Below are 66,755 nucleotides of genomic sequence, written 5' to 3'. Positions count from 1 at the left end.
GATCTTCATTCTCTCTTTATCACACATGTTTTCTCTTTCTTTTCGCCATCACCCTTTCTCACCCTTCTCTTTACTGGTTCACTCGACTTTAGACATTTTCTCTTCCACACTCTTTCTGTCTTCTATTAAATGCGCCTCTACAAATCTCCACACTCGCTCACCACACATACACAACACCTTCATTCGTACCAACATAAACCTTCTAAGTTCTCCAACATTTTACGTTCTCCCTTTGATATTCCCACTTATATCATCCTTCTTTCTTCTGCCAACGTTTTATTCTGTGAAATACCACCGTATCCTCTACATCATTCTATCTCTATCACTCTTAGTAGTGCTTCACTCCAGCACCCTTCCGAATGAACCAATTAATCACACCTGACTGATAAGCTCGTCGATTTTGCTACAGGAAATTGCCTACTGAGTATCTGTGTTTACTCTACACAGTTTATTGTTTGTATTTATTTTAATTTATTGTTATTAATAACATTTTAACATATTATAATTATAAAAGTTATATCATTAATTTCTAATTAAAATAATAAAATATATAAATATAAAAAAATATTCGTAATAAATTTGTTACTAATTAAGACTAATTTAATTTGAATAAAATTAAATTTCGTAAATTATTATTCTAAAGAAATAAAAAAATATGTTTATTAATAAAATATATGAACAAGGTTCCTGTTTATTTTGCTTTGCTTTTAATTTAATACATCTTTGATTATTATTAAAATTTATATTTAAAATCAACGGTTACGGTTTTCAAATATAGAATAATAATATTCATCATCATAAGATTATTTGTTCTGAGGCAGGTTTCCAGCAGCATGTTCTTCTTCACTTTTATTATCAGCCAAACCTTCGAGTACCTGATAACACCCTTTCCTTTTAGGTCATCTGTAATTTTTAACTTTACTTTCATTGTATCTTTTACTGATTCTTCTAGCGATGTTTTAACAAGCCTTCTCCTCTCATGATATATCCTAGATAATTAGAATTTCTATTTTAAATTATTCTTGTTCATAAAAACTGGGTTATAAATGTTATGTACGAGGGTCGTCCAGAAAGTAAAATACGTTTTTGTATTATAAAAAATTTATTGTGTTTATTTTAATTTTAATAAATGCATAAAAATGTACATTTTTGAGCTATTTTTCTACATAATCACCTCCTAAGTTTAATAATTTTTCAAAATGTGGCACTATTATTAGAAGTTATGTCAAAGAAGTCTGCCGAAGGTCCATTATGCCATTCACGAATTGCTATCTTGATATACTTGCTTACTTACTTACTTACTTACTTACTTTCATAGTTGTTCCCACCAAGAAACTCCTTCAATTTTGTAAGCAGGAGCAAATCTCTTGGAGCAAGGATCTGGACTGTAAGGCAGATGATCAAACAAATTCCATCCGAAACCTTTGGTAAGTTCACAACTTTCTTTTTTACTGCATATGGCCGGGTATTGTCATAAATCAAACACCACTACTCAAAAGAACACGCTTTGAATTTATTATCTGTTGGCTTACTATCAATATTATCAACTGATCTTGTAACCACTTCGATTGTGTTTTTTTTTTAATTGCATACTGAGGCTAGACATCTGTCCAATCTCACCCAAAATGTTTTATCATATTTTTTTAAAATTTGTGTTTATTCCTTTTTTCTATTCATAAAATTGATTTTTTTAAATTTAACATGTTGTAATAATTCTGGCTCTGCGTAATTATTCTTATTTTTGTTATGTCGTTCATTGATATATAAACTTTTTGGTGAGTAGTGTATGGTAACATTCACTTTTTTCTATTTATTTTATTATTATACTTTAGAAAAGGTATACAACACTTTTTCGTTTATTTCTTTTATTTCGACGAATATGTAAACATAATGATACCTAAGCACTAAGAGGCAAAACTTGTTTTTTACATATCCATAATTAAAACTGTAACTTAAGTCAGGTCACTTCCATTATATATTGTAATCTGAAGGGACAGATTTTCAGTAATTATCGACTACATTAGATATATTCTCATTGATCCAATATCATAACTAATTTTATACTAATCTCTGCTTACTTTATCAATGTTTTATGTTTCTCCTATAGTGTGCCAATCTGAGATTGGTTTGCTTGTTTATTACTTATCTATCAGATATTTTACAACTTACTAAATCCTCACTTTAAAAATCGATTATCTATTTTTCAAATAAGTAAGGAACAATAATTAATAAAAAGTTAATTGAATATCTTTTGATATGAAATTTTAAAAAGTTTTTCTGAATATTGTCTTAATATATTTTGGTTTTTAATTTTATTACATAAATCTTTGCTAGCTTTTCTACCATTTTCTCAGCTACTACCGGTTCTGGGTGTGTGTGTGTGTGTGTGTGTAGGCAGATGCAATTACCGCTACCGGCTTTCCAGGCCTAACGTAGCTGCAGAATATATCGGTAACCATATACGAGGTGCGACAATAAAGTAATGAGACTGATTTTTTCTGCAAGATGTGGCAACCCTGCAGCTTGCGTAGGCGCACCATCTTTGACCTTGGTCTATAAGCTACTTCTAGTCCAAGCGGCACATTGATGCAACTGCTCAGTCGTGAGTTGTGCTGTAATAAGTGAACACGTGTTTGTGTCTCTCGTCACAGAAATGAAACCGCAAAATATTGCGTAACGGCATGCCATTTCTTTTTGCATTAAATTGGGTAAAAACGCGACGACAACTTATGGTAAGCTTCAGAAGGCTTTTGGAGAGGATATTATGTCAAGAACTCTAGTTTTTCGGTGGCATAAAGTTTTTAGTGAAGGCAGAACGAATGTTGAAGATGACCGCAATGGACGACCATCAATCTCACGGATAGATGTCAACTTGAACAGGGTGCGTGAAATCGTACGATCTGATCGAAGATTATCCGTGAAAATGATTGCAGAAGAACTCAACATCAATCGAGAAACGGTTCGTCTAATATTAACTGAAGATGTTGGTATGAGAAAGATTTGTACAAAAATTGTCCCCAAAAATCTCACACCACAACAGCGAGAAACACGGAAAAATGTGGCAGCCGATCTGTTAGAGCAAACGAAAATCAATCCAGATTTGATGAGCCGTGTTATGACTGGAGATGAAGGTTGGTTTTTCAATACGATCCAGAGACAAAACGCCAAAGTTCGCAACGGTGCTCAAATGGATCACCCAGACCAAAAAAAGCTCGCATGTCAAAGTCAAAAGTGAAATGCATGCTTGTGTGCTTCTTCGATTCCAAGGGAATTGTTCGTAAAGAGTGGGTGCCTCCTGGACAAACAATTAAACAATATTTCTACAAAGAAATTTTAGAAAAACTTCGTAAACGAGTTCTTCGTGTCCGTGCCAACATTGCTGATAATTGGATTCTGCATCACGATAATGCGCCATCCCACCATACTGCTCTGTCAGTACAGTAAATTTTAACCTCAAAACAAATTTCAGTACTACCACAGCCACCTTATTCACCAGATATCGCTCCGTGCGACTTTTTTCTATTTCGAAGAGTCAAAATGGCGGTCAAGGGACACCATTTTCAAACAACACAAGAAGTCCAAAAAGGTGTGACGAGGGTCTTGGAGGATATTACAGAAGATGAGTTCCAGAAATGTTACCATCAATGGCAGAAGCGCTGGAATAAGTATGTGCAATCAGATGGGAACTACTTTGAAGGAGACAACACTAAACATGACTAAAAGGGTAAGCAACATTTTTTTTTTCACATCAGTCTCATTACTTTATTGTCGCACCTCGTAATCTGAAACAGATTCAGGTCGATCACTTCCGAGATGTGAAAACCCAACCATCCAAGGACATCTGTATCCACAGTCTAGCATTTAAATCCATATAAAAGAACTAGGTTCTTTTATAGGTTCTTGTAAAGAATCCTTTACAAGAACTCAGTTTTGTTTATTTTTATTGAAACTTTTTACCTTGACGCTGAATGCGAGTACGTTGTAAAAAATAAAATTTTAAAAGTTTAATTTAAATATAGTTTCCCGTAGTATTGGTAATTTGCAAATAAGTTTCATTCTTGTAATTTTTCATTATTGGTACTCATTCATAATGCTAGTAATTGTAATTTTTTTATTTGGTTACCGGTAGAATTTACTCTTAAGTTTTTATGGTTACTTATTTCACAGGTTAAGGATTTCGATAAACCCTATTTCCCAGGGTAAGTTATTTTAATAGAATTTTTTTTTAATACGTTTAGTTATTATGAATAAAATTTAGGATAATTTTGGAGTTAATTTTTTTTTGTACATTATCCCAGTCTTTTGTCTCAAGTTTCACCAGTATTCTGCATTCTTCTAGTATAATATTCTACGCTCTTCGTGGATGAATTGAATAGAGAAACACCTAAAATAACTTTAAAAGCTTATTTCCGAACATTGTTCCTCCCCTAATCGAACGATTACTTTGAAAAATATTTCTCTTTAGAACTGTATTATATTTAATAAAAACCAGATAAATTAAAATTTGATATAACCAGGCGATTTTTAATTAAATAATTTTGGTTTTAATTGTTCGTGTTTTGCTGATATATTATCTTATCTATGATTGCATTAAATAAGAAATTAATTTGAAAAAATATAGTGGAATATGTTGCAGATAATGAGAGTTTAGTAAGTCTATTTTGACGTTCTGAAGAGTTACATGGATTTGCTGTTTACTGGATCGGATAGGTTTTTTATCCTGAATTTGTACGCATTTATAGAGTGGTTAAGTAACTACCTAAAGATTACTTTTCTTAAAGCTATGATTTGCTAGAAAGAAATAGATTTTATAAATTAAATTTTCTACAGTGATCATGGTAGTTCAAGAGTTAGGTATTTTATGTTATCGGTGTTTATTTTATTATTATTATTATTATTATTATTACTTAGCATGTAATTTTGATAATAATAAAACAAAGTGTATACAGAATATTTTAATAAATACTAATAGTTACTCTTACATAGATTTAGAGTACGAGGATCACGAGAAGGCCGCACAGCGTGTAGCGCGCCGATTAGATTCCGATATGTACTTTTCTGGTAATGTTAACTCTCCTTTTGTTATTTTTACAAATTTGCATGTAGTCTTATGGTTCCCTAATGTATTTCAATTACTCCTGACAAGAAATATAGAATTATTACAAATATTTTCATACGATGACTTTTATCACAGGTTATTTTGCAGAGATTTTTGGTATAGAAGTTGTATGTTAGTGAAATCTCAGGTCTTTTCACGGTAACAGAGAAGGTAATGAAATTTAACAAGGAAACTTCTTTATAAGTGTTAATCAGTTCTAATATTATGCCGTTTGATGAATTGTAGATATTGAATTTAAATCTTTAAACGTCGTAAGTCTGACAATAATTTTACTTTTAACGTATATTTTCTGTTTATTATACAATATGAACTGCCACTGTTATATGGTTGAAAACTGTAATCGATCTGAATCAAAGGAAAATTGTTTTTTCAGACTATGCTGAGTGTGAGAGGAAAGTGTTCGGCGTTGTCTAAAACGCAGGCTGCCGGACTGTATATGTATAATTCTCTTCCTTTCTCTCAGTGTCTTACACTTTCAAGATTTTAGGAACTCGTAAAAATAATTTTATGTTACTGGATAGATAAGCTGTATCAATTAATGACGCTTGCGCAACGATTTGGTAGTGTTACGTTGATCAGTAGACGTGGTTTGTTGATAATAGAGAGTACTTACAAAGAGACTAAATTCTCTCCCACAATAATCTCGCATTTATCTCTGAAATATTATTATTTTTGTCTTAAATGTCGAAAACAGAAATGGAAAACCTTGTGAAGCATAATCACCGGATTGGTAACAAAATTTATCATATTTGCTCCATTTGATGTTGTTAGTAGCAATATGAAATACTAATGTATTAATTTATAATATATTTTTTTATAAGAATGGCAATACACTGCAATAAGACATTTATTTCATTTGATGTTATTTGTCACAAAAATTGTGAAGAAACCTTAAATCAACCTGTGCTATGGCTGAGGAAGGAAAAATTATGAGTTGGTGGAAAGTTGGTCGAAATTGCAGTTCGATACATTTAGAACAACTACTTTCCATTTTGAAATGCACGGTGGGGTGCCACAAGGACCGGTCCTGGGGCCGCTGCTATGGTTGCTAGTTATAGATGATCTCCTGCACAGAATGTTCCCTAGAACAGAACAGAAGGTCCAGGAGAGGGCGAACGCGGCCACTCATATCATTAATGAGTGGATGATTTCTAGGGGTCTGCAGTTGTCATTGGAAAAATGTAGGTGTATCGCCTTCACTGAAAGAAGAGTACTGGATCCTATTACTATTTTCATCAATGGTAAAGTTATAGAAGAGGTGCATAGTTTGAAATACTTAGGAGTTACCTTCCAGAGGAATTGTATACTGACCATATAAGTAACATATGTTGGAAGGCTGAAGCAATGGTAAAGAATCTTAACATTATAATGACAACGCAGAATGCCCCTAGAGTATCAAAACGCAGATTGTTGGTGTCAACGATAGTATCCTCGTTGATGTATGCTGTTCCCGTATGGAGTCACGCTATAGATATCAGGCGTAACAAGGAGAAGTTAGCGAGGGTGCATAGGAGAGGGCTCCTAGGTGTGGTGGCCGCGTATAGGACAATGTCCTATGAAGCCCTTTGTGTTCTCGCCTGAGTACTGCCGATAGACCTCATCGCGAGATATAGAGTCGAAAGATCGAGGGGCAGAGCAGATCAAGAAGCCAAAGATGAAGTCAATACTACCTGGCAGAAGAGGTGGACTAATAGCGGTGTGGGTCGCTTGACAAGACAACTCATACCAGAGATCGAACCATGGATAAGAAGAGGTTTTGGCGAGATGGATCACTTTTAAACGCAATTTTTCACCGCGCATGGCTCATTTAATAATTACTTAAATAAAGTAGGAAGGAGAACAGAGACAATCTGCATGTATTGCGAAGAGATCGACGATGCAGAACATACTTTCTTCATATGTGAAAGATGGGCCGCCCTCAGATTTGACATGGCGATCGACGGGATGACTCCCCAAGCTATAGTACCTTTTATGACTAGCCGGGAATCCAACTGGAAGAAAATAGCGTGTTACACCAGACAGATCTTATCGCAGAAAAACATCGACGAAAGGAGACAGGGTTTTTGATTTAGGTTAGGGAAGGGAGGACAGCCTCAGCGGGAAGGGTCGGCATGCCGAGGTGTGTCGGTTCCAATGAGCCGTTGGGGACTCCTGGGGATATAGTTTAGGGAATAATAAAACACAAGATATAGAGAAAAGACCTCGACACCACGTCACGACACTCCAGGTATGGCGTGGTGTCTGAAAGGGGTATATAAAATAAAAGATTACTCTCAAAAAGAGCTACCGGTAGGCCGACCTGCCATGCCAGTATATAGCTTGGTAGGCGGGAAGGCCTATTTGAGTATAAAGACACTCCCCTGGGTAGCGTAATGCCAACAAGTCGGTCCGGCCCAGGGGAGCTGAGAGAAAAAAACTACTTTCCAACTTATTAATATCCTCAGTATAATGCGATTTTTTCAACACTGAAAAATTAGTGGTTGTCTCTGCTTTGACCTCATCATTTGAAGTGAGTCTTCATCCAGACAGCTATTTCCTTCAGTTTTAGGAAGAGAAATAATCGGTGGGAGCAAAATCTGGCAAGACCGGCGCATGTAGAGGTACTTCAAGGCGTATGTTATTGAGTTTTGCAGCAACAACCGGAGACATGTGTGCAGGAGCATGATCATCGTGAAACTTTTTTTTTGGCCAAATGTAGACGTTTAGCCTGAATAGCACCCTTCAATCGGTTCAGTATTGAACCCGTGATGGACTTGTCTTCTTGCAGGTAGTCTGTAGGCATTAGAAGACGAGAATCCCAAATAAAACCGTAGCCGTTACTTTTCCTGCAGATTAAAACTGTTTTCGTTCACTTTTACTTGCTCTCACCCAATTTTTGGACTGCTGTTTGATCTCTCGTGGGTAATAGTGATCTGTGTTTCATCTACTATTATAAAACGTCAAAGAAACTGAGTGGAATTTCACTTAAATAAGATGAAACTCCCTTGAGAAATGTTCAGTCGAGTACGTTTTCAATCGACTGTTAACAAACGTTGCACACTTCGAGCAGAATGTTTTCTCATAACCAAAAATCATGTAGTGTAATGGATAAGATTTATCTAGATGTCTGCAATATCAGTAACCTTTGCTCAGTGATCATTTAGTACAGAATTATAAAATTTACGTCCCGAGAACCCATCATGTTGAATGGATCTACTACCACATTTAAATTTGGCAGCTCACATTTTACCGTTCAAAACGAAGGAGAAACATAATCTAATTCTTTCAAAAGATTTTTGCTTTACTCGTTTGCCAAAACCAGAAATTACGCTCATGCGTCGTTATCTTTGCAGCACGCCATCTAAAGGACAATATTTGACAAACACCATAGTCATTTGGTCATACTTACGTTATCATACTTACTTACAGGCCGAGAACTTTCCGAATGATCTGGTAAATTAGAATTTTTTTTTTTTTTATTTCATCTTGAGGGTCGGACCTGCTTTAATATGAACACAGTCCTAAGGGAGTCTCAGGGGAATTATTCACTACTGCATTTCTTGCGCCATCTTCGTAACTATGGTGTCCAACATGGCGGACACCGCGTGTCAAATCCTTTCGGTCCGCAGCTTAGACCCCTTGATGATATCTAGGAAAAACACACCGGATACCTTCCAGCATGATTTCCTATGCTGCAGGCACCAATTACATACACACAAATATTGTGGTGTTCTGTGGTTTCCTCCTTCCCGCATTTTAGAATTCACTACATATGTCTTATTTCGAATTAATAATTACCATTACCTTTGTACGTAATATTTTTATCTTACCATTTACTTGTCTTTATCGTTTGTCTTCGGTCCTACTATCTACTTTACCAACTCCTTACAATATTTCTTTAATTTTCAAAACAAAACTACGATATAAATTGTTTGATTTACCGAGGAATATACGATTTTTGAAATTCCTTCTGAGTTTTACTTTTTAATTTATTTAAATAAAATTATATCAAAGTTGTATTTATATTATTTTTACAGATCAGTATAGACGATATAAAATATTATCAATTTTATTCGTAGTCTAGCTACCTAAACAAGTAGAAAATTTACTTTGATAGTAACGTTTTAACGAAAAATTGATATACTATGAAATTTTTTATCAAAATATTTAGAAGGATATTAAGTTAATAACTATAAATAATTAGCTACATAAGTGCGTCTTTTATTATTAATAATTTATTATTTTAGGAGAAAAAAGGATTTTATCATTTTTAAATTAATATAGCTCATTTTTATAAAAGAAATAGCTTTGTGTTTTTGTTTATAATTGCTATGCCATGAAATTTGTCACTATCAACACTGTTTTTGTCTTTTTATTTTTACAATTTTTTTTTTCTAAAATAAGACCAAATATACTGTGATACAATTATGTTATATTTAATACTAAAACTAAATTTCTGATACATTTGCTTTTATTTGATTTAAATGTTTAAGAAATTTTTTTAATAGTACTTACATTTTTACGTATTCTACGAGTATATATACTTCGATAATTTGTCGGTCGTTTAAACAAATCACTTGGACGACCAACCCTACCGTGACCTTCTGATTCTGGAATTTTCCAGTAAGTATTTTTACGTTTGTAGAGAAACGTTGTCTTAGGACGCATTCTGGTAAAATGTATTTTATATGTTCTATAAAAAAGCCTTCCAAAACGATGTTTAAGTACTTTATTCAAAGATGTGCCTTTACTTAACGTCCGTTTAACCGTATACCAGGGCCAATCTTTCCATATATCATTTTTGTGTATTTTCAATCGAATTTTTCTGAATTTTGTGTACGTTTTCTTAATTTCTTCATTAGTGAGTACTATTAAAAGCCTCCTTAATCTACAATAATTATAATCATTCATGGGTCTGGGTGTTAGTATCACGTATTTTATTCCTCTTGATACAATCGTCGGATAAAATGTGGTCCTCTTACGTCTTCCATTAACGCTGTAATCGTTGAATTCAGAATTACTCGGTCGCGTGGATGGTGTTTCGTTTGGCTTTAACAAAATCGCTTCGTAGAATTCCGTTGCAGTGTCTTCAGGTTTCCTCATTGTGTCTTCGGGTTTCTTCACTGTATATTCCTGGTCAACCAATCAACCTATCAGAACATAACTGTGTTACATTCACTCACCCATTTTATTTTTTGTGATTGTTATTAAAAATTATTCATGTAATTTAGATATTTTATATAAGTATTATTGTGATGTAATCATTTTAATTAAAAATACAATTTATATTTCAAATCTAAATTTGTTTCTAAAATTAAACAAAAATATGTTTCCTTGAAAAAGTTCTTTCAGTAATTTTTTTCGAATTTTTTCCATTAGTAAACAATATTTATCTATTACTAAAAGTTTACGGTTGTTTTATGTTGAAAATATACTATTCTAATAAAGTTCTACAAAGTTCACCAGTGGCTCTAGTAATTAGTATTCACTTTTTTTTTGTAATTTTGTTTTCAATTTCATATATATATTTATAAATATATAATATAATATATTATAATTACATTATATAATATAATATTTATATTTTTTTTTTCTATCTAAAGAATCTGAGGAAATAGGAAAGACCTTTAAAGTCCTATTATAGAAGAAAAGGAACTTCTGACATTCACCTCCTATTGGTAGGTAGAGACGCGGCCACGTTTGTTTAAGCAAGCAGCTAATAAATGAAGGAACCAAGTTTGTCCCCCGGAATATGGAGACCCCCCATCTATCAAGAGCCAACGGCCTCTTCCAGGGCAGATGAGCCGGTAGATGTCAGAGCAACCTCATGTCCTTGGGGAGGGAATCTCTTGTAAAGCCGGACGAACCGTTACTGGTCAACGGGATAGGATGTGGAAAGCAAAGGGAAATCACCACATTAAAGATTCCTAGGATTCCCTAGGAATTGATTATGAACCGGGCTCTAGTAAAACATTTCAGAGTAATAGTTCCCCGATTGGATCTCCTGTAGAAAAGTTGCATTGATTTTGAACAGAATAATGAGCGAAAATATGAAACGGTATATATAAAATAATGGAAGAATTCTATTAGTCAAGCTAAATACTGAACCAAGAATCTTCTTTCTGTCTTTCTTTTTACTGATTAGCCTCCGGTAATTACCGTTCAAATAATACTTCAGAGGATGAAGGAGAATGATATGTATGAGTGCAAATGAAGGGTAGTCTTGTGCAGTCTCAAGTTCTACCATTCCTGAGATGTGTGGTTAATTGAAACCCAACCACCAAAGAACACTGGTATCCACAATCTAGTATTCAAATCCATGTATAAATAACTGACTTTACTCGGACTTGAACGCTGGACTCGACTTCCAAATCAGCTGACTTGGGAAGACGCATTCACCACTAGACTAACCCGTTGGGATGAAACCAAAAGAGTCTGTGATAATGTAAATGTGCATTAAATTTATTTTTGGAATTTTACATGAGATTAAAGGAGATTTAAATTTATTACTAACCTAATGGGGGCTTGGAATGCGATGTAAGAGAGGGAATGGATGAAGTCGTAGGATCCTTTGGACTGGGAGTCAGTTATGGACGAGGAGATTAGCTAATCAAATTTTGCAAAAGAAATCAGCTTGTGGATCTTAACAAATGTTTTCAACATCATCCTCAAAGACGATACACATGGAAGACATCTGAATGAGATGAATGAAGATTTTAGATTCATTACATTCTGGTAAAAGACAGGTTTAAAAATCAAATAAAAGACTGTAGCGCGTATGTAAGTCCTGATATTAATAAGCGCCACAATATGGTTTTGGGAAGTATCAACTAAAATTTAAAAATATTGATGAAAAATCAAGAGCTGGACCTCCTAACTTAAGGAAGTTTAAGTATTTATAAATTCAGAAGGCATAAACAAAAGAGTGACGAAAATTCTTCAGCTCAACAGGATGCAACCATTTAATTGTAATCGAGAGCTATTATAAACAGCCTGTTTAAGTTGGCTGAAGAGACAATAGGAAACCAGAGACCTCAGATCAGGAAAGATTGGGAACTGAAGAATTGGTGTTAGGATTGATAAGGTAAGAAATCTAAAAACACGTTAACTCTGAAGATGGAAAAGCGGAACACAGGAAGGTGAGGAATGAAATAAATAAAACGATAAAAAGTAAATAGAAAGATTAATAGAGGAGAGGTGTAAAGAAGTCGATAAACTTGTCAAAAGTGATATTCTAAATTCAATATACAATTTAGTCGCCAATTTCTGCTCTGCTAAGTGAAGAATCAAGTTCAGTAGATTGACGAAGAATGACAACATATTGAAGAAGGACAACCTCATGTAGAGGTTGCAACTAGGTGGAAAGAGATATGGTGTTTGAGAATGAAGATGAATTTGAACAAGATGATTTGGGAGATAGCATACTACCAGATGAGTTTGACAAAGCGGTAGAGATCTTAAAAGGTAGGAAAGCTCCACGACTTGACGACTATACAGCTGAATTAATAAAAAAATCAGGTGATAATATGAAAAATGGATTATTTAGCATGTTGCAGAATTTTTGAAACAGGGTCTTTACTGGCATCCTTCAAGAAATACCTTATTGTTCCTTTGCCAAAGAAGGCTTCAGCAAGAATATATGAGCTATATCGAACACTCAGCATTACCTTACATGCATCAAAGATTCTGATAACAATATTTTTTTTAAAAACTGGAAGCAGAGTAGAAGAAATCTCACAAAAGGACCAATTCAGTTTTAGAAAGGGAAAAAATAGTCGAGCAGCAGTCTTGATACTCCGATTAATAATAACTGAAAAGCGAATAAAGAAAGACAAGGACATTTTATAGCTTTTATTGGAAAAGGTTTCAACAAGGTTAAATGGAATAAGCTACTTAAGATATTGAAGGAGATGGAAATGAAGTATAGAGACGGGAGAATAATATTTAATCTGTAAATGAAGAAGTAAGAATGATAAGACCTGTTGAACATCAGCATAAAGCGAGAATTAACAGGGTAGTGAGACAAGGATTCTCATTGTCACCAGTACTCTTTAATACGTACTTTCCAAGGAGACTCGATAAAGTAATGAAAGAACTGGATGAATTTAATGGAATAAAAATACAAAGTGAAAGAGTAGTCATGTTGCGCTTTGCAGATTATATTGAAGTTCTTGCTCAAATTGAAGATTTGACTAAAATACTGCAAAAATGGAAATATATGATAAATACAATATAATGTTAAATACAAACAAGACTAAAATTCTGGTGATGAGAAAGTATTGAATAAAGGCTGATATAACTCCAAATGGTCACCATTTAGATAATACTGAGGAATTCAAATATCTTGGCTGCATAAAAACATCTGATGGGCGCAGTAAAAGAGAGATAGGGAGCATGATATACCAGGCTAAAACTGATTTCAGTAGGAAGAAAGGAATGTTTGTATCCAAAAATATTAATTTAAAACTGAGGAAAACTTTACTCAAGACGTTTGTATGAAGTGTATTGCTTTACGGAAGTGATTGTATGGACCCTTGGTTTAGATGAAAAGATAAGGATTGAAACGTTTGAATTATGGTGTTATAGAAGGATGTTACATATTTCGTGGATTGATCGAGTAACAAATAACGAAGTTTTACTCAGTGAAGTATCCACATCAGTGAAGTGCCTCGTCTTTGGAATAAAATAGAACGGAGAAGAGACAACTGGATAGGACCTATTTTAGACATGGTTGACTATTACATGGTATGCTGGTGATATTGGTGAAAGGAAAAAATTATAGAGGCTGACCTAGAAGAAAATACATCAGTCAGATTATGGAAGACTTGGATTGACAAGCTTTTACAAACCTTACAAGACCGGCGGAATTCGCACGCTTTGAAGAACTGCTGCAAATCAATTTTAGGTTTACTAATTTGGAGCATAGCTTTATATGGAAGTGAAATTTGGGCGATCGGAGTAAGTGATAAAAAAAGATTAGAAGCTTTTGAAATATGGTGCTACAGGAGAATGTTAAAAATCAGATGGGTGGATAAGGTGATAAATGAAGAAGAGGTGTTGGGGCAAATTGATGAAGAAAGAAGCATTTGGAAAAATACAGTTAACAGAGGAGACGGACTTATAGGCCACATATTAAGGCATCTGGAATAGTCGATTTAATATTAGAGGGACAGATAGAAGGTAAAAATTGTGCACGCAGGCAACATTTGGAATATGCAAAACAAATTGTTAGTGATATAGGATGTGGGGGGGTATACTGAAATGAAACGACTAGCACTAGATAGGGAATCTTGGAAAGTTGCTTCATTCCAGTCAAATGACTAAAACCAAAGACAGAATAGAATATATATATAAATGATGCTTTAACATATATTTTATCATTTTATTAATTTCTTATTATTTTATTAAGATTTTTAAACATACTTGATTTTTTATTTTAACTCTTTATTATTTAAATGATTAACTTACTCAGTAAATAGAAAAAATATAGTAGGTAAAATATATTTGGCTCCATTAATAATATTAACTAAATATTGTAAAATTAATCTGCAGAGGATTTACTGAGAAGGTTCAATATTGTGAGAAATACAATATTATATTACTACTGTATCAAGAGAATAAGCATTATTTTATCCTTCGAGCCACATAATTTCAGCTAGATTATAATCAATAATTTATTGGCAAATGATCCCACTGCACTATTCTGTATTCATCCTTAATTATAACAAAGAATTTTTCTGAATAGCGTGAGTGAAAATTAATTTATAACAGAGCGAGAATAGTTCTGTGATAAGTAGACCTATTTTGCGCTGATGACGGCGTGGTCAAACGCTTGTTTACGTTATTTTAGAATTGTCTTTTAACAGAAAAGATCTGAATTTTTCTTTATTGATTGACTTTTAATGGTAAAATTACATATTTTTGTTACGTTGAATTATTGAAATTTTTGAAGTGATAAGCTCTTTAGACACACCACGCGCTTTTGGATGGGCATTTCAAAGTCTGAACTGTCAGGCTCCGAGGAGAAACGTTCATTCGAGTGAACTTGGAGGAACAGAGTTTAGCCGAGCAAAAGAGAAACAGTCAACTGGGTACGAAATAAGTGTAATCCGTAAGGCTTTGTTATGATACGTTTTCATCAATTACCATTGACTTTCAATGGGGATTTTAATGTGGATTTCTCAAAACAAATATTGAAGTATTTCGATTTCTTAAATTATATCGAATGACCAAACTGAGAGTGCAATAAAATATAGCATACAATTGATGGAATTTTGTTTCAATCAAAAGTGTTTATCTCATATTTTAGTAACCACAAGCCACATGTATTATTTTTAGTTTATGATTTTTTTTTTTTTTGTCTTCAGTCATTTGACTGGTTTGATGCAGCTCTCCAAGATTCCCTATCTAGTGCTAGTCGTTTCATTTCAGTATACCCTCTACATCCTACATCCCTAACAATTTGTTTTACATATTCCAAACGTGGCCTGCCTACACAAGTTTATGATAATATTGAAGAAAATATTGACGTTCAAAAGCAACCGTAATTAGATTCAACAGAATAATAATGTATAGTTTTAAGTGCACACATTTTATATCTAATGATTATGCGATTGAAAATAAATAATTTTCAAAATAATCATTAATTTGATTATTTATAATCATTTTCAAACGTGAGAATTATCAATTAATAGTTAACTCTTAAATACACAGTCTGGGTTTAACACCCGGATTGTTTTTTAACCCAATTTATTTTCAATTTTTGCTGCGGGGAAAAAAGTTTTGAATCCCAACTGAACGTTTTTCATTATATACAGTCATTTTGTTCGTTCAAACCAATCTAAAACTTAAGGAAAGATATAAAAAACCTAAAAAATATAACTAAAAATTCTGTTTTTTTAAAATATAGCCTTCCTATTTTCTGTTTATCGTAAAATTCGTCTTTCCTTTTACAAAACACCATGATTAAAAAAACATGCTGCTAAGAAAATGTGACTGAATTTTATTTAATATTATTAAGAATAATTTTTACACAAAAAAGTTAATCGATTATTCTTAATGGTAATTGTATTCTACAGGCTTTATCCTTTGAAATGGATTTACTCTTTCAAAATCATTGTTTCATATTTATTCTTCACTTTATACATTGATTTTATAGTCTTTCAAATTTACCTGGGTCTCATATACTTGGACAATGTGTTTAAAGGTTGATTTTTCCTTCAGAGCGTATTTTTGATTTCCATAGAATCCAAGTCATACAATTGATTTATTGCAACATTTATTTAGGAGAGATAAATTTGAGTTAATTTTTAAGCAACTTATGAGTGATTTCATTACAGAATTGTCAACTTTTACCAACAGTCTATGGCAAATGTCAATAATTACCAAAAATATTTGGTAAAAGTCCGAAATAAATGTGTTTTCAAGATTTTTTCGGACTTTTACCAAGTTACTTGGTAAATGTTAGAATTTACCGGTAAAACATAAGAATTACCGGTATTCGGGGTTTAAACGTAACATTATATATATATATTTCACTTTCTTGTGGATACGATAACTGCCGTAATTTTGCGTCAATCACTTTCAAATTATTCCTTAAAAATAACTAGTCCAAAAATCTCGGTCATGTGCGTTAACGGCCAAAATCGGACCATGGGAATGGAAATGGGAGCTTTTTTGAAAATACAAAATATCACTATAACTTTCTTATTAAGTAAAATATCGAATTTGTTTAGAGTTGCTTCTGTTCTTTGGATAAGGGCCTAAAATTTATTACAATAAAGTTTTTTGATATCATCAACCATTGGCTCAGGGGGTGGAAAAAATGGAGTTTTAAAGACAAAAAACATCATACCTCCTTTAATAGGCACACCATCGAATCGGTTTAAAGTGGTCAGAAGTCCTTTAAACATTACCTAAAACTTTTGTCTGAAACAATTTTTGATATAACCTACCCTTATGGCAAGGGATGACCAAAATGTTGCTGGAATTGTATGATGGGGCTTGTCGTATGCTAAACATGTGAAACTTTTTTTTACATCCAACTACTGTCGTATTGAGTAAATTTGCAGTTTTTCTTAATTTTTAGGTGGAAATATTTTTTATCCCCTCCTTAGCGCCGGTGACATCTTTTTTTCAACTTTTCATTTTAAATTTAATTATATTGATTAATTAATAATTATTAACCTCTAATTGTAAAAATGTTTCACAATAAATAATTCCGTAATAACAATAAAAATAAATATGAAAAAAAAGTCAGAACTAATTAGTAAAATAAAAAAATTTATGTACTTTCCCCTTGTTATAGCCAAATATTTCATTAATTAATTTTTTTTGGCTATAACTCTGGAACCAATGAAAATCAGTACGACTTATGACATATCGTTAAAAAGCTCGCAATGAGAGGTTATTACTGAAGTTAACAAAAAGTCTAAAATGCAAATGTTTTGGATTTTGGGCTCTTTTGGACACTTTTGATCAAGTCGATTGCAATCAAAAGTGGAGGTACACAAATGGATGTTACAACAGTCCTAAATCCAAAATTACAACATTCTACGCCTAATCGTTTTTGGGTTATGCGAGATACATACGTACGTACAGACGTCACGCCGAAAATAGTCAAAATGGATTGAGGGATGGTCAAATCGAAATTTCCGTTGAAATCTGAAAACTGTCATTTTTCGCGATCACAATACTTCCTTTTCTTTGTACAAATATATAAAAATCGAGATTTATAAATAACATTTAATTATTTTAATTGGTCCCAAATTATTTTTATTGTTAACTGGTTTCTTGTAATTGGATTCACTGCTGTAACAATTCCATTTCGCAGATCTTGAAGAGTAGTAGGCTTAATCGGTAAACCCACGGGATTGGTTTAGTAGTTAACTCGTCATCGCACATTTCGAAGTTGAGAGTTCTAAGGTCCAAATCCTAGCGAAGATAAGAATAACTTTTTACGGATTTGAATACAATATAATGGATACCAGTGTTTTTGGTGGTTGGGATTTAATTAACCACACATCTCAAGAATAGTCGATCTGAGATTGTACAAGATTACACTTCACTTACATTCATACATATCATCCTCATTCATCCTCTGAAATAATACCTTACGGTAGTTCCGGAGGCTAAACAGAAAAAAAAGATAATAACCATGAAGTAAAATGTTACATATATATATTTGCTGCATAAGACCGGAACACTCCAGACAAGTGTTCCGGTCTAAAGTAATAAAAAATATTATTACATTTGCTATTTAAACATTAAATTATCTATCTAACAATTAAAGAGATAAAACATTTCATTTAATAGAACGTAATAATATTAAAAATGCATATCTTATAAAAACAAAATTTATAAAAAAAAATACCAGTAATACACTTTTACAATACATGCTTATAAAAAATTATACTATGAAAAAAATGTATTATTATATTACCTAAAATTTAATATTATACTATAATACAACACGAATAAGATAGGGTAGCTTACACTTTTAACATTAACGCATCGCTTTATATTTAAATGACTTGAAAATAATGATGTGAAATTTAGTAATTAAAGGTCCAATGTTTACTCGTAATATAAACGAGATCATGGTTTTAAATGGACTTTTATTCAAGATCAGTAAAAGATCTTTAATAATTAAAAATAAGTTGTTTTTATTTTTATGTAAACTATCTATTTTTTAAACCGAATGAATTTTGATTTATTATAATAATAAATAATATTTGTATACTATTGACTTGGATTAATCTTTTTTTTCTTCTTAAAAAAAAACTAATTGTATTTGATAATATCGAATATATTGTTATGTAAACTTTTTGGTTTATAAAAATAGTGAGATTTATAAAATAAAAAATTATTAATGCAGTAATTTTATAAATTAAGAATATGTTTATTTAATGAATTTGAATATTTAATGAAAACAATACGGGATACAGTAAGTTAGTTGCTCGGTCAACCGCGTTCTTTAAAGACCTAGCCGCAAACTATTCAAACACTGTCTTTTTATCGAATACAGACAAATTGTAATATGAAAAATCTGATTTGTACACCACATTTCCTTGTACGCTTATTAAATTACATATACACATTTTTTTTTTTAAATGTAAATAGTACATCAAATTTTATTTCATTAATAATTTCATATATTTTTTCATATCTTTTTTTTATTGTTATTATTGAATTATTATTTATTGTAATTTTTTTTTTCAATCTGAGGTTAATAATTATTAATAAATCAATATATTTAAATTAAAAAATAAAAGTTAAAAAACAAGGAGATGAAGTCTGATTCGAACTGATGTGCATTCCCTTTGTGAGATCCAAATATAACATTAATTAAAATTTTATTCAGCTATAACTCTGGAACTAATGAAAATAAGTAGAAATTATCATTCATCGTTGAAAATCTCTCAATGATGGCTATTACTGCAGTTAAGAAAACTGGGCATTTTTGGTCCGGTGGATTGCAGTTAAAATGGGAGGTGCACAACTAGATGTTATAACAGTCCTAAATCCAAAATTTTAACATCGTACTGCTAATCTTTTTGAGTTATGAGAGATACATTCTTACGTTCAGATGTCACGCCGAAACTAGTCAAAATGAGTTCAGGTATGGTCAAAATAGGTATTTCTGTTGAAATCTGAAAATGTTGGCGATCACAATACCTTCCTTTACTTCGTACAAGGAAGTAAATATGTGAATTTTTTAACATAAATTTCCTTGATTTTAACAAGTAATACATGTATGCAAAAAAAGAGGAATCTATCGCATTATTCAAAATTATATTTATTTTTATAAATAATAATTATGCTACTGTAGTCACGACTGGACTCTGTGGTGGATATAGATAATTTCTATGCTTCTCATGCGGATGATTTGAGTTCGAGTCGGGTAGGATATTTTATTTTTTTCATTCACTACAAAAAATTCATTTCATTATCATTAATCAACAGGATGACAGCCAGAATAAAACGGATTACAAAGTAGTTAATTGCTGTTGGGTTTTCTCTCCTTCAAATCAATTATATACTTTCCGAGGGAACAGATTGTATTTAATATTGTAAAAAAAAAATTAACTGTAATATTATATACAGATTGTATCACGAAGCTTTCCCAGAATTTTCATAGCTTATTCTGCTCGTGAAAATAATGGAAAATGGTTAAAATTGTGTTTTATTTAATTCATGTTTTTGATGTTACCTCGATATAAAATAATTGTTATCAGTTTAAAAATTAACCGCACCGATTTCAGTACCTCAGTAACCCTAATGTGACTGGATTTTGCAACAGGTAAGAGACAACCAAAATAGTAATTGTTACACCTGGTTTTAACAGCAAATTGATGGTTTTTATTAGAAAATTAAATAATACGAATAGATTGCTAAATTTTTCCACTGTTAATTTTTCCGTTGACCTGGTTTTATAGACCAACATCTAAGATGAAATTACTAAACATTTTTTTTTAAATTATGGTAGTTATTAATTGGAATGAAACTGTTGAAACTCCTAGCGTTCCTGTTCCTATTGTGTAGTTACTGAAATTGATATAATTGTTATAGTTATTACTTTGTTACAAAGTTTGTTACTAACAAACTGGATAACTAAACAATTAATAATTAATTATATGTCATATTAATTTTAAGGTAATTAGAATCTGTTGTCTACAGCTGGTCTTTTTATGTTATATTTTTATGGTATGTAATTTGTTTAGATATATATTTATTTGAAAAAATCTGTTTAATTAATAATTCGTTTTTCGTCCATTTGTGGAGTTTTTTAATTAATAAACTAGGAACTAAATAAAATTGATTCCCTCAAGTTTTTTGCTGGTAATAGTTAATTTTTTATTTTTACAAATCGTAAATTCTTATAATTCGTAAAGGTAACAAATTACATATATTTAACATTGGTTAAAGAAGAAATTATACTACGAAAGTTCTCTAAAGTAAAGACCGCTGGGAAATTTCTCTCCTTAAGGTTGGCGAATCTGTGTCGTTCATGGCCACGCTAGTAATGTACACACTGCATTGTTGTCTGTAAGTTGTTGCGTTGTAGTGTCATTGATTACATGTGATTATTACGTTAGGAAATGAATAAAAAAATCGTTGTTGCCGCCGATTGTGAAATACGAGGAGTCATATGTTTGTTAAACCATCATACATCGGCTGAAATTCATAGGCAGTTGACTGCTGTGTACGGTGATAATGTAATGAATAAAAGAAACGTCCGAAAATGGTGTGTGAAAGGTTTAGAAATAACTGAATTAATGCGCACGATATAGAACGTTCGGGGAGGCCCTCGATAATCTTCCAGGACTTGTTGAAACGCGTGATGATGAAATCAGAAAAGATCGTCGGCAACAATTTTCTCCTTTTTCCTCTGTTTCAAGAGCTGTTATCAGTCGCATCGTTCATGACCATTTGGGCTTCGGAAAGGTTTGTGCACTTTAGGTGCCGCACGTCTTAACAACGCAACGTACAAAAAAATCCGATTGGGATCTCCTTTGAAATTTTTGTTGCGTTACACAGAAAAAGGGGATGAGTTCCTTAATTCGATTGTTACCGGTGATGAAACGTTGATTGCATATTACACGCCTGAAAGAAAACAGCAGTCAAGTGAATTGCGTCATCCTAAATCACCACCCAGACGACGAAGGTCAAGCCGCAGCCATTTGGACGCAACCTGATGGCCACAGTCTTTTGGGATCGGTTTGGCATACTACTGATTGATTTCGTGCCGCATGGAATGACTGTAAATGTGGAAGCCTAATGCGAAACTTTACGTAAGTTACGGTGCACCATTCAAAATCGGCGACGTGGGCGGCTGACCGATGGCGTCGCCCAGCTGCACGATAATGTACGTCCACATGTTGCGGGTCCGACACGTGATTTACTGAGAACATTTAATGGGAAATTTACGATCCCCCACCATATACGAGGTGTGTGAGAAAAGTAATGAGGCTGACTTTTTACTTACCAAAGTTTTTATTTTTTTCAAACAACAATATTATCCCCTTCACAGTAGTTCCCTTGGGCAGCTATACACCAACGGAATCGTTGTTCCCACTCCTGGTAGCAGCGCTGGAAAGCTTCAACTGGTAGGGCATTTACTGGTCGGTCACAGTCTTTTGAATGTTCTCCAGAGTTACAAAATGACATCTTTTTAAGACATGTTTCATTTTCGGGGAAAGGAAAGTCACAAGGACTCAAATCAGGGGAATAAGAGGTTGAGGAACCGTAGGAATGCGTTTTGAAGTCAAAATTCCGTGATGGAAATGGCAGTGTGACACGGGGCATTGTCATGAAATTGTCACAAACCTTTCGCATGTCTAAATCGTCTGTCAAATTTTTATGTACGGTGAAAGTGTTTAAATTTAACTGTTCACTCATCATCCTTGTTAAACGACGGTCTGATCTCACAAGAACCCTCACACGCTCAACGTTTATGTCAGATTTTAAAGTTAAAGGTCTCCCTGAGTGAGGTTGATCTTCAACGTGTTCTCGGACTTCCAAAAATGATTTGTGCCAGCGGAAAACTTGTGCTCTTGATATGCAATGTTCCGTAAAGGCCTGTTTAAACTTTTCAAAGGTCACGCTCACGGATTCCCCAAGTTTAACACAAAACTTGATCGCACAATGTCGCTCTAAATTAAGATGCCCCATTTTCGTAACACACAACAAAAACACAACTTCACTGATGGCGTTGTCAAAAATAATGTGTTGGCTGAACGGAATTGAAACTCATACTGATCATGTGGAAGAGATGAACAAACCGGTCTAGCACAGACCGGTAGACACAGAGTTGCCAGATTGCTCGTAGTGTTACCAATCTCTTTTCTCATACACCTCGTAGTCCAGACTTAGCCCCTTCTGATTACCATTTGTTTAGAAAATTGAAAGAATCTTTGAGCAGTATGCAATTCGCGGGTGACGATGAACTTAAAAGTGCTATTAATCGGTGGCTAAATGGACTGGCGGCAGAAGAATACGACGAGGCTATGTTGCAGCTGGTGTATCGCTACGATAAATATGTTAATTCATGTGGCCATTATATACAGAAGTAGTATAAGGTATGTAGTTTAAGAGAAATCGAAAATATTAATGAAGTTTTCATAATTTTTTTACAATAAAACAGTCTTTACTTTAGAGATAACATCTCGTAAATAAAGCATTTTTAAAGTATTATTTTGTTAAATGTTTTCTGAAAATGCTAGATAAGAATTATTTTAAGGCACTCCAAAATTTATCTTATTATATTTAAAGGAATTGGACTAATTTTATCCTTTCTACCTTAATAATTTAAATGGAAACTAATTAATATTGTATAAAATATGAATTTTGTGTTTTATTTAAAAGTTTAATAGTTATTATTAGTATATTAAAAGATAAATAAAACAGTATAGAATTTTTAGTCGGAAGTTTTTTGCAGATCCTTCTTTTTGAGACCATTTAGCATATGTAGATTTTTTTTCTAAACAAATAGTATTGTTTGAAGGAAATACTATGTTTATTGTATGTCGGATAAATTTTGTACATCTTTTTATCTTCATCTCTGATCTTTAATATAATGTAAACAAAAGAATTTCAAAGAAGGTCAGGTCATTCGTATATGGGTGATTCAAAAAGGACTTCATAAATTTAAGTACATTTAAAAATTTATTGAGATACCTTATATATTCGATTGAAGTCTCATTACATAGAAAACCACAAGTTTATCATCAAAACATTCACTGTGGTTCGATATGGCTTCCATTTGTAATACGATATATAACCCACCTGAAGTCAATTTTATTCCAGACTGCAGCTAGCAAGTCGGGCATTCCCTATGCAGCTTCGGGGTTAATTCGTAGACTTAGCTCAACATGATCAGCGAGCAAAAGTGGAACATAAACCCGATCTTTAATGAAACTCTACAAGAAAAAATCTAGCGGGATCAAATCTGGAGAGCGAAGTGGCCATGCAATTGGACCTTCACAACCAATCCACCGACCTGGGAATCGAGTATCAAAAAAATCTCGGGACTTCTAGGGGGTAGAGAGGTGGGGCCCCGTCTTGTTGATAGTAATGGCACCCATCTCTGTCATCATTGACTAACTGAGAAATTAGAATATTTTGAAGCATGTCGAGGTAAACGATACCATTTACGGTTTGCTTCCTGAATGAAGAACGGGCCGTACAATCTTTGTTTGCTTAAGCATAAAAAAACATTGACCTTAGGGCTATCACGAATGTGCTGCAAAGTTTCATGAGGGTTTTTTTTAACCCATATTCGGCAGTTATGGGTGTTCACCTTTTCGCTGATGTGAAACGTTGATTAATCACTAAAGATGTATCGTTGTTTCCAATTCTATCCGTCACTTCCACACTACACTGCAGCCGAGGAAGTTGGTCGTCATCTGTAATGTGTTGAACCGCAGTTAGTTTGTACGGCTTCAAGTGCAATCGTTTACATAATACGCGCCAAACAGTCGTTTGTGGAATGCCAGTCTTACGTGACGTTCGTCGAGGTGATTTCTTCAGATTACGTTCAAAGCTTTCTCTGAGTTTTTCCGCAGAAACGTCAGGGATGCGTAGACGTTATGGTGAGTATGTTTAACAGAAAAACCTGTGTCAACGAAGGTTTGATGCCAAGAATAAATTGTATGTCTATTAAGAGTCTCCCTACTGTACTCTTACGAAAATTACGTTAAATTGCTGTTCTTGATTGCAAATAGTGTAACTAAGATAGCGAGCCCCATCAGTAGCCAAATTCGATACTAATGAACTATCTTCTAGTCAAAACGTGATGTGATTCGGTATAAATTGAGATCTCAATCGAATACGTAAATTACGTAATTACAGTTTTATATGCTTTTAAATCTGTAAAGTTCTTTTTAAATCACCTGTATATTAGTAAAATAATTTAAAACTGGTGTAAACAAATTTTGTAGACGTGAACCATTTTTTATTATTTTCAGTTCTTGTATTATATTGTTCGGCGTAGTATTTATTAAGTTATACATGTTCAATTAAATTTGTACATAACATGTCGAAACCAGCAATTAGGACGTTATAGTCTATTGGACACTTCAAAAAAACTTTTGTTTTTTGCTTAAGATTACGTTATTTTCTATATTAATGTACAACTTTTTTTATTTTGGAAATAAAATAAAAACAAAAGTACAGAAGGTGTAAAAAATTATTCTATTAAAATAATTAATTTACAAATTTTATAATTAAATATTTTTAATAATTATGTATAATAATTTATATATTATAATTTATTGTTACTGTATAATAATACAGTTTTTAAGCCTATAATGCTTTTTAAGTTCGCTTGCAACCATAACGATTTTAAATAATCTGGAAATTAAATATGGTACGTGCCAATGCAGAGCTAACTAATAAACCTGATATGTACTTTAGAACAGGTATCTTGTAAAACGAATAAAAAAATATTTATAATACACGTACAATAAATTATTTTTAAAAAATTATTCTGAGCCATTTATGTTTACAATCGGTCGCCAAAAAGATATGTAAAATTAATGCTATACCAAGAATGTATGGTAATCAGTGAAAAATAAAATTTACTCTTATAATTTTATTTGGTAAAATTATAACCAACAGGTTTTATATTTAAATATACGCGGAAAACAAATACACGTAAGTTTTAATAATTTAAATATGGTGGTGCAAACATCATCGAAAACTACATTTTTTAAAATGTATTGATTAAATGAATTCCAAATTGTTAAAGTGTCTACAAAAAGTAAAAAAAGAGAGTTTTATAGCTGATGCGTTATTTATTATCAGTAAAATCTATTTTTGCAGCATTAAGATTATATATATATCAGTTATGGTGATATTGCAATGAAGAAAAAAAGAATTTTAAAAACTCTCTTTTCGTTAATTTATAAAAATTGCAGTTAGCGATATGATAAATAAAAAGGTAAATTATTTTTTTTATTTCCATTTCTGATATTGGTTGCTAGTGTCATTAATTAATAATGAAATATTTGTGTTATACAAAAAAGTATGAAATATACTAATTGACTACATATCGAAAATTCTATATATACCATCAGTTAAATGCACATTTGATACCTCTTATGAGATATTTTAATTGAAAATTAATCACATCTTAACGGTATCTACTTATAACTATATGCGTTAGAAAAGTCTCTCCATTATCTGTGCAGGTCAAACATTACCGTACCCGAGGTTGGTAAACATTCACAATTAGTTTTCGTCTCTTCATAGATATGTCCCGTGATCGATTTCAGTATTTCGGAGTATAAACGTAGTTATTTAAAGAAATTTAATTTGTGATTAATTCTGTTCATTTATTGAATAATATAAACTATACAAATTTTGAGAGGAAACATAATTTTTTAATTATAAGCTAATTAAGGAAAAAACTTTGGAAAATAACTTTTTTTTTTAACTCTGCCTCCCGGAAGTAGACCCTCAATTAAGCATGAACACGGTTCCGGAAGGTGTCTTCGCCTCTAGCCTCCAGATGAGGAAACGCCAGGCCCGGCTATGCCGTCCCGGCCTCGATTCCCCAGAATAATTTTCTTACTTTTATATTCCGATAAGTTAAATAAGTTTAAAAAAAATAAATTTTATTTTCACTTGTAATAAACTGGAAATTGGAAAATGAAAAATGTGTATGTAGGAAAAACATATCGTTTTTGTAGTATTTCCATCGGTTGCTTAGCTGTTTGTGAAGTTTTCTTACGTCGATAAATCATGTTCTAAATTATCACTTTTATCATCATTACCTGAAAAAAGCCTTCCTCAAATTTAAAACTTCTTTCTTTTTCTGTTTAGCCCCCAGAACCACCGTTAGGTATTACTTCAGAGGATGAATCAGGATGATTCATCCTCAAATGTAGTGTAGTCTTGTTCAGTCTCAGGTTGATCGTTCCTGAGATGTGTGGTTAATTTAAATCCAACCACCAAAAAACACCGATATCCACGACCTAGTACTCAAATCCTAGTTAAAAATAACTGCCTTTACTAGGATTTGAACCTTAGAATTCTCGACTTCGAAATCAGCTGATTTGCGATGCCGAGTTAACCATAAGACCAGTCCGGTGGGCTTAAATTTAAAACCTACTTTTATAACGTTAACGTTTTATAAAAATATTCTTTAAGGATATGAGAATAACGTAAAGTTAATTTATTCTCACAGAAATCCTCTGAAATGGAGAGAATATCAAAATTTCACCGTCTGAAACAGAAGAAATTGCCTTTTTTTGTAATTTTTATTTACTATTTTGCGCATAGTAAACAGTGGTACTCGGTATTCGTAAATTGATGTAATAAACGGAAAATAAATGTAAGCTAGAAGACAAAAACATTAGATTTAAACAAAAGACAGACAAACGACAAAATACAACGAAGAGGGTGTTTACAGATGAAGAAAGGAAAGCAAGATCGGAACTCTCTCGACCCTTCTCCATAAAAACTGGATTGAGACAAGGAGACGGCCTCTCACCACTCCTTTTTAACTGCGCCCTCGTATTTGTCATGAGAAAATGGTATGAAATAAATCCCAAAAATATAAAAATGGGTACTAAGAAAAACTCCAACACACTAAATTGCCTGGGATTTGCAGATGACCTCGCTCTTTTAACAAATAATATTCAAGAAGCCAAACACAAATCATGAGCCTTCAAAACCTAGCACAAAAGATAGGGCTTCATATCATTCGAAAAAAACTGAACTAATGGCCATAGATCTTCTGGTAATAGAGCACATTACGGTAAACAATCAGAAAATTAAAATAGTAAAACAATTTAAATATCTAGGGGAAATAATAACTTATAATTTAAATGAAAAAGTGACATGGCAAATCAGGACAAATAAAATGATTAAATCCCAAAAATTAACTTGGTCAACATATAACAAAAAATGCGTTTCAGCTAAAACATAACTTAAACATTATAAAACTGTAGTTCAGCCAGAAGTCACCTACGGAAGCGAGACCCTTTTCAAAATCCCTCAGAAAAACCGAATTGATAAAATTCTGAAAATAGAGAGGAGAATTGTCAGAACGTGTTTCAATAACAACACCAAAAAGAAGGCCAATGGTGGATTGTGCCAAATGAGGTGGTGTATCGAGAAATTGAGCCTGTTTCTGATACTATGCGGAAAAAAAGAATCTCTTTCTTTGGTCATCTCATAAGGACACCGGAAACAAGGCTGTCAAGAAATATCATTGAAAAGCTCTGGTTCCAAAAGCTAGAAGTAGGATGGATCAAAGAAATTAGAGAAGATATGAAAGAATTTGAAATTTCCCTGACTGACCACCAGAATAAAACTGGAAAAATTACAAAGCTAAAAGACAGACAAAATCTGAACGGATGAAGAAATACTGGGCAGCTCGGAAGAGTAAAATAACACGCTTTTCTGCGATTTTTGAAAAGATCCAACTAAAATTGACTTAAGTGGTCCTATGTTGGCCGTAAAAGAATAATAAAAAAAAAACGGAAAATATTATATTATAAATTACATTTATTTTTTAATCTGCTCATGATAAAAGTTATCTTCTATTTATATTTTCTACTTTTGAACCACTTTCGATTATACAAAAGAAAGCGGAAAACAAATGTGGATGATGGATAATGATTCTGCGAAATCACATTATAGATTCTGGGCTTGAGGGCTAATCATCAGAGAAGATTTAGTGTTTATTTTTTTTTTTTGATTATAAGAATTTTTTTCAAAAAGACAACGAACAGAGGTGCATAAATAGCCGTTTAGTTCTTCAGTTTCCTTATATCTGCAGTGCAATTTTTAAAGAAATTTATATAAATATCTTCCGGTATTATGTTTTTTTGTTATAAATATAACTTTTTTTTAATTCCGTCAACTAACGTAATCACAGTTGAGAAACTTTTCTAACGCCTAGTTTAATAATTTTTTTTTTGTTAGTAATAATCATTATTATTATTATTATTATTAACTATGTCTGGAATTACTGTTGGTTTCCATGGTCCAAGACCGTACATTAAAAATCCACGATTTTGTTGATTTTTTCTTCTTCTTGGTTTTCTCTTAACAGTTCTTCGTCTTTTTTTTTTTGCAGCAAACGTTCTTTGTTTTATACTTTTTGATATCGCTCGTTTTAGTTGGTTTTTGGTAAATCGTTCGGAAATTTCCTTTTCAAATTTCAGTCGTCTTTTAATTTCTCTTTCTTTTTGTCTATCTCTTTTCCTTTTATCCGTTTCCTATTTATTTTGGAAATAGATAACCACATTGTTTACTGTCGTGATAAACATTGTAGAAGAATTCTTGCATTTTTTAATATGTACATATTATAGAGAATGTTTATAAATTATGGCAATCCTTAAATAAATTTTCTACTATAAAACACAAAAAAATTAAAATTACCGTTTAGTAAATTTCGTTTTTCGTTTCGTAAATTTTCGGGAGTGGATAATTAATTCAAAATTTTAAACGGAAAGAGTTTGGTCGTGTGATAAAATGTTTTAAAGGGAATTAAAAACAAAAAAATTCGTTTCAGAAAACATCGGATGACGACAACACTAACAAAATTACAACCATTCAATATTTTCCAAAGTTAGTTTAAAACGGTTTTTCAATGCGTTCTGAGTAGCGGTCTCATATCGAAAAGTAGTTCGTTTTAAGGTAAGAAAATTTTCCGAATTTTACTTTTCTTTGTTTAGAAAGATATTTAAGAGGTGCCATAATTTATGACCACTTTGTAAATAAAATATACAACAAATGAATTATTGTCAAATAAAATTGAGAAAGGGAGTCCGACAAGGATGTTCCCTATCTCCGTTACTTTTTAATCTTTACATGAAACTAGCAGTTAATGATGTTAAAGAACAATTTAGATTCGGAGTAACAGTACAAGGTGAAAAGATAAAGATGCTACGATTTGCTGATGATATAGTAATTCTAGCCGAGAGTAAAAAGGATTTAGAAGAAACAATGAACGGCATAGATGAAGTCCTACGCAAGAACTATCGCATGAAAATAAACAAGAACAAAACAAAAGTAATGAAATGTAGAAGAAATAACAAAGATGGACCACTGAATGTGAAAATAGGAGGAGAAAAGATTATGGAGGTAGAAGAATGTTGTTATTTGGGAAGTAGAATTACTAAAGATGGACGAAGCAGGAGCGATATAAAATGCCGAATAGCACAGGCGAAACGAGACTTCACTCAGAAATGTAATTTGTTAACATCAAAAATTAATTTAAATGTCAGGAAAAGATTTTTGAAAGTATATGTTTGGAGTGTCGCTTTACATGGAAGTGAAACTTGGACGATCGGAGTATGTGAGAAGAAAAGATTAGAAGCTTTTGAAATGCGGTGCTATAGGAGAATGTTAAAAATCAGATGGGTGGATAAAGTGAGAAATGAAGTGGTATTGCGGCAAATAGATGAACAAAGAAGCATTTGGATAAATATAGTTAAAAGAAGAGACAGACTTATAGGCCGCATACTAAGGCATCCTGGAATAGTCGCTATAATATTGGAAGGACAGGTTGAAGGAAAAAATTGTGTAGGCAGGCCACGTTTGGAATATGTAAAACAAATTGTTAGGGATGTAGGATGTAGAGGGTAAACTGAAATGAAACGACTAGCACTAGATAGGGAATCTTACAGAGCTGCATCAAACCAGTCAAATGACTGAAGACAAAAAAAAAAAAAAATTGAGATCGAATTAATTAGGCCTCATAAAAGGGTATTAAATTATATTAAAAATTTTCAGCTGTTCTCTTATTAGATTAATATTTATTTTTAATAGTCAAGGAAAGAAAATAGAATTTTAAAACCAAGCAGCGCGGTAAAAACAAATAAAACTAACTGTAAACAAAACGTGAAGTAGAATTTAATTTTTATTTTTTTAATGAGGTAACAAATATTAAATTAGTTTTATTCTATGCTGTAATAATAAAAGAAGAATAAACATTTATAAAAGTCTAATTAAGGTATTAATTAAGTACTAATTTTTAGGTAGATTTCAATTGAAAGCTACCTGTTGTAATGGGTACCATGATTCGACTTCCAGAAACTTTTGACATATCTTCGTGTTTCACATCCACCACACCCCAAAACCAGCGTCAGCTAAAAAGTTTATAAATACATTTATATTTCACTTTTTTTGTGGACACGATAACTGCCGTAATTTTGCGCCAATCACTTTCAAATTATTCCTTAACAATAACTCGTCACAAGATCTCGATCGAGTTCGTTAACGGCTGAAATCGGACCATTGGAGGGGAAATGGCTTTTTCGAAAAATCAAAATATCGCTATAACTTTTTTAATAAGTAAAATATCGAATTCGTTTAAAGTTTTTATTATTCTTTGAATAAGGGCCTAAACTTATTTCAGTAAAGTTTTTTGATATCACCAACCATTGGCTCAGGAGGTGGAAAAAGTTGGGTTTTGAAGACAAGAAAAAATCATACCTTCCTTAATAGGCACAGTATCGATTTGGTTTTTCGTGGCCGTTAGTCACGACATTACCTACAATACATTACCTAAAATCTGTGTCTGAAACAATTTTTGATATGACCAACCCTTACGGCAAGGGATGATCAAAACGTTACTGAAATTGTAAGAAGATGGGGCTTGTCGTACGCTAAACATGTGAAACATTTTTTCACATGCAGCCATTGTTGTATTGAGTAAAATTGAAGTTTTTCTTAATGTTAAGGTGGGGATATTTTTTATCCTCTACTTAGAACCGGTAAAATCTACCTCCGCCTTCCGGCGTGCCGAAAGAGATTTTTATAAAATTATGTAATTGCTAAAAAAATTCATAAATTATTTTCTGCTAAAGACAGGCTTCATTAGTTTCTGCATCAGTAGAGTATTGAATTTTACATTTCATTAGAAACGTTGGAAAATAATTCTTTTAAAGTACGATGAAGGTTATAAGAATGAAGATTTTTATAGAAGTTTATTAGCTTAAAGAAAAGTGATTTTATCCCGTAAGGAAAATTATGTACGTACTTTTATATAATAATTTTTAATTTTAAATCTTTTTGAAAGCGGTAAGAAATAAAAAACTGGGGCTTTTGAAAAAACTTATTTTATAGAATCAGTTTGAAAAATGTTTGTGTAAAGGTTTTATGATGCAGATCGATTTATCTTGAAATATGAGAAACATGAGTGCAAAGGAAAAATCAGTGAATTTCTGTCATAAATGGAAACTTAATAGCCCAAGCTTTACATAAATAATACGTACATTACAGATTATTTGCATATACAAACAGATTCATGATGTTTAAGTTTTTTGATTGTCCTAAATATTCCATTTAAAAATTCTACTATATATATTAAAATATTGTTTATACAATACTTATAGTATAAAAGTGTGATTGTCGGAGTTCATTAATTTTCATAGAGCTGCTTTAATGTACATAATCGTGGAATTTATTTTAGAAGCTTATGTACTAGAATGGTTCATCTATTAAATTTTGAAAGAATTTCGACGGAGAGCTACTATTTTTATAATAGGTTTGGACGTATGAAAATTGTATTTGTTGTTTTAATATATTATTATTATTTTTTTTTAGCTTATATAAAAATAAAACAACCTTAAATAATTTTGTACAAAAATAATTATTTACCTATCTCTTTTTGTTTTATTTACGTTGAGCACTTTCGTAGAGATTTCCACTTCGTAAACGGTTTTCAAATTTTACGCATGCGCGCGCGCACACACACACACATACAAGGATGTAAAGAAAATAAATAAATAATAATAGTAATCAATAGTAAACTATAATAGATGGGAGAAGCAGGAGAAATATAAAATGCTGAATAGCACAGGCGAAACGAGCCATCAGTCAGAAATATAATTTATTTACATCAAAAATTAGTTTAAAATGTTTGGAGCGTAGCTTTATATGGAAGTGAATCTTAGACGATCGGAGAACCTGAGAAGAAAAGATTAGAAGCTTTTGAAATGTGGTGCTATGGAAGAATGTTAAAAATCAGATGGGTGGATAAAGTAACAAATGAAGAGGTGTTGAGGCGAATCGATGAAGAAAGAAGCGTTTGGAAAAATATAGTTAAAAAAAGAGACAGACTTATTGGCTACATATTAAGGCATCCTGGAGTAGTCGCTTTAATATTGGAGGGACAGGTAGAAGGAAAAAATTGTGCAGGCAGGCAACGTTTGGAATTTGTAAAACAAATTGTTAGGGATGTATGTTGTAGGGGGTATACCGAAATGAATCGAGTAGCACTAAATAGGGAATCTTGAAGAGCTGCATCAACCAGTCAAGTGACTGAAGACCAAAAAAACTATAATAATTAGTTATTTTAAATAACTTCTATAAACGTCTAGCATCTTAAATAAGTATTAAAACTTTCTCATAACAAAATTTTCGAACCGTGAACTTTTATTATTATTTAATTGTTTACTAGGTTATTTGCTTTTAATAAACATAAATTGTTTCCAGGTAAGAATAGTTTTAGCACTTTATAAAATTCTAAAGAGATTCTAGAATTTTTTCTAACTTCTTTTTACTGTTTCAATCAATCAAGTCTTTATTAGCAATATTGTATTTTATTTTATTTTATTCTAAAAATAAGCCTTTATCAAACTGGAAATAAACTTCAAATGTTATCATAGAAATGAATTAATAATAAATCGTTAAACTTTTTAAAATCGAATTACGTATGGAAATATTTTAAAAAAATAATTATTTTTTAAAAATATATTTTATATAATAATGTACTCTTTATGCTATTTTAACAAATAACTTAGTATTTTTTTTTTTAAAGAAGTTATTTTTATTTCGGTAAGAATATACGAAAGTAAACAGTCGTAAGGATATCATTAACTTTGAACTTTATCTGGGTTGGGAACGATTAAATATAATTATATCTAACTAATGTATGACTCAAATCATTTGTAATTATTTCACTTCAATTTTTATATATAATTTACGAATATTTGTACGAATTTCCAAGTTTGAAGTTTGTTTTTTTATATACTGAAAGTTTTCTATACCTCTAATTTCATTCGTTTGTTGAAGTATTGCCATATTGTACAGTTTTACAACTTTTATGAAGTAAAGTTTAATATTAAAAAAATAAAACCTCTATTTGTTTATGCAGTAAAACTATTGCAACAGAAACAAAATACTAGATAACCCCGAAATTGAATTTTTAAATAATTTAAAAATATTGTACATTTTCCCAAATAACAGAGTGATAGAATGAAGGTTGGAACTCTATTTCTTTCTTTATTTGTAAGAAATATTTGACAGTGATGGGAGTGTAACAAATAATGAATGAAGATTTGTAACGTAAAAAAATTATTCAAAATATTTTTATTTTAGATAAACTTTGCAACGTTTATTATTAATCGTTGCTTGATAATAAGAGAACTTAACGATTTTTTTTTTTTAATATCCACGAACCAAGAGTGTTGAAGTATAAAGAAAGAAATTATTATTGTTATTATTTACTGTTTTTTAATGCGGAGTCACATCGGTTGATTTAACAAGAAATGAAAACGGTTTGTCACATAAAGAAGTGGCTATAAAGTTTAATAAAATCTAAAATATATGATTTAGGAAAACCTACTCTATATTCCTGTAATATATTTAATTGTACTAAACAAGAATTGTATGAAAACAAAAATTATTTTTAAAAACAATTTAGAAACGGTAAGCAGGTTGACTGGCTGGATAATCAACAAAATGAATACGTTAGCAAATTTAGAGAAACAGGGTTTGATATATTTATATGTGTCAGTTTTACTAGAATAGTTTATTTTTTCTTGATTATACTTGATTGATGCTGTATGACCGTAAATCGACGTTTTTATGATTAATATCCTTGAGCAAATCGCGTTAATTTGTTCACCTTTCTATATTACGAAATTACAGTTTAAATTTAATATTTTTTTTTTGTAATTAGGCTAAAATTATTATATAAATTATAATTTATATATCGATTTATTTCTTGCAGTAAGTTTACCTTGTATAATTTATAAACGCGAAGAAAAACGGACAATCTTAAATATAATTAAAAAAAAAGAAGATATATTATAATCTTACGCGATAAGAAAATTCAGTAATTTATTCATAAAGCTGAGCACCTTGTTTTTACAACAAGAAAGAATCTGATTATCTCCGATTAATTGTATTTAAAATGTACCATTTAAACAAAGAAATATAGTTTTTTTTTCAAAATGATATTAACCAGAAAGTTCAAACATGATGAATTTAAATGTTCAATTAAGGCAGAAAATATATCAGGAAATGACTTTCAAGTTGTAATATGTAATCTGATTACTATAACTAAAGTTAGAAGTTTTATATCTTGGACCAGAAGAAAAATCGAGATTTCAAAGGTATATTGTACGTAAAAAAAGAAACCTGCTTCTCAAATTTTAGAATTATGCCATATTACTTTAAATTCTGTAGAATTAGTGTAGGCTCAAATACTTCTTTATGTTGCGTCGAATAATGCTGCAATTTAAAAATAATGACAGAGAAAATATTTATTTTATTTTTACAAGCAATTCAGGCTGACTACCCGAATAAGGCCGGTAATGATAGAAGAATTGTTTTATTGTGTGAAAAGTACGAATCAGATTGGAATTCAAATTCAGGATGAAGGACCGAGACGTTACCATCTTATTCACACAGAGTATCGTATAATGTAGTTCTTTCATATAAATTAAAAAAAGCTTATGTGTTAAAGATTGACTATACAGTTATGAAAAAGTTTAATTGGATGAAGATTTATTGTTAAAATTAAATTCTAATTCGTTAAAATTAATATGTAAACTATTTGGGTTGGGGAAAGTTACTTTGTATTCTCCCGGTAGATGGCTTTAGGATTGTGTAACTCTGGTAATACTAATCAAATCTGTCAGAATTTGCGTGATTTATGAAAGAGGTCATCGCAAAATATTTAAAACATTTATGATTTTATTAGTTAATTTATTTAATAGTAATTATGCCTAAGGTTGGCCATTTACGCAAGAACTGCCAGCAGGACCCTAGGTGCTTATCCTGCAAGTCGCATGGTCATGCGCCCGGGAGTCGGGGATGTAATATGGCTCCATTGGCATCTGGAACTGCTTCTTCGTAGGAATATCATGGTATCTCTGAGGGACAGCCTCATCCGGGACGGAGTGGTAGGCCTCGGTCTCGCGCTTACTATGATCAGGTGGGGACTCCCTTACAATACCGTTAGGGGGAAAGTAAGACCTAATCCCGGTGGGGGAATCCTTTCGGGGATCCCTATTAGAGGCAAGGCATAAAGAGTGAGTTCCGGTGGGGGATCCTTGGGGGGTCCCTCGTTAAAGGCATGGCGCCTAAAAGACCGAGTCTCAGCTACCTGGCAGGAACTTTGTTCCCGACAAGGTAGTCAGAGGCTATGGCCTCCCTCGGAGCCGAGTTTATGTTTAGTTTGGGATCCGGCTCTGGTAGGCGGGAAAAAGAATTATATCTTGAAAATAAAGAAGAAATTTGATACATTTTGAATCATTTATAGAAATGTCAAGAATGCGAATTAGGTTGTATAATAAATTTTTGATATTTTTTGATACGATGCAGTATCCATTATATGTGGCACAAAACTGGTTTAAGCGTTTTCAAACTGGAAATTTTAATTTTAGTGATGCATTTTGCACTGATCCGTCAGTGACTGAAATAGTGAAACAGTGATGTAATCATGTAGAAAAATTGATCAAGATTGATTCATTAGCAGTAGTGATATCAGTAATAAACGAAAAAATGATTACAAAATAGTTGTAAACCGTTTGAAGAGGGCTAGTTACAAAAAAAAAAAAAACTTTGGTATCACACAAAAACTTTTTTGAAAAATTCAATGAATTGATTTTCCATCCGCGAATCGTTGCGAAAACAAAACGAAATCAAACAATTTTTGAAACGAATAATTACGGAATGAAAAAAGGATTACTTATTACTTTAATCGAAGTAACTCATTTAGATGGATAAAAATTGTTACCTGAATTTTTATAAGTGGAAATGGTAAAGGGGCTTATAATAAACCTAAAAAAATTAAGTGCGTGAGCATTGATGGTGGAGAGTGGAAAAGGGGTGAAAAATGTTATTATTGCGATTTCCGGCGAAAGTTGACGTCAAAAGAATTTGTGGTTATTTAAGGCACAGAAAGGTGTACTTTCACCAAGTTTCGTCAAAATTAAATTATTTTTGTGGAAATGAAAAATAAAAAACGAAAAAAAGACAAGATATTTCGCATTTTTCTCGGAAATTTTGACGTTATGTTAAAAAGTGACCTCTACAAAAGCTGTCGATTTTTGCATGATCTATAACGTTTGTATTGGAAAATTTTTTTCATTGTCCTAAACTTGCACCGTCACACTACCATTTGTTTCAATATCTTAACAGTATAAGGTTAGCTTCAAAAGAGGTCTGTGAAAATCATTTATGACAGTTTTTTGGCCAGAAATTCTACAGACGGGAATATAATTTTATCTCAAAAATTGCAAAAGGTGGTTGTAAAAAACGGCACAATTTTTTGACTTCAGTCATTTGACTAGTTTGATGCAGCACTCCAAGATTCCCTATCTAGTGCCCTATCTAGTTCGGTATACCCCTTACATCCTATATCACTAACAATTTGTTTTACATATTCCAAACGTTGCCTACCTGCACTATTTTTCCCATACATATGTCCCTCCAATACTAAAGCGACTATTACAGGATGCCTTAATAATATATGACCTATAAATCTGTCTTTTCTTTTAACATATTTTTCTCTCTTCATCAATTAGCCGCAACAACTCTTCATTTGTCACTTTATCCACCCATCTGTTTTTAACACTCTCCTATAGCACCACATTTCAAAAGCTTCTAATCTTTTCTTTGGTACTCTGATCGTCCAATTTTCACTTCCATACAAAGCTACGCTCCAAAAATATACTTTCAAACATGTTTTCCTGACATTTAAATTAATTTTTAATGTATGCAAAATTTATTTTTGACTGAAAGTTCGTTTCGTCTGTGCTATTCGGCATTTTATATCGCTCCTGCTTCGTCCATATTTAGTAATTCTACACCCCAAATAACAAAATTCTTCTACTTCCGTAATCTTTTCTCTTAGTATTTTTATATTCAGTGGTCCATCTACATTATTTCTACTACATTTCATTACTTTCGATTTGGTCTTGTTTATTTTCATTCGGTAATTGTTGCGTAGGACTGTATCCATGCCATTCACTGTTTTTTCTAAATCTTTTTTTACTCTCTGCAAGAATTACTATATCGACAAATTGTAACATCTTTATCTTTTCACCTTGCACTGTCAATCTGGTTCTAAATTGTTCTTTAACATCATTAACTGATAGTTCTATCTAAAGATTTAAAAGTAACGGGGGTAGAGAACATCCTTGTCGGACTCCCTTTCTTATTACGGCTTCTTTCTTATGTTCTTCGATTATTACTGTTGCTGTTTGGTTCCTGTAAATGTTTATAATTGTTCTTCTATTTTTATATTTGAACCCTAAATTTTTTAAAATGCTGATCATTTTATTCCAGTTTGCGTTATCAAATGCCTTTTGTAAGTCTATAAATGCCAAGTATGTTTTATTTTGCTTTAATCTTCCTTCTACTATTAATCTGAATGCTAAAGTTGCTTCCCTTGTCCCTATACTTTTTCTGAAACCAAATTTGTCTTCTCGTAACACTTCTTTCACTCTCCTCTCAATTCTTCTGTACAGAATTTTTGTTAAGATTTTTGATGCTCGAGTAGTTAAGCTAATTGTTCTGCTTATTATTCATATTTATCTGCTCCTGCTTTCTTTAGTATCATGACAATAACATCACTCTTTTAAAAGTCTAACGGAACTTCTCCTTTTTCGTGAATGTTACACACCAGTTTGTATAATCTGTCTATCGCTTTCTCACCTGCACTGCGCAGTGTCTGCAAGTATCCGGTCTATCCCAGGAGCCTTTCTCCCATTCAAATCAGGCGGCACATGTTTGGTATATTAAACATCATTTGAAATGACAAGAAAAACCTTGTTCTATGTTTGCTTTAAAATACGGGAAGAGTTTTTCCAAATCCTTATAAAATTTACTCTAAAATAAAATACAATGTACGGTACTAATCAACGCTTTAGTAACTGCGGGAAAAACTAACTCTAAAACGAGCCGCACTGTTTCAGTATAATGCAGTTCAGGTTGGTAGATATGACAAATAATAATAATAGTAAAAATTCGTAACCTCTTACGGTTACCAGCCTAATTGCTATCCTATCTTTTAAATTTACTTTTTATCATACAAATATCATAATCTGAAGCTAATGATGATACTTCGTTTTGCGCCCAGTAAAAAAAAAAAGAAAAAATACGCTATGGTGGAGGGGGTAATGCTCTGATATCAACACGCTCTTCAGTGCCCGTGGTTGTATCAAAAGGTATCAGAATTATATATATTAAAATGTATATTTTTAGAATTATTTAAATTTTTTTTTGTGGAGCGTTAGTTATGAATTAATTATTAGAAAAGACAAAGCTCAAATTACTGATTCTTATTTGATTAAAATTATTTTGAAATAAAATATTGAAATTTAAAATATTGAAAGATGTAAAAATTTCTTCTGATTATTACATTAAAAAAATATCATTTTCTAAATTCAAATTGTTGTCAAGATTTTGATTTACATAAATTTTCATCTACCCGAATTTTTTAAATGTACTAATGTTACATTTTTTTCTGTTAAATTTTTTTTCTAATTATATTTAATAAACTCTATGCTTATTACAAAAAAATAAATAGAAACATAAAGAAACAATAGTTAGAAGGATGTCTTTTTCTTAATAATTTTATGTTACTGTTAATTTCATACGTGCTTAAATATCTATTTTTGTTTATTGTTTTAAGATCGTAAAAGTTTATATTACCTCTCTCCGAAATCGATGATTTTGTAATTCAACATTATTTGAAGTATCTTTTAAACGGTCATTACCTAGATTATTTACTGAAAAAAAGAGAAAAGTTTTATTAATTTTTTTTAATATATTTTATTTATAGTCGCATCAACAATTAAAAATATTTGTACTTATCAGTACAAATACGGTATACGTGAAGTCTTAAACTAACTCAGGCCGATTGTTTCTGAGACGTATGGTTAATTGAAACCGAACCACCAAAAAACACCGGTATTCCCGATTTAGTATTCAAATCTGAATAAAAGTACTACCTTTATTAGGATTTGAACTTGACAACTTCGATTTTTAAATCAAATGATTTACGACGAGTTTACCGCTAGACCAAATCTGTGGGTTTTCATTTTTATTATTCTTTAACTATGAATAATTTTACAAAATGTTGTAATAAAAATTTTGCTGTTATTTATGGTAACCACGTGTGTTACCAGAATAAAGCTACATATTTTATTATATAAAATGTGGGTTATACTAGTTTTAATTCGTTTTTACCAGTTTCATCTTTTTCCATCTACAAACTGACAACACTAATAATCATGAGTTAAGTAATTGAACAATATTGTTCACAATTAATTAAGACGAATCTGTCCATAATAAAGTTTTTTAAAAATTTTGAGAGAATTTTACCCTTTACCGGCAATCATCATTATCAAAATAATCTTTACTTTCTCGGCTATATTTCTAGAAAGTGATCAACTCAAGTTGGCCAACATTGGGTTCTCGGAAACTATGTTTTATCAGATTTTGAATTGGGAACTTGATTTTTCCCTACTTTAAAAATACGGTAAAAAAAAAAAAATTAAGACTAACATTTTATGTGTCCCTAGAGACACTAGAGAAAACAATCTTATTACCTTTTAAATCTTCCTCTTTTCAGTATAGCGGCCATCTTAATTATTTCAAATCAAAACCTGATGATTTTATTGGATTTTTGTGTAGTGATTTGGATAGAAATTAGTATTTTAAGATATTTTTGTTTTGGGTATTATTTTCTTAGGCAGCCGTTACGGAGCTACGGAGTGACAGTTGTAAACTTACAAAAACGATAAATACAATTTTAATGCTAAATATCTGTTTTGAGAAATAAATAATGCAGTCAATTAACAAATAACAGAAAAAGTTATCAAACTTCTGTACAACATCCATCACAGCAGATTGTCGAAAGCTTTAAATGATGTTTTCAGAAAATGCTCGCATTTTTACAAATTATGGCCATTTTGAAAACCTTTTATAATTGACATTGCGATTCTGATATAATCTTTTCTTCCCAATAAATAAAAACAAAACCGCACAGTTCAAAGTAAAAATCTCTTAATCTTACCTTTACTGTATTTTCCACTTCACTTAATTTTCGAAGTTTGAAAATATTACTTGACAACTAGGTACTAATATATTATATTCCAATTTAAAATAATATGAATGGCCTTCATATTTGATTTTACACTTGTCAACCCATACCTCTGTAATGGCTGCGTTTAGAGAAAAATAGTAAAAATGTTTTAGAATATTATTTTTGCCAACAAATTCAATAAAATCATGGGCTTGTATTTCGAAATAATAAAGTTGGTCGCCATTTTAAAAAAGAACAACCATTTAAATAATTAGTAATACTGTATTTTTAATTTAGGCAAAAATCTAGGGAAGTTACCTATTTACAGTTTCTCATAAAATTTATAGTTTCTTAGATCCTCCTAATGGTAGCCTTCTTAGATTATCAATCGATTGTATATCTATAAAGAGAAAATATATCAATTGGTATAATTTTTGAGTGTTTTTGCAAATATCGACGTTTCAAAGGCCTATTAATTCAAAAAACAGAAAAAAGTTAGATAAAGACGTATGTACATATAGTATTGACCATTATTTTTTGATTAATATAAATATTTCGAATACAGCTCAAAATTTCTATATTTGGTAGAAAAATTAAAAAACAGGAGCTTTTTTCCATTTTGAATTTTCGACGTGGTCGTAAAAACTGAACTTTACTTTACTTCAGATTCCGGTGTTTGAAGTCAATCAAATTTTGGGGTGTAGGGATAATCAACATTATATTCAAATAATGTTTCTCCCTACCCCGAAAACTTTTTGAACAAAAAAATGTAAACTTGGTTCAAATATTTGGCTGTACACATCCCAGTTTCAATCTTAATTTCAGTACTATCGAGTAATGGCAATTACGGTAGCCATATTTCTGAATAATCTTCTTGAATAAAATTGCACTAGATCTCTCCGATTTTTTTTTTCTTTTCTGTTTAGCCTCCGGAACCACCGTAAGGTATTACTTCAGAGGATGATATGTATGAACGTAAATGAAGTGTAGTCTTGTACAATCTCAGATCTACCATTTTTTAGACGTGTGGTTAATTGAAACCCAACTATCAAAGAACACCGGTATCTACGATCTAGTATTCAATTCCATATAAAAGTAACTCCGTTTACTAGGATTTGAACCATAGATCGCGCTGGCTTATTGAAATAAATAATTACTCCAATGAATAAATTTTTATGCTACCAAAAGTGGGGGAACTGAATTGGACCAGAGATGAACGTAACAGTTTTTTTTTTAACTTTAATTTTCAAGAATTAGATCCAAATTATGAAGTATTAACGTAGATTAAACTTCTTAAATAAGATATTCTTTGGGACCCGAATTAAGAATTAAATAATTGTTTTTTTTTAATTTTATATATTTTTCATGTTGTGGATGTTTTATTTAAAAAAAATATATTTGACATTTTTTCTAAAAATTTTATTTTATTTTTTCTAATGATTTAAGGTGCTTTTTTATGAATCATGAATTTTTGTAATTGAATTTTTTTTATCCTTTTTAGCTGTGCAGCCAATCTAATTTCTATATGATGTCAGTCAAACAAATAAAACCTCTAATTCCACTAGTGTTACGATAGAATAATATTGATTATAATCATTAATTACTAATATTTCACATTATATATTAGTTATATATATGATATATATTAAATAATATTTCACAATTTTTATTTTTTCTTATTTATCTCTTTGTCCTGGCTTACTATGATAAATAATTACAATATAATAAAATAATACCTCTTTTTGTGTTATTAAATTTTCTTAATGGTGAATTTCTTCTGCATATATTGTTTCATTACAAATTTTAGTATAGTATGTGTCCTTGAAATATCATTAAATATTGACACAAATAAAAAAAAAACCGTTCGAAATTATAATCATGCCAAAAGATGCATAAAATGGTCATCAGAATTTACAGGATGAATAATAGAACCAAATCATTTGCTTTGAATAAAATAGTGGATTTTATTTTAGACGGTGTTGAAGTTATATATAAATTATTGTGTAGAGAATTATAAAAGAAAGCTTGACTACAAAGTTGTTACACTTTTCTGACATTGGTTATTTATTCTTATATAATGGACAAATAATGACATGAAAAAAGTTAAATGAATTCCAAAAATCGATATTTTAGGTAGATTTCATAAGAAAGCTATCTAAATGTAATGGGCACCATGATTCGACTTCCGGAAAATTTCGATATATCTTCGCGTTTCACATCCCTCAGACCCCAAACCACCGTCAGTTCAAAAGTGTATGTTCTTTTGGACACGATAATTGCCGTAATCACGGTAAAATTGATACATAAAATATAACGACACAAAATCTCGTTTGAGTTCGTTAATGGGCAAAATCAAACCATGGGGTTGGAAATGGGAGGGCTATTTCGAAAAAAACAAAATATTGCTATAATTTTCCTATTAAGAAAAATATCGAATTCGTTTAAAGTTCCTACTATTCTTTGGATGAGAGCCTAAAACCTATCTAAGTAACGTTTTTTGATATCGCCAACCATTGGCCCAGGAGGTGGAAAAAATGGGGTTTCGAACACAAAAAAACATCATACCTTCCTTAATAGGAACAGTATTGAATCGTTTAAAAGTGGTTGTTAGTCCTGTAAACATTAGTAAAAATTTTGTTTCAAATAATTTTTGATATGACCAACTCTTACGGCAAGGATGACAAAAAAAAAAAAAACCAGTAAAACCAAAATATCACTGTAACTTTCTTATAAAGTAAAATATCGAATTCATTTAAAGTTTCTGCTATTCTTTGGATAAGGACCAATGGATGGAAAAAACTGTAAGAAGATGGGCAGCTTGTCGTATGCTAAACATGTGAAGCTTTTTTCACGTGCAACCACTGTCGTATTGACTAAATTTGAAGTTTTTCTTAACTTTAAGGTGGATATCTTTTTTATCCCCTCCTTAGCACTGGTGAAATCTACCTCCGCCTTACGGCGGACGAAAAAAATTTTTTTTTATTTTATTGGTTCCGTTACCCATAAATTACGTTACCCCCAATATTGCCCCAAAGTATTTTTTTTGGGCCACTTGTACTACTACTACTCTGTAGTACTACTAGGCCTATGAAGATAAAACAAATTTTCTTAAAAAAATATGCAATAAAGTAAGATAAGCATGTACTGAATTTAATGTGGGGTTATGTTTGCATAATTCTGAGAAAGTTGATCTCATTAAACTACATTTCTCAACCCCTACAGACTACATTAACTCCAACATATAACCTATGAATTTCCCCATATACGCAGATCTCTTTTCAAAATTTCATAAAATCGGTTTATCCAATCAAAACTAATTAAGTGTCAAGCACGTCAACATACGTATGTACGTACGAATATTATCTTGAAATTTTATTTTGGTTGCCTGAGTCTTGAAACGTCAAGAAATGCAAAAAAACTCCCCATGAATTTCCCCATATACGCAGATCTCTTTTCAAAATTTCATAAAATCGGTTTATCCAATCAAAACTAATTAAGTGTCAAACACGTCAACATACGTATGTACGTACGAATATTATCTTGAAATTTTATTTTGGTTGCCTGAGTCTTGAAACGTCAAGAAATGCAAAAAAACTCATACCCCATTTTTTGACTGATTATCATACTTTTACAGCATAGCTCTAGAGCTATGGTGCCATGAAAGTAAACATTAACAGAAAATTCCATCCAAGAAAATTATTTCATAACCTTGTGATTGTTTGAAACCAATTGTAGATGTCATAAGTCTCTTTATCTAAATACTTTTTTCCTGTTTATCCTCCGGGAATCACTGTCAGGTATTATTTCAGAGGATGAATGATGATGATATGTATGAGTGTAAGTGAGGTGTAGTCTTGTACAGTCTCAGGTCGGACATTTCTGAGGTGTGTGGTTAATTGAAACCGAACCACCAAAGAACACCGGTATCCACGATCTAGTATTCAAATCCGTATAAAAGTAACCGTCTTTACTACGATTTGAACGTTGGAAATCTCGACTTCGCAATTGATTTGCGAAGACGCGTTCACCACTAGACCAACCCCGTGGGTTTTTACCTAAATATTAGTTCTGATTTTCTTAAACATTGCATTAGTGTGATCATACTTTTTTTTTATGTGCATTCAGAACAAGATAACATAAATACAATGTTAGATAGATTTAATTTGTAATTTTTGCCAATAACTATATAAAATTTATTTTAGTAATATTGAAAAATACTACAATAAAAAAAAAAAAATAAATCGACAACAGTAAATAATAAAACAAGTTAAATATAATAATTTTTGTTTATCAAACTTTAATCACGCTTTTTTTTAATGAAAATTCAGCGCAAGTTGTTTCTAGTTATTCATTCGTAATGAGTGTTAGAATTCAAGGTCACTCAACACAATTTGTTACCTGATCGAGAAAGTCGTTTACTTATAATTAGATACCGGATTATATGCAACATAAATGCTTAAAATATGCATGAAAAGTGTCAAAATACGCAACTTTAAATTAAAAAAAAATAGTAATTTTTGTTTTTTTTATTTCAAAGTCAGCATACAATTAGTAAGTAGTTGAATAATATATCGATAAATTCGATAATTAACCATTATTTAACATTTTGTTACTTTTATAAAAATAAACAATCAGAGGTACTGTTGCGCTCTAAGGGCTGTGCAGCTAATAGTTTTGGCGGGCTACAACGTGAGATTTCATTTATTAACAAGGTACCGCACCGAAAAATATTGAAAATATAGCGAAAATATGCATCATCATTAGATTTTAAAGAAAATATGCAATAACGGGTGAGAATGGGCTTAATATGCAAGTGCATATGCAAATATGCAAATGCATATAATCCGGTCTCTACTTATAATGTCGACCGGTTGTCAGCATCGAGTCTACCTAATTTAAAATTTTATATTTATAAGCTAATATAGATAATATTATTAACCGTTACTTACTGTCAAAAGATGAACTATTAAAATTTTTCGATAACAGGTTTTCTAATTCTACTGTTATATTTGTATATTTTTTTATTTTATTTAAATCAGATTCTTTGTTTGATGACGTTACATTTAAATTTGAAAATTTATTCTCATTAGATTTCATATTTATTAAATTTTCATCATTATGTAATATTTTTTCTGTTTTTGCCTTTCGTAGTTGATCCACATCGTCTGGTAGTAACATGTTATTATAGTTTCCATCAATTCTACCTTTATTGACGTTTTGTTCATCATTGTGAAACAAAGTGGTTATATTTAAATACGTACGATAAATTTCATTGTTGTTGTTTGATGAATTTTGTATAGAATAATCTCTTTCAATTTTAAATTTAATATGTAAGTTTTCATTCGGTTTATTTGTAAAAAATAAATTATGCGGTTTTTGTAAATTTTCATGCGTATTATTACGCGTATCATTTACATTAATTGATTTAGGTAAATATTTCAAATCTTCAGTTTTATTGTAAATATTTTTATCATTATTTAATTCAATTACATTGTCGTTAATTGTTACACTGTTTAGAAAGTTTAATAACTTCTGTAATTCAGTATGATTGTTCCAGTTATTTGTATTGTTTATCAATACACTGCTTTGGTTATTATGTACAACAATTTCTAAACAAAATGATTTAATTTTTATTAACTTTAAATCATGCTCTAACTCAGAAATTAGTATATATATTATTAATGGGTACAAACTCTTCATTATATCTGAAAAATAGAATAAAGCATGTGTTACTTTAATTTGTTTAATAATTGAATTAAGTAAAAGAATAAATAAAAATAATGTAAACAACGTGAAGCAAGAATTGGATATTATAAATTATTAGAATGTGTTTTAAAATATTAAGAAGAATTACATTGTTATTTAACTCGATTACCAAAATATCCTACTAACTAGGAAGTAGATTTGTTTCAGGATATAAAAAATAATTTTTAACCTGTAAATTTACAGTTTTATAGGTTATAAAACTTCACTACAGATATTTATAGGGCTTAAATATTTGATAGGTCTTTCCCAATTACTTTTTTAATTTTTTAAATACGGTTACCTTGTTAGCTTTATACTAAAATCATTAATTACCTTGATTCCATATTACCACTGACTTAAATAATACAGAATTCTAAAATAATGTGCTGTAATCCAGAAAAGGTTCAGTGTCATTTTTATAATAACATAAGATGTGACCTTCAAAATGAACTAAACGAAACATTTTGAGTTTTTGAAAAGCAACCTGGTTTTAAAAACATTATAACGCGATATATAAAATTATATATGTCTTTTACAAAGTGAAACTAACGAATAGTGGTAAAAAATGTACAGATCTCATTTTCTTTGAGGCTAACGATATCCATCCGTCATGCCTCGAGTGAATCAAAACTACTCTTGAAATACATTCCACTGAGTTCACTCAAAAAACGATTCCAATCACAATTAGTATAGATATAAATTTTTTAATCGGTCTCATCAGAATACTTTAGCATCGTTACGGATGCTACCAACATTCTCTCCAGTACATAATAATTTTACTTATAGTTATTTTCTTTTCAAATGCAAAACTTTCATGTCGAATTTCACTTCAAACAACATGGAATTTATATATCGAGATTGAAGATTCGCATGGTAATGATTAAAACCGCAATTTGCAACCCAAAAGAAAAGTTTGGGGCGGTCTAATTCACAAAATAGTCATTTAGTCATTCATTTTTGCTTAACATTCCTCCACTATTTATTAATAAAACATTAATCTAGGCTTGAAATACAGTGCTGGCATTATACTGCTGTTTTACTGTCGAGCAGTGTGAAGAGACTACACTACTATTATAGAGAGTGTATTTTCTAAGACAAGCGAAGATTGACGTCAAGAATTCTAATAAATTATTTTTTTCCTTTACAACCTGTTTTAATTTTTTTATTGAAATTTTGAAATGAAAAACATATTTTATAGTTTTTTTTGTCAAAATATATAATTCAGTGCAGAGATATCTCATATCTTTACTGAGACCAAAATAGAAATTACTTTAAAATAATACCCATATTTAAACCGATGATCAGAATTCGTAAACTGTAGATAAAATTCTGTTTACGTAAATGTATTTAAATAATTATTTTTTATAATCTATAAACCATGTAATAGGCATCCGGTGAGTCCATTTGTTGATAAAGGACGTCGACGCCCTTACCAAAGAAGAGGAATTGGGGAATGACATGTGGAAGATCAATGAAGACTCGGTAACGATCGATGTCCTCTCCCTGAAGTCGTCATATGGAGAGACGAAGTTGGCGACGGTGGCGGTTCCGCCTCTGCTGGCTGATGAATTGCTGAAGGTTGGGCGAATTCGTAGCGGTTGGGTGTCCTGTCGAGTGTCGAAGAGGTCCGCCAAAGAGCGATGATAGGGGGTCGGACACCGGACTGGATCCTGCAGCGGTCCCGACAAAAGGTTGCATTGCTTTAATTGTGTAGCTGAGAGGCAACTTCGAAAAGCTGTCAAATTGAGGGTCAATGTTCCTTATGTAAAGATCGAGAACATTCACTTGGGGGTCGTGGCTGTAGAACCAGGAGCAAGAAATGAGACCCGTCCGCCTTTGCTTTCGAGGGCTGTTGTGACAGCCTCGTCCAGGAGTGGTGGGACGCTCAGGTGTCCCTCGTTCGATGGTTGGACTGGGATTCCCTTTGGAACTTTACGACGGAGGGAGGTAAAGTAAGACCGTAGTCCCGGTGGGTTATCCCTCTGGGGTTCCCCATTAGAGGCGTGGTGTCAAGGCCTCTAATGATGGGATGCCATCCTCTCATTAGAGACATGGAGAATGATTAAAGACCGACTCCCGGCTACCTGGGGGGCAACCTTAGTTCCTGCTGAGGTAGTTTGAGGGGATGGCATCCCCTGGAGCTGTGTGCAAGCTTAGTTGCGGATTCGGTTGCAGGAGGGGGGGATAAGCAAAGGTAACAAAAATAAACAATTTAATAAAAACGTGAAACTTATACGAAATAAACGAGGCTAGAGTAATTTTTAAATTAATTATTCGTAAAAGAGATTTTTTAAATATAATTAAAATTCTCATGAATAAGCTTTACAAACTGATTAATTTGTTTTTTTCTTTTTTTTACATGAAGCAGTTCATATTTTATAAATTCAAAAAAAAAATTAAATTTTATTTCTGGAAGAAAAATTTATTTACATAGATGTTTCTGTTACTTTTCAAAGATAAACAAATTTTATGTTCCAACGTTTACTTAAAATACTTTTACATATTTTCCTTTATCCTGTTTATAAGCTGTAAACTATTAAAGGACCTTTAGACCTTTAAATCTTTAAATACACCGTGTTATTAAAAATTTTAGAACTTAAAAGAAAATAACTGTAAGAATTTTGATGACGTAATTTATTCTTGTAGCAAATACCTGTAAGTGGAACTTTAACCAGAACCGATATTAACAGATTATTAACATAGAATTATTTCTCATTTGGCTGAAATTTTTTTTATTTGTATGTGTGTGTTACAGTATATCGGCGTTTTATTATTATCATATGGATAAATTTAAGAACTTTTTTGAGTGTTTAACATTTTAACCTTCAGTAGTTAGATGTGATTTTTGGTAATGATTTGGTTTAGCTAAAAAAACAACCGAATATGATATTTTTTCTACATTCAAAATCATCTCTTTATCTACGCTATTAAAAATAAATAGCTATTATCATCAAGTTTTAATAAAGGTAAATCTTATTAAATATAATTTAATACATTTGTTATCCAATAGAAAATTACAGGTAAATGCACTAAAAATATTCACTTTTAATATTAAAATTCCACTTACCGTATTATAATTTAATTTAAATAAGCACCTCAGTATATAAAGTACAGATAAAATTATTATTTTACTAACATTTATATTATAATATTCGTCCTTGTATAACACACATCGTTTATAATTCTTTGATTAGTTATGTTTTTCTACCAATTTATATAGAAAAAATTGAACAATATTCACTGTTTAAATTTTTTTTTTCAGATTTTTACTAAAAAAAAAAAAATAAACCAAATTAAGTTAGCATTTTATTTTATAAAATAATTCACTAACTTCTATCAGTAGTTCATATTAGTTTTTAAAATGTGAACAGATAATGAAATACCAACGAAATAAATATTTAATTAACTTTATCATTCTTATCATTTGAATTATTTGTTTAACATGTATAGTATATCTAAAATATTTTTAATTAATAATCTAATTAAAATTAAAAAAAAATCATTAATATTACTATTTTACAGACTTTTATGAAAATTTTGTAATAAAAGTGATTATTTTTATGAATTGAATAAGATATACTTAACCAATAACCTATATTATTTTTATTTACTTAATTTTATATACATGCACTTTTTTATTTAATTAAGAATTATTAAAAGTTAAAAAAAAACTTATTTATCATTCATTTGTCTATATAAATTAATTTCTTATTAATTTACGTGACATTTGTTCATCTTGTAATGCTCTTTAATTTTCATTTTAAGAATATGAATGAATATCATTTAAACAGATCTCAACGCCACGTTTAGTTACCCACTTATGCGCGCGCGTATAATTGACCGAGAATTACGGAAAATATAAAAATGTTCAGTAAGAAATTTGGGTTCGTTTTGAGTCCGTTGATCAGATGTTTTTACCTTTAAAATTATTCAGTATTAAAATTATCCGTGAGAAAAAAAATTAGAATCCTTCGTAAAAATTTTAAATCCCAGGCTACCTCCTCGACCATACAACGTTTTTATAATCAGAATTAAACTATATTTAGTGTATAATATAAACCAAATTAAGTAAAAAAAGATCAATTTTTTATTAAAAACATTTGGTTTCTACTTATGCTCTTTATCAAAGGGAATACGTTCTCTTGTTCAACAGTTACCCCATTTAACATTTTTTAATGAAGTTTTTAAAGCCAAGTCTTTAAAAACAAAAATTCAAAATCAAAAAAAAAAAATTATATATTCTTAAGTAGAGTCAAACGGGATTTACTTTTTTTTTTAATTTATGTCATATACGTATATATACTATACACAGTTGGTTATTCTTTCCACAACTAATTTATTTACAATCGATTTCTGCAGTAAAACCATAAATAAATGGTATAATTATAATATTCACATGATACAGGACTCTTTATGAACTCCTATAATAATTCAATCAATATCTAGAAAAAGAAAAAAACAATAATAGCCGAAGTTTTCAATAAACAGAAAAAGATGGACGGGTCACCTGTTACGAATGCCTCAACATAGGTTGCTATTGCGTACCCACCAGGATGGTCTAGTAGTGAACGCGTTTTCGCAAATCAGCTGATTTTGAAATCGAGAGTTCTAAGGTTCAAATCCTAATAAAGGCAGTTACTTTTATACGGATTTTAATACTAGATCGTGGTTACCGGTGTTCTTTGGTGGTTGGGTTTCAATTAACCGTACATCTCAGATATGGTCGTCCTGAGACTATAAAAGACTACGATTCATTTACACTCATACATATATCATCCTCATTGAAGTAATCCTGACAGTGTTTCCGAAGGCTAGACAGGAAAAAAAAGTTGCGATCGCGTGCGTGGTATTTATTATAAGCCGGATAGAAGAAAAGATGTAGGCAGACCAAGACGTTGATGGGCGCCGGAACAGGCTAATCAAGCCTAAACCTTGAAAAAGGAGGGGAAGGAAAAGAAGAAGTTCGTAAATACAAGAATATATCCACTTCACTTGGTGATTTAAAAAAAAAAAAAAAATAATAATAAACCTAACAACAGAGTTGTAGGACTTTTCTGTCACGTGGATCTTTTCTAATGCACGGCTTGCACATAACTTAATTTACAATATTTATCATTTTATTTAAATATAATATTTTTTCGTTTATTTAATTCAATGATACTAACTAAAGCGCGCGCGCAAACCGTACTTTATTCGCATGGGTGTTGCTGTACTAGCGGCCGTTTTAAATACTTTTTCACACTTTAAATGTTATTTATTTCTACCGCTCACCTACGACGTCAAAACACTCCAGACGACTACAACAACTGTACGTCAGTGCTACACCAACGCTCACTGTGGTTAGAGGAGGTACTAATAACGCAGTATACGCACTTAGCCGTTAGTTTATTTAGAGGTTTTTTGTGGCGGAAGTGCGATTTTGTAAATTTTTTGGAAATATTATTTTTTAATTTAACCAACGTTATTTTTAAACCAAAGACGTTGGTATTTAATACCAACTGTTTCACATTCTGATCAACAGCCGGAAGCTCTAGGTATTCGAAAATCTCATCGTTCCTTGTGACTCACTCTATAAAACTTGAAAATTAAGTCTAAAATAATTGATATTTTAAATAAGGATCCCATTCAACCCCTCGTTTTCTAGGATTTAAAAATGTAATTGGAATAATTTTTTACTTCATTAAATCGGCCCGATTTGGTGCATTGTTATTCAACAAGCTGAAAATATTGAAGTTTAGAAAAAAAAATTGGTACCACGATGCGTCTTAGTCGTAATAGATTGTAAATTTGGCAAAACTAGAATATCTAAGCCAAATTTTAACTATTACAGCCCATGGGTTTTTTAAGATATAAGCCAAAAAATGTTTAAAAATGATGTTGAATATCTCCCACCCACTACATCCAGTTTGACTTTTTTAAAAAAACGCCACTAAACAAAAACGCAAAAAATTAAAATTGCATAAACTATCCCTTCCTTTTTTTAATTTTGTTCAAAATTTAATGTCATCAGTCTACCAATATAGAAATTTTTTCTGCCATTTTTGAAGAATTTATGTTGAGCCAGCCCGGAGGTATTAGTCATAATACATACATGAGATGTATGATAACATACATACTTAAAAAATATCTACAATCTTTTTTTTTTTATTAAAGGGGTCCTGAAACGTTGACATTTACGTAGATAAAGATATCCAAAATTTTCGCCGAATTCTATGTTTTCTCTCTATATCTATGATGCTGCAGCAAAGCTGAGAAAGTTATAAATAGTTGTTATTATGAACTTCATTACGTTAGGAATATTTTTTTTACACTGAATTGTTTGTTTAAAAACTTTACATTCATAATTTCAGTTTTTAACGGATTTGAAAAAAATTATGAAGGAAAGAATAATTCCCATTAAAAACCAGTTGGAATCTCGTTCATTTGTTAAAAATAAAAACAGTCACTTAAACAAAGAGGATCAATAGGTTGAGGATCAACCTAATTTGAATAAAATCAATAAAAACCAAATAATGAATAAAATCGCAATAAAAATCACGTACTTGTCAAAATACCTAATTTTATTAAATCACTGTAAAATTATGGTTTCCTTTCATTGATTGTGACTTTCTTTTTCCTGTTTAACCTCCGGTGATTACCGTTCAGATAATACTTCAGAGGATGAATGAGGATGATATGTATGAGTGTAAATGAAGTGTAGTCTTGTACAGTCTAAGTTCGACCATGCGTGGTTAATTGAAAACCTAACCACCAAAGAACACCGGTATTGAACACTAGGAATTGAACGCTGGAACTCTCTACTACCAAATCAGCTGATTTGGGAAGACGCGTTCACCATTAGACCAACCCGGTGGGTTCATTGATTGTAAATGAATTATAACGACATTTCATATGTAAATTTATTTTACTGCAGCTAATAAAGTTTATGTAAACAAATTATCTTAATTTGAAAGGGAGCGACGAAAAAATTAATTTTTATATTACGTTTTCTGGGAAACCAAATGATAATAATGAAAATGTTTAAAAATTATCTCATTAAATGATGTAACAACATCGATTAAAATTTATAGAATCTCTCAACTACATCTCTCAACTACATAGTTACTACTCATAACTACATTTTAGCTCCCATTTATTATTTTAATAACCATTTCTATATTTAATACGAGGCTTCATTGATTTTTATACGATAGTTAAAAAAATATAGCAGTTGCAAGATTTGATTATTCCTAAAGCGAGTTAAATAAAAGCTTTTAAGAAATATAAAATTTTACTGTGTAAAACCAATTATTACTTCTAATTGCACGAAACTGAATATAGTATAAACAATAATAGATGGATCATTTAGTATTAATTTTTCATTCGCCATGCTTAAATATTTTTTTATTTCAAAATTAACCTATGCGTGTAAACGGAAACAATCGTTTGATCTAAACGGTAATCAGTTTCAAACCTTGCTTAACTACAATTAACCGAAGAGATTGAACGTGTTTAATGCCTTATTTATTCGCTTAGGATGTTTATTGCAATGTTTGAAGAGGAGGATTTGAAACGTCCTCCTTCTCGATTGTAACATAATTTACTGTAGTGCAATAGGGGTTTTAACTGTGCAGCTCAATCACAAAGCTCTAATTCATTATTCGGTCCTATAATGTGAGGAAATCGGTTAAGTCTATTTCATTAACAATATCATTTAATCCTTCATATAAGGTTACTTAATTCAATTTATCAAATCTTAACTAGTAAATGTTAAATTTTATTACATAGTAACATATTTTATTAAGTGTCTCCATTATGTTAAAAATATCATAGAAAATATTATTTTTTTTTTATATTTGTTAACAATACTAATTTAAAAAACTTAAAAAAAGACAACATATTAAATATATGGTTTAATAATCAATTCAGTTGTTACAATAACATGTTTATTTACTTCGAAGAAAAGGATGTTATTCGTAAAACGATTTAAAAAAATTACAATATTAAAATGAAACGCAATAAAATACCATACTATACTAGAAAAAAATTATCATTACTTCTTTAATCACAAATTAATAAAAATATAAATGTTAAAAATAATAAGGTACGGTTTGATAAGTGTAAAAAAATACATCCATTGTGAAAAAGCTCTACAGCCTTTAATAGTATTTTACATATTTATATATATATATATATATATATATACAGGGTTATCATAAAAGAATGGTGCGGTTTCAGTAATTCATAGGAAGATTGTAGGGAAATTTCTAGATGTTATATTGGTATCCCTGAAAGCCTCCAACCCAAAAGTTTGTTTATCAGCAGTTGTTGTAACCACAACGTGAGTTCTTGTATTGTTGTTGCGGTGAGTTTAGTGAGGTACTATGTTCTCGGATAAAGACAAAGCAAAGTGTGTTTTATTGGTGGCCGAATTAAAATCCGTAATTTTAGTTCAACGTGCGTTTCGACGTTAATTCGGAAGAGAACCACACAAAAATAACATAACACGTTGGTTCATACGATTCGAAGAAACCGGATCGGTTAAGAAACAGAAATCAACCGGCAGACCAAGTGTACCAGACTAGACGGTTGAACTAATTAGACAATCGGCAATTATGAGTCCAGGGAAGTCCATCCCCCGTTGAAGCGTCGAATTAGGTATTACAAAATCAACAGTTCAAAAAGTTTTATATAAAAAACTGAAATTACACGCTTATAAAATCCAGATAGTGCAGGAATTGAAACCCGATGGTGTAAAACGTTACAATTTCGCTGTTGAATTGTTGGACGGAATAAGTGAGAACGAATCATTTTTATACGATATAATTTTTACAGACGAACCTACATTCCACGTGAATGGATGTGATAACAGACACAATTCACGAATATGGGGCTCTGAAAACCCACATGCAATTATTGAGAAACAACGTGATTCGCCTAAAGTTAATGTTTGTTGTGGTGTGATGAGAAATCGTGTAATAGGGCCTTTCTTCTTTGCTGAAAAAACAGTTAATGGAGTTGCGTATCTTGACATGTTAACCGATTATTGCTTTCCTCAGCCGGATGAACTCGAAAATATTCATCGACTTCATTTCCAACAAGATGGTGCACCCCCGCACTTCAATGCATCGGTCACGGACGCTTTGAACGAAAAATTTGGAGATCGATGGATAGGCCGGCAAGGACCCATACTTTGGCCTCCAAGGAGTCCAGACCTGACACCTTGCAATTTTTTCTTGTGGGGGTACATCAAAAGCGTTGTTTATACACAAAGAATTGGCGACCTAAACCACTTAAAAAACAGATTAATGAAGCAATGACAACCATTAACGAAGAAATGTTAACTAATGTTTGGAGAGAAGTTGAGTATCGTTTGGACATTTGTCGAGCAACTAAGGGAGCACATATTGAAATTTATTAATTATGTAAAAAAATGTTTGAGACAACAAATTTGAAAAATAAAAAACATAAACTGTAAGTAATTCTGTTTTAATTTAAACCATGTTCAAAACCGCACCATTCTTTATGATAACCCTGTATATAATATATACAGTGTTTCTAAAATGGTGAGCTCTGTATACTTTTTCGGATAAAAGTAAACAAAAAATATCCTTAGGAAAGATGGCAATTTTTCCTTCGTTCTGTCCCTTTTCGTCATTTTCTTATTTTTATATAAAAATTTATATCTCGAGGTGGGGTAGAGCAATCACATTAATATTTTGTAAGCGTCTTTGTATTGAAGCTTTAAAATTAGAAAAAAAATCAGGACTAAATATCTTCGAAAATTACAAAATGATGGCCATTTTTATTTTTCAATTCGTTATTTCTCCATTAATATAAGTCTTATCGAAATGTAGAATTAACAGTAAATAACAACAATTAATATTTAATCGAATTGAACTTAAAGTGGAGGGACATGAAAACAGGGACAAAATTGTATCAATTTTGTGCCATAACTTGGACTATTTTTTAACGGATTTAAAAAAATAAAATGTAATTTTGATCAAAATAAAAGGCTTAATAGTTTAGCCAATAACATAAATTTGTATAAAACTTATATTTATGGAGATATAACGGATTGAAAAATTAAAACGGCCGCCTTTTTGTAATTTGCGAACGTATTTAAGTCCTGATTTTTGGCTAATTTAAAATTTTATTTTGTAAGACCCTTACAAAATATTAATGTGATTTATCTATCCGAACTTGAGATATAAAGTTCTATATAAAAATAACAAAATGGCGGGTAGTGGGAGAATAAAGTAGAAATTACCATTCTTCCTAAGGATATTTTTTGTTTAGTTTTATCCGAAAAAGTATACCCAGCTCACCATTTTAGAAACACCTGTATATATATGTGTGTGTGTGTGTGTGTGTGTGTGTATATATATATATATATATATATATATACGAGGTACGACAATAAAGTAATGAGACTGATGTGAAAAAAAATGTTGCTTACCGTTTTAGTCATGTTTAGTGTTGTCTCCTTCAAAGTAGTTCCCCTCTGATTGAACACACTTATTCCTGCGCTTCTGCCATTGATGGCAACATCAATGCAACATCAATGGAATGATGGTAACATTTCTGGAACTCATCTTCTGTAATATCCTCCAAAACCCTCGTCACAGCTTTTTGGACTTCTTGTGTTGTTTGAAAATGGTGTCCCTTGACCGCCATTTTGACTCTTGGAAATAGAAAAAAGTCGCACGGAGCGATATCTGGTGAATAAGGTGGCTGTGGTAGTACTGAAATTTGTTTTGAGGTTAAAATTTACTGTACTGACAGAGCAATATGGGATGGCGCATTATCGTGATGCAGAATCCAATTATCAGCGATGTTGGCACGGACACGAAGAACTCGTTTACGAAGTCTTTCTAAAATTTCTTTGTAAAAATATCGGTTAACTGTTTGTCCAGGAGGCACCCACTCTTTATGAACAATTCCCTTGGAATCGAAGAAGCACACAAGCGTGCATTTCACTTTTGATTTTGACATGCGAGCTTTTTTTGGTCTGGGTGATCCCTTTGAGCACCGTTGCGAACTTTGGCGTTTTGTCTCTGGATCGTATTGAAAAAACCAACCTTCATAACCAGTGATAACACGGCTCAACAAATCTGGATTGATTTCCGTTTGCTCTAACAGATCGGCTGCCACATTTTTCCGTGTTTCTCGCTGTTGTGTGAGATTTCTGGGGACTTTTTGCACAAATCTTTCTCATACCAAGATCTTCAGTTAATATTAGACGAACTGTCTCTCGATTGATGTTGAGTTCTTCTGCAATCATTTTCACGGATAATCTTCGATTAGATCGTACGATTTCACGCACCCTGGTCAAGTTGACATCTGTCCGTGAGGTTGATGGTCGTCTACTGCGGTCTTCATCTTCAACATTCGATCTGCCTTCACTAAAAACTTTATGCCACCGAAAAACTTGAGCGCTTGACATAACCTCCTTTCCAAAAGCCTTCTGAAGCTTACCATAAGTTGTCGCCGCGTTTTCACCCTATTTAACGCAAAATGAAATGGCATACTGTTGCGCAATATTTTGCGGTTTCATTTCTGTGACGAGAGACACAAACACGTGTTCACTCATTACAGCACAACTCACGACTGAGCAGTTGCATCAATGTGCCGCTTGGACTAGAAGTAGCTTATAGACCAAGGTCAAAGATGGTCTGCCTACGCAAGCTGCAGGGTTGCCACATCTTGCAAAGAAAAATCAGTCTATTGTCGCACCTCGTGTATATATATATATATATATACACGCGCACACACACACACACACACAGAGTGATTCAGAAGGAAAAAGAAATAATTTGGAGACTGATTCTGATTTTAGAGCTTGAGAAAATAATGACAAAAGTTCATACAAACATATTACCGAAAACGCTTGGTTATGGAATCTCGGCTAGCGAAAACTTTCGCCCGGATTTTCAGTTTCCTCGGTGAAATGAGGTCACACTGAATTTCTTATGTTGCTATATTAGGGGCAAACTCCACAATTTGTTATGTTTTTAACGTGAAAAATTGAATAAAACAGTTCTCAGAACTGTAAATTTCGTAGTTTTCACGGTATCCAACGTAAAACAGAAAAATCCGATATCGACAAATAAGTTTTTTAAGTTTGAAGTACAATAACTCTGTTAAGTGAATAATAAATGCGTAAAATGAAATACTAGTTTTAATATTTTGAATATAAATTAAAATGTTAATCAAATTCAGGTAATAAAATGTATATAAATGTTTATTTCATCACATTATATCAGTGAATCGTTGACATTTCGTTAACCTTTTTTTTAATTTAGCAGATATTTGAATTTAAAAACCGTTAATTCGATTACTAAAAAAAAATAGTTAAAAATAAAAATAGTTAATTAGATTACCGGTTGCATTTTTTTTTTATTTACAATTATTAATATAATACGCTATATAAGGGGTGGGGTTGGGGGGGGGTTGACAATGATGTTTTAAACGAAATGAAACTCGAGGGGATTCGGTACACCGATGGAAATAACGTAGTCAGATAGGAGAGAGATGGTATGAAAGGGAATTACAATGTAATAAGAGAGCGAAACACGAGAGAGAACAAATAACTGCACCAGTTTTATGAATTATTCAAAGCCGTACACGTAATTTGCACACAGCGTTCCTGTTTAATTGTGTTCCTGTCTTTGTTTTCATCTCTTTAATTACTATGTTACACAGTTCATAGTTTAGTTGGGTAACCGCTCATGATGTATTCATATAATGACTAATACGTATATATATATATAAAAAAAAATACACGTTCTGTATTTTTTATTATTTTTTTATTTAGTTTTAAGTAAGTATGGTATACATTAATGGAATACTAAAGTAAAACGCGCTTCATAAAAATGAAAATATATCCCATTAACACTTTTTTTATCTACTACAGTACGGTTTCCACATTAACATTTGTTAGGGTAAACAGAAAAAACCAATAAATTTAATATCAGTTGAATTTTATTGACTAAATGTATATATAGTAGTGGTGTGTGTGTGTGTGTGTGTGTGGGGGTCACTATTTTCCTGGTTTATTAAACGGACTGCAACACAATTTCAAACAAAATTGTTACGATGTACTTCTCACACCCATGTACCACTCGCACCATTTTATCCGGAATGAGATTTCAAAAACAGTCTCCGCGTCGTAGATAGATTATAAGGTTTTGCATTGATGATGGTGAAATCATTAAACTTAAATATATTAATTATTTCATATATAATTGAAACAATTCGTTTTGTATTGACTACCAACCTTCAGCCAATGAAATAAAGTGATTTAGATAAAACAAAAAACTTGGCTGTTAGTAATTATCGTTATTACGATATTAAATACTTATCTCCGACGTGGCGTCAGACTAATCGGAAGTTGTTCTTTGCCTCGTTTTTTTTTTCTTATTTCAGACGAAAATATTTTTATCGGTTATGTTCGCCACATACGCTTGTAGCTTGTGCTTGGACTATGGAAATTAAATTTTGTAACATATGACTAAATGTCTTATCTGATCGGGATTTGAATCTGAGACTTCTAGTTGAAAGGCCGAGACGCTACCACTCCGTCATAGAGATCGGCGGTATGGTACGTAAACCTTTCGTGCAAAATAGAACTGCACAAAAAATGAACGAAATAGCGTGCGTTCATTTATTGTTGCAGGAAACTATTATTGCTTATAAAAAAGAACATGAAGTCGTGCTGCTGGCAGAAGATTTGATGTAATAGAGTTCTGAATTAGTGAGTGGCGAAAGAAAAAAAGGGAATTTCTCATGTTCTAACAACAGAGCACTTCGGCAGAAACGCAAAATATCCGTAAATAGAAGAAACTTTTCCAGCGCATGTATAGAATGTACCACAGTTTGGATTGCGAATTCTACAGAAATGTGTCAGATAAAGCCCTGGAAATCGTTGATGAATTTTATCAAAATCACCGAATTTTATCTGTAGCGATAAATTTAAAGCAAGCCTTAATGGATACGCCGATTTCTTCGCCGAGATAGTTTTTCTATTCGAAGAAGGACGGCAATAGCACAGCGGCTACAAAAAGCATACGAAGATAAAGTGACAAAGTTTCAAAGATAAATTTACGTAAAATGAACAATTACTCGTATTACGTAGATAAAATTGAGAACGCGAACTAGATACCAGTGACTTTCGGAATACCATCGGAATCAAGAGTTCAAATCGTAGATGCTTCACATACCAACTGCAGGTTACGAAAAACAATGTTGATCGCTGTTGCTAACTAGAATGTAAAAAATTAACCCCGGTATAAAAGATTTAAAAGAAAACATTTACCGATGTTTTTCCCCGATATTGTCGTACGAGTGGAAAAAAATTAATAATAAAATTAGTACTGGATTGAATAAATGAGACTGAATACGTCGACCAGGTGCTTTATTAATTAGATAATTGTAATTAAACGGATGACGAAAACTCGAGCATTGATGACAGTAATTAAAATATCTACTATAATTTTCATGCTTTTAATTAAATATTTACAGTTCAGACTGATTTACTGACATGTAAATAAAAAGCCGATCGCCGTGGCGGAGTGGTATCGTCTCGACCTTTCGTCCGGAGTCCCAGGTTCGAATCCCGACCAGACATGGCATTTTTCATACGCTACAACATTCCATTTTTATATCTCACGGACAAGCTTTAGTGGTAAGATCATCTAGTAAAAAATAATAAAAATATATCTTTTTATACATTTACTGGGTTTGCGTGGTACGTGGATTGGTATGTATTGTATATTCTAAACAGAATCAGTATATATTCTCTTGATGAACTAGTAAAACTAAGTTCCCTTCTTCTAAAATCATCAATTTTAGTAGTATCTTTGGATCTTATTAAAACCGAAAGTAGGTTGAACCATTCAATATTTTCAAAGGACACACCGGGTTGGTCTAGTGAGGAACGCGTCTTCGCAAATCAGCTGATTTCGAAGTCGAGAGTTCCAAGTTTAAATCCTAGTAAAGGCTACTTTGATACGAATTTGAATACCAGATCGTGGATACTGGTGTTCTTTGGTGGTTGGGTTTCAATTAACCACACATATCTGAAATGGTCGACCTGAGACTGTACGAGACTACATTTTACTTACACTTATACATATCATCCTCTGAAGTAATACCTGATGGTGATTTCCCGGTAGCTAAAGAGGAAGAAAAAATTAAAAAAAATATTTTCAAAGGATTTAATTCCATTCGCATAATAGTTTTTGAACCAAGTTATCAGTAAAAAAGAAACTTTTTCGATAAAAACGCTATATAAAATATTTTCCACGACAACATTCTGGGCTAAATATGATCCCTAGATCTTCTCAAATCTTTGCAGAACAAATTTAACTAAAATACCTTATAATTTACGGTTGTTTTGTTTTAATCACTCGTCTGACTTTCTAAGAAGACAATAATTACCTCAACACAATCCGAATTGTTTAATACTTCTTGGTCTTGTTAATCAAACACAATGTTAATAAATGAGATGATCTAGCCGTAATCATTCTGCTAATTCGATGGGCGGACAGCAGACATGAAAAACTGATCATTTAGTACAAAAATCGTCTTTATTCTCCTTTTAGCTGCAATCTTAAAGCCACAGGTTCTTGATGCAGACTTCGCAAGTTTTAAAATATAATGAAACGATTTTACATCTTTCACAAGTATTGTTAGTAATGTTTGATGATTTCATCGTATGTTCTAAGATAATTTAAGTTGGTCGATAAAGTGATTTATATTTGAATTTTTTTTTTAACTTATTGAGCTACTGATGGTTTTCATCTTAGAGATAATTCTACGGGCTTCGGATAACTTTTCTACCAATCATCGGAAACTTACCATTTAATTCGATACAATCTTTTGCTCTTTCAATTTTTTATTGATGAATAATGATACTATTAATTACCTCTACATGTAATAACGTAAGTGATGACACATCCTTTCTTCATCTTTGTATATGACTAGTCTGTCATCTTTGCAGTATTTATTAAGGTCAGAAAGTATATGTAATTAATATCAATTACATCTAAATAAATCTGTCAACAAAGTTTTAATATATTCCTGGCAGTGGTTATTTATTCTTATATTGTGGAAAAATAATTATACATGAAAAGAATTACGTAGTTAGTGATTTTCAATGGTTTTCGTACGATGATTGGTTAGAAATATTCTGATCAGTTAGTTATTGAAATAATCTTTGGGGGCGGAGAAACGTAAATGTAATCTGCAATATGCAAGGATGAATGTGTGTTGTCATTGATTTATTTTTTATCGGTTTTGTTTTGGGAGGATTAAAAACGTGTTTGAGACATGATTCATTATTTTTCGCAAGTGATTTTAAGGGCAAATTATAAATAAATTTTCACCAATTCATTATTATTAAAAACGAGTGAATGCCGGTATTTTAATCGTTTACACGTTCTTACATTAGCGTATGCCATTAAAAATTCCATACAAAAATTATTAACTTTTTACGCATGTATTTTTACGATTACTCGTTAAAATATACTCCCGTTAATGTATACGTGTTCTGTTTGGAAAGTTTACAAGAATTGAACATTTACTGTACCGTTTCATTAATTTAAAAATATTTTATCCAATTTATTTCTGATTATGATCTCCATAACTTACCGTTCAATTCGTTATCATCTTTGTTTTGGATATAAAATCTTTAACATTTGCAAAGAGAGTAGTGGATTTTAAATAGAAATTTATGAATATAGTATAATATAATAGAAATATATATATATTTAATATTTCTATTATATTTCTATTTCTATAATATTTCTATTTCTATTATATATAATATAATAGAAATATATATAGTAGTGTTACTATAATTACAATGATGTCCGTGTGTGGTAATTAATAAAACACTAATTAATAGTACTCGGTATTAATTTATTGTGAAAGCAAGTATTTATTTTGCTTTCTTTATGTGTACATCGAGATCTTGCTTTAATTCTTCTCTGTTGTGACAAATTTTTTCAAGAAAATTACCACAAACATTTTTCTATTGCGTCTAGCCACTGAATTATTCAGATTTCTGGTTTAATATGGATGGAGTAGAATATAAGCAGAAAATGAATTTTATAGCGTGATATTGTCGGATTAAAAAAAAATTGAAAATGAAAATAAGGAGATTAAAAAATTCAATAATCATAGAAAATGGTATTTAACATACTCGTAAAGTATTTCCGTGAAAATATATAAACATTAAACATTTATTTTCTATAGTGTGGTTAATTATGCATTACCAATGATACATTATGATTTTTTATTTCCCCCTGCAAAAACGTAAACTAATATAGTAATACAGATTGACATACACATATTTCTTGACAAATTTACACATTAATATTTCACATACTGGGAAAACATAAGTCCGAAACTATTTTCAAAATATTATAAAGTAGATTTCTTCTAATAAGCTAATGTTTTTGTTAATGTATTTGATTTATTATCGACCGATCCCAAGTAAGTCTATGTATCTCCACATTGTTAATCTTTATTTTATAAACGTTCCGAGACTAGTGATTACTAAATAGAGCTGAGTTAGCGACCTAAAAGCAAATTTTTCAGGTACTATTTCGTACCTCTCGCGATTCTTTAGTAAAACCTAAATACTCCGTTGTATAATAGAGTAATCTAGAACATTTCCTTTTTTGTGACATTACCTCGTAATGGCGAACGTTCCTTTCCGGTGAACAATGCAAATTAAAACTTCTATTTGCCGTTTGGTTTTTTCGACTCGTAAAACAAATAGGTGAAATTGATTATAGTTATGTAAATTAAATTCTCACCTCCGAGAAAATGTGCATCCTATTCTTTCGACTGCTAGAGATATCGCTGTTACGTTTAAAAACGCATAAAAATTTAACTGCAGCTACGTTAATTTATTGCTCACAATAAGTTTCTTGGTTATCTCTTTCACAAAAGTACTAAATCTATACAAATGCATCGTATTCATTTTAAATTGAAATATTAAAATATATGTATACATTTGGTTTTATGTACGTGAATAAATATTGAATAATAAGTGGATTTGGAATGGTTAACAAATATTGTTTTTGTGCTTACTGGATAAATTAATGGTGTATTTTTCTGTTTTGTGATTGTTTAAACATTTTTGTTGTCAATCTGCGTGTCTGATAAAATGTAAAATTTTGTGTTAGTATATAATGTCAGCACATTCAGGGACGATACTTATTTTATCGGTCAAAGTGAATGCCTGTGAATGCCTCAGAATACGAACAGGTTTAAAGTTAAATCAGTGCTACACTCTTACCAATCAAAATTATGTTTTACGCAACATAGAAATTAGACCTGCACCCAAATAAGTCGACCAATTTATATCACCAAACGAGGGGAACGTAACCTCATTCCAGTCCGCGCAGGAGCCGGGGACAAATCCCGCAACCCCACCCGGTCCAATCATGGAGTATAGAATGATGCCACTTGCAGAACAAGCCGCATATTAAAAACTTGTTTGACTTTGTCATCGATATGGAACTGTCGGTCGGTAAGGAAGATTTTTAAGACAAGAAAACGATGACAGTCATTTGGTTCAAGATCCATTCTATACGGAAAATATGATCCGGATACGGAAAATATGATTTTCCAACCGAAGGTCATGAGGAAACATTGAATTGGTGGTGGCACCATATGGAGGGAGAGCTTTGTCATGAATCAACATGTCCTAGATAAGAAAGCCATGTTGCTTGTTTTGGATAGTATAAAAACCTGTTTTTTCCGTGTTTACAAAAGATTTTACATTGATTGCGTACCCTCTAGGTAAGAAATATATAAGCAAATTCCTTTTTTCTATGCCAAAACACACATGATATTTCGAGTAAAAACATTGGCTTACATTTTGTATTTCTGGACAATTTTGTCAATTCATAGATTTTCGGTTCGTTTCAAGCGTTACGTGGGAAACCCACGTCTTATCTCCAGTGATTGTATGCCTCAAGAAATCATAGCCTTGTTCTCTATATCAAGTCAAAATTTTTAGGCGCTGCTCAACCGTTTAAACTTGCGATTTTCCGTAAGCATTTTAAGTAACCAACGATACAAAATTTCCGATAATTTAATTTACCAAAACCAATTACGTGTTGAACTGAACACAAATTTTTGAAAATTATATGGAAAGAAATGTGATAATGATTTTCATCAATCTTGTCATCACTTGCACACAACAACTTTTTTTTGTAATCAAAAATATTCGCCCCCTTCGTTCATTATCGCTTTATTCATATTACATTCAAACCCATCTTTGTAACGTATTATTCATTCCATTTTCTCCATAACTTCGCAAATCTGATGGTGAATTTCAACGATTTTATGTTCCTTGCATTCATGAAACTGGTTCACTTTCCGAGTTTTAAATTCCGTCAGTATCTCGAAATTGAAATAATAATAATAATTCTTTATTCCATAATACATATACAAAAGAATTTTTTTACAACATAAAGTAACATATAACTATGATAACAGAAAAATATAAAATTAACATTAATAAACTAATTTACAAAATTTCTCTTAATTAAAATCACAATATCCTTAATTTTGTTTTTAATTACTACTACATTTAAACTAATTTAATTAATCAAACGTAGCGTTAAATGA

General features: G+C 31.4%; 1 protein-coding gene across 2 annotated transcripts; it reads right to left on the bottom strand.

Moving 5' to 3' along the window:
• Nucleotides 1–9,387: 9,387 nt before the first annotated feature.
• LOC142330058 (uncharacterized) lies at nt 9,388–50,361 on the bottom strand. Of its 2 annotated transcripts, none has more exons than XM_075375091.1 (4): nt 50,194–50,361; nt 46,331–47,086; nt 40,007–40,083; nt 9,388–10,248 (listed from the first exon to the last, which is right to left on the bottom strand). In XM_075375091.1, the coding sequence occupies exons 2-4, from the start codon at nt 47,079–47,081 to the stop codon at nt 10,219–10,221; spliced, it is 858 nt and encodes a 285-aa protein (XP_075231206.1). In that variant the 5' UTR covers nt 47,082–47,086; nt 50,194–50,361; the 3' UTR covers nt 9,388–10,218. The 2 variants fall into 2 exon arrangements, with proteins under 2 accessions (XP_075231206.1, XP_075231205.1); XM_075375090.1 differs by having other exon boundaries at nt 9,388–10,231.
• Nucleotides 50,362–66,755: the final 16,394 nt, after the last annotated feature.

This window comes from Lycorma delicatula, chromosome 9 (assembly GCF_047948215.1).
Source record: "Lycorma delicatula isolate Av1 chromosome 9, ASM4794821v1, whole genome shotgun sequence".
Classification (NCBI taxonomy): Eukaryota; Metazoa; Arthropoda; class Insecta; order Hemiptera; family Fulgoridae; genus Lycorma; species Lycorma delicatula.
This window is presented reverse-complemented; position numbering and strand designations above follow the sequence as displayed.

Excerpts from the sequence above, each read along its gene's own strand:
- LOC142330058 (XM_075375090.1), bottom strand. The coding sequence starts at position 47,081 with ATGAAGAGTTTGTACCCATTAATAATATATATACTAATTTCTGAGTTA. Across the intron at positions 40,084-46,330 it reads TAATAGTTCATCTTTTGACA|TAAATAATCTAGGTAATGAC; the intron begins GTAAGTAACGGT and ends TCTTTTTTTCAG. Across the intron at positions 10,232-40,006 it reads ATCATCGATTTCGGAGAGAG|GAATATACAGTGAAGAAACC; the intron begins GTAATATAAACT and ends TTGGTTGACCAG.